This window comes from Mya arenaria, chromosome 6 (genome assembly GCF_026914265.1).
Source record: "Mya arenaria isolate MELC-2E11 chromosome 6, ASM2691426v1".
Taxonomy (NCBI): Eukaryota; Metazoa; Mollusca; class Bivalvia; order Myida; family Myidae; genus Mya; species Mya arenaria.
In genome coordinates, this window is record NC_069127.1 from 47,250,993 (window position 1) to 47,317,822 (window position 66,830).

Sequence of the window (66,830 nt, forward strand, 5' to 3'; positions counted from 1 at the left end):
ATGATCTAGGACTAGGTTCAAGCAACGAGCTGACATAGGTCGCTATGGTCCCCGTGCTCGTTTTAAGGTTTCTGCACCATAACTTGTAATAAGAAGAGGCAAATAGGCATTGGGAGCCTTTTCCATGTCCCTATATTGCATAGCCTGCCTAAAATCCTAGGTAATTGATATGTAATATCACCTAGGACTAGGTCTAAGCAACGAGCTGACATAGGTCGCTATGGTCCCCTTCCTCTTAATTATCTAATGGTTTCTGCAACATACCATGTAATAACATTTAATGAATATGAGGTAAAAATAGGCATTTGGAGTCTTTTCCATGTCACTTTCTGTCACAATCTGCCTTAAATCCTATATAATTCATATGTACTATCACCTGGGAATAGATCTAAGCAACGAACTGGCATAGGTCGGTTTGGTCCCCTTGCTCGTTTTAAGGTTTTTGCACAATAACATGCAATGAATATGAGGAAAATAGGCATTGGGAGCCTTTTCCATGCCCCTATCACTCATAGCCTACCTAATATTCTAGGTAATTCTTATGTTCTATCACCTAGGATTAGGTCTAAGCTACACGCTAACATAGGTCGCTGTGGTCCCCTTGCTCGTTTTAAGGTTTCTGCACCATAACATGTAATGAATATGAGGCAAAAAGGGATTGGGAGCCTTTTCCATGTCCCTATCTCGTATAGCCTGCCTAAAATCCTAGGTAATTCATATGAACTATCACCTAGGACTAGGTCTAAGCCACACGCTGACATAGTTCGCTATTGTCCCCTTGCTCGTTTTAAGGTTAATGCACCATAACATGTAATAATAAGAGGCAAATAGGTATTGGGAGCCTTTTCCATGTCCCTAAATGGCATAGCCTGCCTAAAACCCTAGGTAATTCATATGTACTATCACCTAGGACTAGGTCTAAGCAACGAGCTGACAAAGGTCGCTATGGTGACGTATGGTCCCCTTAATTATTTTAAGGTTTCTGCACCATACCATGTAAAAAAATGTGAGGCAAATTGGCATTGGGAGCATTTTTTATGTCCCTATCTCACATAGCCTGCCTAAAATCCTAAGTAATTCATATGTACTATCATCTAGGACTAGGTTCAAGCAACGAGCTGACATAGGTCGCTATGGTCCCCTTGCTCGTTCTTAGGTTTCTGCACCATAACATTTAATGAATATGAGGTAAAAATAGGCATCTGAAGCCTTTTCCATGTCACTTCCTGTCACAATCTGCCTAAAATCCTAGGTAATTCATATGTACTATCACCTAGGAATGGGTCTAAGCAACGAACTGGCATAGGTCGCTATGGTCCCCTTGCTCGTTTTAAGGTTTCTTCACCATAACATGTAATGAAAATGAGGCAAATAGGCATAAGGGGCCTTTCCCATGTCCCTATATTGCATAGCCTGCCTAAAATCCTAGATAATTCATATGTACTATCACCTTGAAAAAGATCTAAGCAACGAGCTGACATAGGTCGCTTTGGTCCCCTTGCTCGTTTCAAGGTGTTTGCACAATAACATGTAATGAATATGAGGGAAATAGCCATTGGGAGACTTTTCCATGCCCCTATCACTCATAGCCTACCTAAAATCCTAGGTAATTCATATGTACTATCACCTAGGACTAGGTCTAAGATTCACACTGATATAGTGCGCTATGGTCCCCTTGCTTTGTTTGAAGGTTTTTGCACCATAACATGTAATGGATATGAGGAAAATATACATTGGGAGCCTTTTCTAAGTCCCTATCTCGCATAGCCTGCATAAAATCCTAGGTTAGTCATATGTACTTTCACCTAGGACTAGGTCTCTGCTACATGGTGACATAGGTCGCTTTGGTCCCGTTTCTCGTTTTATGGTTTTTGCACCATAACATGTCATTTATAAGAGGCAAATAGGCATTGGGAGCCTTTTTCATGTACGTATCTCGCATAGCCTGCTTAAAATCCTAGGTTATTCATATGTACTATCAACTAGGACTAGGTCTCGGCTACATGGTGACATATGTCGATATGGTCCCCTTGCTTGTTTTAAAGTGTCCGTGCCATAACCAGTTAATGAATATGCGGCAAATAGACATTGGGGGTCTATTGTATGTTCCTCTACCGCAAAGCCTGTCTAAAATCCTAGGTTATTCACAAATACAATTACCTAGGCCTAGTCATCGGCTACACGATGACATAGGTCGTTATGGTCTCCATGCTCATTTTGAGGTTTCCGCACCATAGTTATACCATTTTATGCGATAAATAGTCATTTGGAACCTATGTCATCTCCTTATTCCGCCTATTCAGCCTGAAATCCTAGGAAATTAACATGTTCTATCACCCATGGCCATGTTTTGGCTACACGGTGACATTGATCGCTATGATCCCATCGCTGATTTTAAGGTTTCCCCTGTATATGAGTTACTGACTATGTGGTTAATTGAGTAACACAAAAAATAACACGTATACTTTACTTTTAATTATAAACCAACGTTTCGGCGTGTTTTTTACTGACTATGTGGCAAATAGCCATTATGTGCCTATATTCAAATACGGCATTGCCGGCCTAAAATCCTAGGTTATTCACATGCAACTTTTACCTATGGTTAGGTCTTGCCCCACAGTGTTATAGGTGCATTATCCAGGAATAAGAGACTCTTAATACTACTAGTATACTGATCTGACAATATATGGAGATACGGTGCTAGCACCGCATCACCGCGGTGATATGGTGATACGGTGCTACGGTGCTAACTTCACGCACATGCTATGTTGGCTTCTGTATTGTGGACAATGCATCGCCGAAAGTTGTCTCATGAAGTTGCTTGTACGCACGAGAAGCTTTGATTACGTGGTAATGTCAGGAAAACAAAATAACTCGTTATGGATTAAAACAAACAATGCATTGATTAACAAAATTAAACATTTTACTGCACTAAAAACATTAACTTTAAGATCATGCTTTGAGCCATTTAGAACATATTTTATCATAGCGTGTGTGTGTGTGTGTGTGTGTGTGTGTGTGTGTGTCTGTGTGTGCGCGCGCGCGCGCGCGCGTGTGTGTGTGCGTGTGCGTGTGTGCGTGTATGTGCGTGTTCGTGTGCGTGGGCGTGCGTGCATGTACGAGTGTGTGGGCGTATACGTGCGTTCATGTGGGTGCATTTGTAAGATGAGATAATAGAAACAATTCAATGTGATCATTTACAATCAGTGCAAATGCAAGTATTAAACAAAAATACGATTTACCACAACAAATACTATTGTTTTAATAATCCTTTAAGAATAAATACATATCGAAAACAATGGTTCTTATGAAGAATACCGAGTTTAATTTGAAATAAATGTGAGTCCATAGTAAATCCTTTAGCATTCACCAAAAAAAGAGAATCATTTTTGCGCTTTCTACTATTAAACAAACAGTTACAATATTGTAATCAGTGAATAATATTTTGTATGAGTCAGTTTATTATTTAGTAAGAAGTAAGGGTTTATCAGTCAAAATAATTGTTTGTTATTCATGTGGAATATTGATTTTGAATAAGAGTTTCACTTTAAATTTTTAGTGTGTTTTAAATTAACGCCGATGTATCATTCAATTTTGACCCGTTATATATTGACCACATGACTCATTTTCTTTCTGTTCAAAGAATGACCGATCATTTTTTAACGTCAAGAACTGATCATCCCCACCCTCCCCAAACCGTTGCGTAACAAATGACCCTCGTTGAAAATGTTCAAGAGTTATATTCACTACCAAACTTAGTCAATAAAATGGTTACCCCTATTAGTGGAATTTATTAATTGTATATGTTGTTATACAACGATAACCGATTGACTACATCAAGATTAGATTCAAAACACTGAACTCTATAGTCGCGTATTTGCGTATTTTATAGATCTGTATACTATTACAGTTCTCTCCGATAGTGACATACAGAAGAAAACTTGGGGGGGGGGGGGGCTGCACCCCCTCTACTGCCGGGATCCGTTTGTGCTTATTACAATGCAGATTTCTGTCAATTAGCATTTTTTGGTTTGTTAGTTATATTTCGTGTATGAAATGAGTGTCACACACTGGTTTTACTATGCTATTGCTTAGTTTAGAGCCTCATAACTGCAGATCTTTTCTGAAACTTATGAAAGAAACTGGTAACTAATAAAGTAGTAGAACCGTTTATTGTTGTGTTATTACTGTAGATGTATATATAAAAAACAAAGCACTAATCAGCATAGTCGCAGTTCATAGCATAGTGACTGGAACGATTATTGATGTGTATTAACAAAATATTATAATTCGGCAAATGAGATTGCTTAATAATTAAGAAAGCCTCTCATTAAAATTGTCACCAGATTTAAGTCATTGATTTATAAAGCTGGTTATTTAGCGTCCGTCTTGTGTGGAATTAGTAATGTACAACAACAATAACAAATATCACTAACATAAAACTGATCAGACACTCTAAGATTTCTAATCTTTCCATTTAATAAACAAAAACAATTCGATTTAACGTCATGCTAAACGTTTAAATACACTACGAATTGAAAAAGAGACAGGTATAGGGGTTAGATTATTTGATACTGCACAAAAACGAAGTCGGTGAGGTACCCTTTTCTTGATATCAGGCGATTTGCAATAAAACATTGAATACATGTATTTAAAAAATCAAAAATTAAACGAGCAGTTTTTCAAGAATTAAAGAAAGGCGCGCTTTTTTCATCGAAACACGACGCCGTTTTTCCCGCGAAAAATGACGTTATAGACGAATTTAGAAACAATAACGATAAATAACAATAAGAAAGAAAAATATATGAGCGTGAACGTTTTCACAAGACGCACTTGACGCAAAAATATGACGTCTCAAAATTGACGTCAGTGGCATATTTTGAAGACTCGTGGATTCAAAACTGTTCCGAATATTGAAAATGTAAAAACAGTCCCTAACTGGGCATATGCTCTTCTATTCGTATACCAATTTTCAGACAGAAACTCGAAAAAAAATTCATAGTCGCGTTCCACCTTAAGTTACTACGCTTCACAACGTCAGTAAACAACGTCGCACGCGCGCCTATTTCGCAACGTAATTTAAGATGCAATTTAACTCCGAAATAAGATTTACCACAATTAGTATGTAATTGTTTTATACCAACAACCAGAATTAATGTCGACAACGATTGTTCTTCAATCGTAACAACTCGGCCGTCTCCGGCAAGCTTCGAGATAGACCTCGTAAATAGTAGTAAGGATATACGAAAGTGCGATGCGGCTACCGGCAATTAACACCGTTTTCAATCCGCGTAAAGAAGGCCCATTGTAACAACAAGGAAATGGATTGTGTTAAATTAAATGTGCTTGTTTAAGAGAAAATATTAATTGTAACCTCAAACAGTGTTTGTTTTATGAATACTTAGATGTTTCCTTATACATGAAGCACTCTGTTTCCACTAGAAAAATCATGAGCACACAGAAAATGTACTTGACAGTAATTGAAATGATCATACAGTTCATGGCATGCATTAATCATTACATCGGATTAAATGCACGCATAGACTAAATGTCAGCATTTTCTCAACATCCATACGAATATGAAATGTAAGTTTTAAGTCATACTTTGCTTGTGTTATTTTTCACACCATGCTTTGCCATTCTAACAACATTACTATTCTGAGCTTGGCTCCCAGTCAGCTTTACCAGCTGATAGCCATGCATGCCTTTACTTCAGCATAATTTGGGGTGGGAAGGTGACTATAGCCACCCAGTAAGCTCAATTGGTACCATACAACGGTCATGTGGCTATGCACCAGTCAATTGTAGCCACACCCCACCCCCCGGTCCGGTGAGTAGTGGGGACTTTGACTTTCAGTACAGCCAACCCCGGCTAAAATCCCCGCAATGCGCTGATGACAAAATGGTAAAATCCCTGCAAAATGCCCCCACACCCCAGGGACTCAAGTTAAGGCCCATTCCCCTCTATATTTTAAGCGAAGACAAAACCACCGCATTCACCCAGCACTGCAGGGCCACCTGATAGGTAAAAACACGGCCCATTTCCTCGTTTAACCCCAGTATACCCCAGGACCTGGGATCGGGGGGTGGGGGGTACAATGACTGGTGCACTAAGTTGACAGAACTTGTCTTCAAATAGTATTTGTTCACGGCAGGTCATGCTTCACTTTACCTACTAGGCACTCTTTAAAAGTTTCTTTACACATTCTATTTGTCTTAATCAATAATTGTACGTCTCAATATCTTTGAGTAAATTCTCATTTTTTATTAAAAACAACAACACCAAAACAGTTGCTGATAAGATACTGAATTGATTTTTTTGAACAAATATTTAGCCTTGTTACTAAGCTTTTCAGCAATGTATACCATTAATACTTAATCAATTTCGAATAATAAGCCTTTAGATCACTCTTCACACAATGACTCTTTAATGTCCAACTCCATAAAATGCAAACAAGAATAATTACAATTTTGATCAACATGTTCCTTAATTTTATTTTTAATATAAGTCAAGCAAAAGCAGAGCCATCTGTATGCAATCCAATGTAAAATTAATGAAAATTTAGTTTTTGCTCCCATTTTTACTTTCATTTCTGTGCCCAGCCTTTTTAAGTGCATTGAGTATTTTTGGAGACTTCACAATCTTTCTGGCATTTAATCCCCATATATATATATATATATATATATATATATATATATATATATATATATATATATATATATATATATATATATATATATATATGGCTTTAAGTTGCCATACAAATTTAAGCCTTCATTATAAAAGATACTGTAAGTCTCAGTCTTAACCATAAACACACAATGAGAGGACTAAAGCATTACCATGTGTCAGATGTATAGATCTTTCTATGCATTTTATTTGTCTAAATATATAACCGGTCTCTTTAGCAATAATCTTGTGCCTCTTTGAGTACTTTGCTTGACGGTTTGGTTTTTAATTCATTGTTTTGAATGTTTTGTTTGCACACAACAATGATGATGATGATGACACTATGCTATGCCAAAGCCTCAATACATTTTCTTCAAACAAAAAAAAGACATTCAGAATAACTTTTATTACATCATTTGAGAAAATAAACTCCTACAATCAACAAAATAAACATGCATCTGTAAAATCACAAGTGTTTGTTAAATTCAAATTAATAAAGAAAATAAATATTGGTTGCGGTAAGCAATGCTCATCACTTCTAATAAACATTCTAACAGACTGAAAAACAAATCAACACAATGGAAAAAACTGTTTGCAATTCAGCTTGTATCTTATTTTATGCCTAATCAGATTGCTATGCAAGCTGGAAGCTTACAGAAGTACTCTTAAGTCTGTTGCCAAAGTAGAAACAAATACGGACATCCTTTTCCTGAGGTCATGAGAAAGTATCTTGGAGGGGTTTGAACTCACAACCTTGGATTTGAGGCTTATCCTCTAGACCACTTTCACCTTTTCACATTTTAAAAAACCCAGTTTTCAATATGGCATTTGCAAGGATGTACCCTATTAAAGGCTTTTCTAAAGTCTTAAAAATTTAACTGAACAAAATAGTTTTCCTTTATTTGGTCTGCCAATGCCATCTGTTTCTGTTTTTGTAGTTATCTTCCCTCCTTAATATAGGAAAACCACTTTAAGCGTAGATAAATCCTTTAACATATAACCCTTTTAAAATATGTGTCTGGGTGTATCTAATAATCACGGGCCAACAGGTGACTTTTATTTGCAACTTCACATCAGTATTGAGTCATCAAATATTTGAGATGACAAGATGTTTCACTGAAACCTTTGTTTCCATCTTGCACTCATTTCCCCAAGGTAGGCGTTGCAGTTGTGTTAGATGATTTCCATGCACTGCAGGTCAATCCTCATACAATGGCATTTTTGATTTCATTCGGATTCCAGTGCCTGAAATAGAAAACATAAAATACAACAGAAATAATAGGAATTATATTTTCAGTTCAATTATTTTAAAAGCCTGTACAACAACAGAAAAGTATTCACAAACTATTAAGTGCAACACCAATTTAAAGCTGCATCCTTACAGTTTTACTGTTCTGCCACCTTTTTATTTTGGTCTTTTAACGAGCCAATTGGCGATTATTGTGCAAATGTATGGAAACCAGTGATATTAGACTGCTGACATAATATCTGATCACAGTCTTTAGTAGTCTTTCATATTCAAGATTGAAAATTTGGCCTTCTACTTAGTCATATAAGGTCACACATAATAGAACAGATTTCAATTGTTTGGAAAATAATTTGTTGCTATTGCTTTAAGCCATATATTTGTGTACATTTAATTGTATTACTCCTTTGCTTTCAATTGAGGGCTTTTGAAGAATGACCAAGAAGAACTTTCAATCTGTGAGAGAGCAGCTTTTAGCTCTGGACTACTGGTAAATTTAAGAATATGAAATGAAATTGTTATCATGTTTAAATTCCACTACAATGTTGATATTTTAATAATAATACTATCAATCCTTGTTGATTAATTGTACAAACATGCAGGTATATTTGGGCTTAAACAAATAGGATACTTGATTGGTAAATTATTGTTCCAATTTCGAAAATAGCACAACCATTACCTCATCCGCCTTTTTTCATTAGAACAAGCCAGCAATTCAGAGTCGGCTACACCACTGGTACCATACTGCTCTCTGGAAATGACAATAGGATTAAAATTTAAATGTCTGCATTTCATTGGCACAGTAAAAATGTAAGCATTTTTCAATGTTTCTGCATCACCACCACCGGTGGATATTATCGAATATAACCATGAAGTTGAAACTGGGACCAATAAAAGTAATCTTACTCCCAGCTAGAAAGAAATGTGTGCTGGTTTATGCGTTCAAACTCATTTTGCTAAACCACTTGAATGAAGATCTAATTTATTTAGAGAGCTATATTAGTGAACGGGCATCAATTGTGCCATTGCATTAAGCTGTTCGATACAAACACACACGGACATATAAACCATACATCCTTGGTTAAAAGAATGTTAATTTTAATTTCATAAAAAAATCAAGTTAATGAAATGAATTTCGGTATATCTTAGAATCTTCAAATGGAAGAAGACTTTACCCCACCCACTAAGAATTAATGACATTTCCATTTAGTTTCTCATTAGGGCTCTTTTAAAACCGGTTTTAAAAGTATAAAATAATAACACTTACACACAAATAAGTGGTAAAAACTACGCTCCTCATTCTGGCTTTGGTCTAACATATCTCTTGGTTGTTTGAACATCTTCTTGGTCGGCCATGATGGACTATTTTCTTACGACCCGTATTATATCCGAGGCCCATTCGGAAGTCCTCGGCCATTTTTTTTCAAAAACAACCTCGGAGGTACATCAGTTGAAGTAGTTCGTAAAATTTTGAATTATATCATTAATTAAATGTAGTGTTTTAGAGTTGTATTTATTGATCTAAGTTTAAATTGATTGTCATTGAATTGTTTTATTGCAAACATATTTAAGAATCCCAAGAGTAATGTCACAAAGTGTAACTGCTAAATAAAATTACTACTCGATCTACTTGCAGTGGACTTAAACGTACCACTTTTTGAGTAGGTAAACCGTCAAAATACATCCGAGGTTGTTTTCGATAAAATAGCCGAGGAGCTCCGAATTATCCGAGGCCATATCTTGATACTAGCCGAGGTGTACCGATTGGATGGTCCTTATGAAGGATACGAGATTTAATTGAAAAGAAAGGTGCAGACAACATGGTATTTCTACCTTATGAGACCACAGGAATTTGACTCAGTGTTTGGTCTAAAATGATATATTTAAGTCATTATATGATCAAAACAACAATTTCGGATAAAGAACTGGTCAGTTATACTATCATTAAAGAAAGGACCGGCATTCAAATTCCTGTGTTTGAGACTATAGTAGATCACAGTAAATCTTTTAGTTCTCACGATTCATTTAATTTTTATGCCCCCGAAGATGGGCATATTAAAATCGCACCGTCCGTCCGTCCGTCAGTCTGTCCGTCCGTCCGTCCGTCCGTCCGGCTCTGTAACTTTCCCTTGTATGGACAGATTTTAAAATAACTTGCCACATGTGTTCCACATACCAAGACGACGTGTGGCGTGCAAGACTCGTGTCCCTACCTCAAAGCTCAAGGTCACACTTAGTGTTTATTCACAATGGAGTGCTGCATAATAAGGACATAGAGTATAGGTTGTCGTGTCCGGGCTGTAACTTTCTCTTGTATGGACAGATTTTAAAATAACTTGCCACATGTGTACCACATACCAAGACGACGTGTCGCGTGCAAGACCCGTGTCACTACCTCAAAGGTCAAGGTCACACTTAGTGTTTATTCACAATGGAGTGCTGCATATAAGGACATAGAGTATAGGTTGTCGTGTCCGGGCTGTAACTTTCTCTTGTATGGACAGATTTTAAAATAACTTGCCACATGTGTTGCACATACCAAGACGACGTGTTACCTGCAACACCCGTGTCCCTACCTCAAAGGTCAAGGTCACACATAGTGTTTATTCACAATGGAGTGCTGCATATAAGGACATAGAGTATAGGTTGTCGTGTCCGTGCTGTAACTTTCTCTTGTATGGACAGATTTTAAAATAACTTGCCAAATGTGTTCCACATACCAAGACGACGTGTCGCGTGCAAAACCCGTGTCCCTACCTCAAAGATCAAGGTCACACTTAGTGTTTATTTACAATGGAGTGCTGCATATAAGGACATAGAGTATAGGTTGTCGTGTCCGTGCTGTAACTTTCTCTTGTATGGACAGATTTTAAAATAACTTGCCACATGTGTTCCACATTCCAAGACGACGTGTCGCGTGCAAGACCCGTGTCCTTGCCTCAAAGGTCAAGGTCACACTTAGTGTTTATTCACAATGGAGTGCTGCATATAAGGACATAGAGTATAGGTTGTCGTGTCCGGGCTGTAACTTTCCCTTGTATGGACAGATTTTAAAATAACTTGCCACGTGTGTTCCACATACCAAGACGACGTGTCGCGTGCAAGACCCGTGTCCCTACCTCAAATGTCAAGGTCACACTTAGTGTTTATTCACAATGGAGTGCTACATACAAGGACATAGGGTATAGGTTGTCGTGTCCGGGCTGTAACTTTCCCTTGTATGGACAGATTTTAAAATAACTTGCTACATGTGTTCCACATACGAAGACGACGAGTCGTGTGCAAGACCCATGTCCCTACCTCTAAGGTGAAAGATACACTTAGTGTTTATTCACAAGGGAATTCTGAATATAAGGACATAACAGTGTAGGTTGTCAAGTATGGGTGGTATTTTTTTATGTTCTGAGGCAATTTAAAATAACTTGCCATATGTATTTGACACGTAAAGGCAAGATCAACTTTTCATGTACTGACCTTGTTCGTAGGTCAATGTCACATTCGGGGGCATTCGTCACATACTGTGACAGCTCTTGTTTTTTTTTCGTTTTCAGCTATGAAATACACGGTTACAATCTTGTTATCAGTTATTAATATTCTCCACAAATGAATTGTTTAGTATGGAGTTATAAATGTGTATCACTCAAAATTATGTTTGTTATACACGTGTATCGATTGATTTTGAATAAGAGTGTCACTTTAATACATGCTCTGTTCCAACCAAAGACAAGCACATATACAACTATTAAGTCAAGGGCCAAAAAGTTATTTTGGACGGATACTGTCAATTTATGTCGGCATGCTTACTGCATACATATTTAGCCAGATGTTTCATTGACAAACTATTGACGCAGTGGATATGGGGCAGATAATGCTTGTCAGGATAGTACAAGTTTGAATATAGGTCATTTTTTACCACTGCCAAGGTCACTAGGTTAAATATTAAGACATATTTTGGTGCTAAAGATTCCTATTCCTTTCAGAAGTGTCTATCAACTCTTCAAGAAATTTAGTCAAAATATTTCTCAGCATGATCATTTGGACCAGTGTGAGTATTTCTTTCATTTCTCGGGTCAAAAACTTGGTCCTTTTGTCAAATAAAAAATGCGCGAATACGGGTTATCTCGGGTCAACAACTGGGTCACCAAGTCAAACAAAATTTATTATTTCTTTCATAAATGTAACAGTGTTTGTCAGAATTTTTATCAGCATTTTATTTATTTAGAACCAGTGTGAATTTGGATCATATTGGGTCAGAAAAAAAACATTTGGGTCTGAACAGTGAATTGTTATGGCTCAGCAGCATATACTTTTTCCTGCTGCAAAATCACAATTGTCAAAATGAAGAATCCGGCTTTAATACGGTGTCGGCATTAACCACTTGTTTTACATATTTCCATTTAAGCTTTGAAATAAAAGTTATTATTGTGTCTTGTTAAACAACAGTGCCGGTATTTGGCCGACGTTAACGCCTGTTCCGTTCGAGCTCCGGTTACTTTCGGAAAACTCGAATGTTACGCCGTCAACGATTTCCGTCTTTTCTCCGTCGACACCCTTGTGTGTGGGCTGCCCTCGCAGACACACGACCACCGTAAACACGCGCTTGGGCGGAATGCGTAACGGGCGGGACAAAAATACGTCATACGTATCTCTCATGTTGTTTGTGAATATGGTAGAGTCGTTTTTACGAATTTCTTCACGAGTTATGTCGTCATACACTAATATTTTCAACTTGTAAGTTTCCTTTCCGGAGGCAGCGCCATAGACCTCGATACCGTAAAGAACGATAGGCTGAGAAACGCTAAATGAGATGGAGTCCGGAGGTCCATTTTGCTTCCACTGGCCGTCAACCGCCGCAAATCTGCGGACGCGTGCCATGGCAGGACTGCGTCTGTTATCCAACATAACCGGTTCCGTGTTTTCGGCGAGCGTCCTCGGGAACTGGTTCCTTTCGAGGCGACTAAAACGGCTCGGGAGCTGCTGCTCTTCGCCATGAAAATACTGAAATATCGAGAGCGTCTCATCGTGGGAGAGAAGCTGGCCAAGCGACACCTTCTGGGTAAAATACGTCACAGCCATAGTCGGGAATCGAATCAAGTACAACAGTTTCCCCAAAACTTTCCTTCGAACTTCGTCCGTCGGTTGTTTCTTCTGCCGTCGGCATTCCGCGTTCGCCCAGGTCATGCACGCTTCAAACACCGCTTCCTCCGGCGCACGCAGATCGTCCGCTTTTATTATACGCTCTACGCATTCCGCACAAAGTTCCGAAAACGATGGTTTTCGCAATACGGAGTTTGCGTTTATGTAAATAAATCGTACACACTTCTCATAAAGAGAGTTTTCATTGTAGATGTGTGCCTGCTCCATGATTTTGCAGACGGTCTCGTCATGCATCTCGGCATCGAGGAACTGAAAGCAAAGGCTGGAGAGGCCCTTCAGTTGAAACTTTCTGGCCGCGTATAGCATCGTAGGCGCGTTCTCTGCGTGGATGTCAAATTCGTCCGTGTACATGTATCTGGAAATTTATCAGTCAGTGAGCAATGGTTGTCATAGTGTGTATATTGACTTATTGAGTTAATTGACCTATGACATTCGACACAGCAGGTATGATCAACTCACATTTTTGTTTATAATAACAGTCTTTAGAACAATGCCACAACTCGATGTTGTAAATTTTGGTGCCGGCTTTGCTACCACTCCAATCGCTGAAGTAAACATATGAGGAATACAGATGCATAGTTACTTTCCTGTTTCACAAGAAAATTTACTTACTGCAAAACATCCCTAAAAGCGTCAGCTTTCATATCCGGCACGTCAATCCGGACATCCGGGTTAAGCATGTGTTTGGCAAGGGAGCGGAATAAAACCGGGCTCCTAGAAATAAGCACGTATTTGTGCACGCGAATCTCTTCTTTATCTTCGCCCACGAGAAATGTGGCATCTGTGCACACCTGAAATGCAACAATGTTTATACAGATGACCGTTCTCCGGGAAACAAACATGTATTTCTGTTCGTTAATATCTTCATTAGCCATTTAGGGGAGTAGCGTGAGCGGAAAACCATTTAGTACAGGACCGGAGATGGAGGCCGTGTTCCCTCTTCCACCATTTTAACAGTTTTTGACAATAAACACTCTTTGTGTTTCCGGTGAATTTTAGGACCGAATCCAAAGAAATAAAATGTATAAAGTCACTGTTCATGGCATGGCAATTGTCACGGCAAAAGCATAGATCAAATTTGGGCGAAAAAAATAGCATCAATCACGGTACTTGTGTATTTTGTCTAAAATTTAAGAGCATGCTTTTATAAGGTTTCATTAGTCCACAGTCTGACCATACACGATGTTCTTGCCTGGTAAGATTCTTTGAAAATATCTTTAGCTTTTCTGTTATATCAACAAGTTATAAAACAGCATGGAACACAGTGACAACAGTAATCTAAGCAAAAACATTTTATTTTTTTTGGCGAGAGATATACATGTGTGTTCACTTTTAAAAATAGCTACAATGCTTTAAAAAATTGTTCACCAATTATTATTCCTGTGTGATAACCAGTACTTCTCATCGACGAAGCTCCGAGCGTTGATTAAACCCGTTAACCTTAGAAAAAAATGTCTAGCCAGTGTCGGAGCACTCCTGTCCTAAGGCGCGGCATTCCATATTTGTCCCGTGTTGAGGCATACCACCATGTCCCGTGTCGGGGCATTCCACCTGTCCCGTGTCGGCGCATTCCACCCTGTCCCGTGTCGGGACATTCCACCCTGCCCCGTGTCGGCGCATTCCACCCTTCCCCGTGTCGGGACATTCCACTCTGTCCCGTGTCGGCGCATTCCACCCTGTCCCATGTCGGGACATTCCACCCTGCCCCGTGTCGGCGCATTCCACCCTGCCCCGTGTCGGGACATTCCACTCTGTCCCGTGTCGGCGCATTCCACCCTGTCCCGTGTCGGGACATTCCACCCTGCCCCGTGTCGGCCCCTTCCACCCTATCCTGTGAAGGGACATTCTACACTGTCCTGTGTCGCGGCATTCCATCCTGGTCCGTGTCGGGGCATTCCACCCTGTCCCGTGTCGGCGCATTCCACCCTGTCCTGTGTCGGGGCATTCCACCCTGTCCCGTGTCGGCGCATTCCATCATGTCATGTGTCGGGCATTCCACGCTGTCCCGTGTCGAGGAATTCCACCCTGTCCGGTGTCGACGCATTCCACCCGGTCCTGTGTCGGGCATTCCACGCTGTGCCGTGTCGAGGAATTCCACCCTGTCCCGTGTCGGCGCATTCCACTCTGTCCTGTGTCGGCGCATTCCACCCTGTCCTGCGTCGGGGCATTCCACGCTGTCCTTTGTCGGAGAATTCCACCCTGTCCTGTGTCGGCGCATTCCATATCTGTTCCGTGTCGCGGCATTCAATAGCTGTCCCGTGTCGGGGCATTCCACTCTGCCCCATTCCACCCTGTCTTGTGTCGGGGCATTCCACCCTGCCCTGTGTCGGCGCATTCCACCCTGTCCTGTGTCGGGGCAATCCACTCCTGTCCCGAGTCGCGGAATTCCTCTCCTGTCTCGTGTCGAGGCATTTCACCCCTGTCATATGTCGAAACAATCAACTTCTGTCATGTGGCGCGGGAATTCCATTCCTGTCCCGTATCGAGGCGTATTGTTTCTTTCCCGTGTCGCGGCATTCCATTAGACACCAATTTCGAGGCAATCTACTCATGCCCTGTTGCGCGGCATTCCTTTCCTGTCCTGTGTCATGGCATTCCTCTCCTGTCCCGTGTCGAGGCATTCCACTCCTGTCCTGTAGCGCGGCATTCTATTCCTGTTCCGTGTCGCGCCATTCCATTATAGTCCAGTGTCGTGGCATTCCAATCATGCCCTGTGGTGCAGCATTCCACTCCTGTCCCGTGTCGGGGCATACAACTCTCGTCATGTGGCGCGGCATTCTTCCTCTGCCCCGTGTAGAGGCATTCCACTTTTGTCCTGTGATGCGACATTCCACTCAAGTCGAGATATACCATTCCTGTCCTGTGGCGCGGCATTCCATTTCTGTCCCGTTTCGGGGCAATCCACTCGTGTCGATGTATTCCATTCCTGTCCTGTGGCGCGGTATGCCATTCCTGTCTCGTGTCGAGAAAATCGTCTGGTGTCGAGGTATTCAATTCCTGTCCTAGGGCACGGTATTCCATTCCTGTCCCGTGTTGATTCACTCCTGCACTGTGGCGCGACATTAATTACAGTCTAGTGTCGAGGCATTCAACTCCTGTCAGGTTTCGCGGAATTCCACTCCTGTCCTGTGGTGGGACATTCCAATCCCGCCCTGCGGTGGGATATTCAACTCCTGTCCTGTGTCGGGGCATTTCACTCATGTCCTTTGGCGGAACATTCCACTTCAGTCCAGTGGTGGGATATTCCACTCTTGCCTTGTGGTGGGACATTCCACTCCTGTCCTGTAGCGGGGTATTCCACTTCAGTCCAATGGTTGAATATTCCACTCCTGTCCTGTAGTGGTACATTCAACTCCTGCCCTTTAGAGGGCCATTCCATTCCTGTCCTGTGGCGTGGCATTTTACTCCTGTTCTGTGGCGGCGCATTCCACTTCAGTCCTGTGGTGGGATATTCCACTCCGTTCTGTTGTGGGACATTCCACCCCTGTCATGTCGCGGGGCATTCCACTTCAGTCCTGTGATGGGGCTTTCCACTCCTGTCTTGTAGCGGGGCATTCCACTACTGTCCTGTGGCGGGGCATTCCACTTTAGTCCTATGGTGGATAATTCCACACCTGTCCTCTGGTGGGACATTCCGCTCCTGTCCTGTGACGGGGCATTCCACTTCAGTCCTGTGGTGGGGCATTCCACCCCTATCCTGTGGAGGGGCATTTCACTCCTGTCCCATGGCGGGGCATTCCACTCCTGCCCCTTGTCAGGGCATTTCACTGCTGTCCTCTTTCGCGGCATTCTACTTCTTTTCACTGGCGGGGTATTCCACTGCAGTATTTTTTGCGGCACATTCCTGTCCTGGCCTGTGTCGTCGCATTGAACACCTACCTATTCTTGCGGGTCATTCCACTCCTGTCATGTGGCGGGGCATTCCACTCCTATTCTGTTGCGGGGCATTCAACTTCAGTCCTGTTTCGGGGGCATTCCACTCTTGTCCTGAGGTGGGACATTCCACTCCTGTCCTGTGGCGGGGCATTTCATTCCTGTCCCATGGCGGGGCATTCCACTCATGTAATGGATTCGACGCATTCCACTCCTGTCCTGTGGCGGGGCATTCCACTTCAGTCTTGTGGCGGGACATACCACTCCTGTCATGTGTCGTCGCATTTAACACCTATCCCTTTGCGGTTCATTCTACTCATGCCCTGTTTGGGCATTCTACTCCTGTCCTGTTTCGGAAGTGTTCGAGGGTCAAGGATTGGTCATGTTGTTGTTTGTACATGTTCACGTAACTTGTACTTGTGAATGTAGTCTTTGTACATGTTCACGTAACTTGTACTTGTGAATGTAGTCTTTGTATATGTTCACGTAACTTGTACTTGTGATTGTAGTTATTTGTACATGTTCACGTAACTTGTACTTGTGAATGTAGTTATTTGTATATGTTCACGTAACTTGTACTTGTGAATGTAGTCTTTGTATATGTTCACGTAACTTGTACTTGTGATTGTAGTTATTTGTACATGTTCACGTAACTTGTACTTGTGAATGTAGTTATTTGTATATGTTCACGTAACTTGTACTTGTGAATGTAGTTGTTTGTACATGTTCACGTAACTTGTACTTGTGAATGTAGTCTTTGTACATGTTCACGTAACTTGTACTTGTGAATGTAGTCTTTGTATATGTTCACGTAACTTGTACTTGTGATTGTAGTTATTTGTATATGTTCACGTAACTTGTACTTGTGAATGTAGTCTTTGTATATGTTCACGTAACTTGTACTTGTGAATGTAGTCTTTGTATAAGTTCACGTAACTTGTACTTGTGAATGTAGTCTTTGTATATGTTCACGTAACTTGTACTTGTGAATGTAGTCTTTGTATATGTTCACGTAACTTGTACTTGTGAATGTAGTCTTTGTATATGTTCACGTAACTTGTACTTGTGATTGTAGTTATTTGTACATGTTCACGTAACTTGTACTTGTGAATGTAGTCTTTGTACATGTTCACGTAACTTGTACTTGTGATTGTAGTTATTTGTATATGTTCACGTAACTTGTACTTGTGAATGTAGTCTTTGTACATGTTCACGTAACTTGTACTTGTGAATGTAGTCTTTGTACATGTTCACGTAACTTGTACTTGTAAATGTAGTCTTTGTATATGTTCACATAACTTGTACTTGTGAATGTAGTCTTCGTATATGTTCACGTAACTTGTACTTGTGATTGTAGTTATTTGTATATGTTCACGTAACTTGCACTTGTGAATGTAGTCTTTGTATATGTTCACGTAACTTGTACTTGTGAATGTAGTCTTTGTATATGTTCACGTAACTTGTACTTGTGAATGTAGTCTTTGTATATGTTCACGTAACTTGTACTTGTGAATGTAGTCTTTGTACATGTTCACGTAACTTGTACTTGTGAATGTAGTCTTTGTACATGTTCACGTAACTTGTACTTGTGATTGTAGTTATTTGTATATGTTCACGTAACTTGTACTTGTGAATGTAGTCTTTGTACATGTTCACGTAACTTGTACTTGTGAATGTAGTCTTTGTATATGTTCACGTAACTTGTACTTGTGAATGTAGTCTTTGTATATGTTCACGTAACTTGTACTTGTGAATGTAGTCTTTGTACATGTTCACGTAACTTGTACTTGTGAATGTAGTCTTTGTACATGTTCACGTAACTTGTACTTGTGAATGTAGTCTTCGTATATGTTCACGTAACTTGTACTTGTGATTGTAGTCGTTGTATATGTTCACGTAACTTGTACTTGTGATTGTAGTCTTTGTATATGTTCACGTAACTTGTACTTGTGATTGTAGTCTTTGTATATGTTCACGTAACTTGTACTTGTGAATGTAGTCTTTGTACATGTTCACGTAACTTGTACTTGTGAATGTAGTCTTTGTATATGTTCACGTAACTTGTACTTGTGAATGTAGTCTTTGTATATGTTCACGTAACTTGCACTTGTGAATGTAGTCTTTGTATATGGTCACGTAACTTGTACTTGTGAATGTAGTCTTTGTATATGTTCACGTAACTTGCACTTGTGAATGTAGTCTTTGTATATGTTCACGTAACTTGTACTTGTGAATGTAGTCTTTGTATATGTTCACGTAACTTGTACTTGTGAATGTAGTCTTTGTATATGTTCACGTAACTTGTACTTGTGAATGTAGTCTTTGTATATGTTCACGTAACTTGTACTTGTGAATGTAGTCTTTGTATATGTTCACGTAACTTGTACTTGTAAATGTAGCCTTTGTACATGTTCACATAACTTGTACTTGTGAATGTAGTCTTTGTATATGTTCACGTAACTTGCACTTGTGAATGTAGTCTTTCTATATGTTCACGTAACTTGTACTTGTGATTGTAGTTGTTTGTATATGTTCACGTAACTTGTACTTGTGATTGTAGTCTTTGTATATGTTCACGTAACTTGTACTTGTGAATGTAGTCTTTGTATATGTTCACGTAACTTGTACTTGTGAATGTAGTCTTTGTATATGTTCACGTAACTTGTACTTGTGAATGTAGTCTTTGTATATGTTCACGTAACTTGTACTTGTAAATGTAGCCTTTGTATATGTTCACGTAACTTGTACTTGTGAATGTAGTCTTTGTATATGTTCACGTAACTTGCACTTGTGATTGTAGTCTTTGTATATGTTCACGTAACTTGTACTTGTGAATGTAGTCTTTGTAGATGTGCACATAACTTGCACTTGTGAATGTAGTCTTTGTACATGTTCACGTAACTTGTACTTGTGATTGTAGTTGTTTGTATATGTTCACGTAACTTGTACTTGTGAATGTAGTCTTTGTATATGTTCACGTAACTTGTACTTGTGAATGTAGTCTTTGTATATGTTCACGTAACTTGTACTTGTGATTGTAGTTGTTTGTATATGTTCACGTAACTTGTACTTGTGAATGTAGTCTTTGTACAAGTTCACGTAACTTGTACTTGTGAATGTAGTCTTTGTATATGTTCACGTAACTTGTACTTGTAAATGTAGCCTTTGTACATGTTCACATAACTTGTACTTGTGAATGTAGTTATTTGTATATGTTCACGTAACTTGTACTTGTGAATGTAGTCTTTGTATATGTTCACGTAACTTGTACTTGTGAATGTAGTTATTTGTATCTGTTCACGTAACTTGTACTTGTAAATGTAGCCTTTGTACATGTTCACATAACTTGTACTTGTGAATGTAGTCTTTGTATATGTTCACGTAACTTGCACTTGTGAATGTAGTCTTTCTATATGTTCACGTAACTTGTACTTGTGAATGTAGTCTTTGTATAAGTTCACGTAACTTGTACTTGTGAATGTAGTCTTTGTATATGTTCACGTAACTTGCACTTGTGAATGTAGTCTTTGTATATGTTCACGTAACTTGTACTTGTGAATGTAGTCTTTGTATAAGTTCACGTAACTTGTACTTGTGAATGTAGCCTTTGTATATGTTCACGTAACTTGTACTTGTGAATGTAGTCTTTGTATATGTTCACGTAACTTGTACTTGTGAATGTAGTCTTTGTATATGTTCACGTAACTTGTACTTGTGAATGTAGTCTTTTTACATGTTCACGTAACTTGTACTTGTGATTGTAGTTATTTGTATAATTATGTTCACGTAACTTGCACTTGTGAATGTAGTCTTTGTATATGTTCACGTAACTTGTACTTGTGAATGTAGTCTTTGTATAAGTTCACGTAACTTGTACTTGTGAATGTAGTCTTTGTATAAGTTCACGTAACTTGTACTTGTGAATGTAGCCTTTGTACATGTTCACGTAACTTGTACTTGTGAATGTAGTCTTTGTATATGTTCACGCAACTTGTACTTGTGAATGTAGTCTTTGTACATGTTCACGTAACTTGTACTTGTGAATGTAGTCTTTGTAGATGTTCACGTAACTTGTACTTGTGAATGTAGTCTTTGCATATGCTCACGTAACTTGTACTTGTGAATGTAGTCTTTGTATATGTTCACGTAACTTGTACTTGTGAATGTAGTCTTTGTATATGTTCACGTAACTTGTACTTGTGAATGTAGTCTTTGTATATGTTCACGTAACTTGTACTTGTGAATGTAGTCTTTGTATATGTTCACGTAACTTGTACTTGTGAATGTAGTCTTTGTACATGTTCACGTAACTTGTACTTGTGAATGTAGTGTTTGTAGATGTTCACGTAACTTGTACATGTGAATGTAGTCTTTGCATATGCTCACGAAACTTGTACTTGTGAATGTAGTCTTTGTATATGTTCACGTAACTTGTACTTGTAAATGTAGTCTTTGTATAAGTTCACGTAACTTGTACTTGTGAATGTAGTCTTTGTATATGTTCACGTAACTTGTACTTGTGAATGTAGCCTTTGTATATGTTCACGTAACTTGTACTTGTGAATGTAGTTATTTGTATATGTTCACGTATCTTGTACTTGTGAATGTAGCCTTTGTATATGTTCACGTAACTTGTACTTGTGAATGTAGTTATTTGTATATGTTCACGTAACTTGTACTTGTAAATGTAGTCTTTGTATAAGTTCACGTAACTTGTACTTGTGAATGTAGCCTTTGTATATGTTCACGTAACTTGTACTTGTGAATGTAGTCTTTGTATATGTTCACGTAACTTGTACTTGTGAATGTAGTCTCTGTATATGTTCACGTAACTTGCACTTGTGATTGTAGTCTTTGTATATGTTCACGTAACTTGTACTTGTAAATGTAGTCTTTGTATAAGTTCACGTAACTTGTACTTGTGAATGTAGTCTTTGTATATGTTCACGTAACTTGTACTTGTGAATGTAGCCTTTGTATATGTTCACGTAACTTGTACTTGTGAATGTAGTCTTTGTATATGTTCACGTAACTTGTACTTGTGAATGTAGTCTTTGTAGATGTGCACATAACTTGCACTTGTGAATGTAGTCTTTGTACATGTTCACGTAACTTGCACTTGTGAATGTAGTCTTTGTATATGTTCACGTAACTTGCACTTGTGAATGTAGTCTTTGTAGATGTGCACATAACTTGCACTTTTGTGAATGTAGTCTTTGTACATGTTCACGTATCTTGTACTTGTGAATGTAGCCTTTGTATATGTTCACGTAACTTGTACTTGTGAATGTAGTTATTTGTATATGTTCACGTAACTTGTACTTGTAAATGTAGTCTTTGTATAAGTTCACGTAACTTGTACTTGTGAATGTAGCCTTTGTATATGTTCACGTAACTTGTACTTGTGAATGTAGCCTTTGTATATGTTCACGTAACTTGTACTTGTGAATGTAGTCTTTGTATATGTTCACGTAACTTGTACTTGTGAATGTAGCCTTTGTATATGTTCACGTAACTTGTACTTGTGAATGTAGTCTTTGTATATGTTCACGTAACTTGTACTTGTGAATGTAGTCTTTGTAGATGTGCACATAACTTGCACTTGTGAATGTAGTCTTTGTACATGTTCACGTAACTTGTACTTGTGATTGTAGTTGTTTGTATAATTATGTTCACGTAACTTGTACTTGTGAATGTAGTCTTTGTAGATGTTCACGTAACTTGTACTTGTGAATGTAGTCTTTGCATATGTTCACGTAACTTGTACTTGTGAATGTAGTCTTTGTATATGTTCACGTAACTTGTACTTGTAAATGTAGTCTTTGTATATGTTCACGTAACTTGCACTTGTGATTGTAGTCTTTGTAGATGTTCACGTAACTTGTACTTGTGAATGTAGTCTTTGCATATGTTCACGTAACTTGTACTTGTGAATGTAGTCTTTGTATATGTTCACGTAACTTGCACTTGTGATTGTAGTCTTTGTACATGTTCACGTAACTTGTACTTGTGATTGTAGTTATTTGTATAATTATGTTCACGTAACTTGTACTTGTGAATGTAGTCTTTGTACATGTTCACGTAACTTGTACTTGTGAATGTAGTCTTTGTATATGTTCACGTAACTTGTACTTGTAAATGTAGTCTTTGTATATGTTCACGTAACTTGCACTTGTGAATGTAGTCTTTGTACATGTTCACGTAACTTGTACTTGTGATTGTAGTTATTTGTATAATTATGTTCACGTAACTTGTACTTGTGAATGTAGTCTTTGTACATGTTCACGTAACTTGTACTTGTGAATGTAGCCTTTGTATATGTTCACGTAACTTGTACTTGTGAATGTAGTCTTTGTACATGTTCACGTAACTTGTACTTGTGAATGTAGTCTTTGTATATGTTCACGTAACTTGTACTTGTGATTGTAGTCTTTGTATATGTTCACGTAACTTGTACTTGTGATTGTAGTCTTTGCATATGTTCACGTAACTTGTACTTGTGAATGTAGTCTTTGTATAAGTTCACGTAACTTGTACTTGTGATTGTAGTCTTTGTATAAGTTCACGTAACTTGTACTTGTGAATGTAGTCTTTGTATATGTTCGCGTAACTTGTACTTGTGATTGTAGTTGTTTGTATAATTATGTTCACGTAACTTGTACTTGTGAATGTAGTCTTTGTATATGTTCACGTAACTTGTACTTGTGATTGTAGTTGTTTGTATAATTATGTTCACGTAACTTGTACTTGTGAATGTAGTCTTTGTATATTTTCACATAACTTGTACTTGTGAATGTAGTCTTTGTACATGTTCACGTAACTTGTACTTGTGAATGTAGTCTTTGTACATGTTCACGTAACTTGTACTTGTGATTGTAGTTATTTGTATAATTATGTTCACGTAACTTGTACTTGTGAATGTAGTCTTTGTACATGTTCACGTAACTTGTACTTGTGAATGTAGCCTTTGTATATGTTCACGTAACTTGTACTTGTGAATGTAGTCTTTGTACATGTTCACGTAACTTGTACTTGTGAATGTAGTCTTTGTATATGTTCACGTAACTTGTACTTGTGATTGTAGTCTTTGTATATGTTCACGTAACTTGTACTTGTGATTGTAGTCTTTGCATATGTTCACGTAACTTGTACTTGTGAATGTAGTCTTTGTATAAGTTCACGTAACTTGTACTTGTGAATGTAGTCTTTGTATAAGTTCACGTAACTTGTTCTTGTGAATGTAGTCTTTGTATATGTTCACGTAACTTGTACTTGTGAATGTAGTCTTTGTATATGTTCACGTAACTTGTACTTGTGAATGTAGTCTTTGTAGATGTGCACATAACTTGCACTTGTGAATGTAGTCTTTGTATATGTTCACGTAACTTGTACTTGTGAATGTAGTCTTTGTATATGTTCACGTAACTTGTACTTGTGATTGTAGTCTTTGTATATGTTCACGTAACTTGTACTTGTGATTGTAGTTGTTTGTATATGTTCACGTAACTTGTACTTGTGAATGTAGTCTTTGTACATGTTCACGTAACTTGTACTTGTGATTGTAGTTGTTTGTATAATTATGTTCACGTAACTTGTACTTGTGAATGTAGTCTTTGTATATGTTCACGTAACTTGTACTTGTGCAATGTAGTCTTTGTATATGTTCACGTAACTTGTACTTGTGCAATGTAGTCTTTGTATATGTTCACGTAACTTGTACTTGTGAATGAAGTCTTTGTATATGTTCACATAACTTGCACTTGTGAATGTAGTCTTTGTATATGTTCGCGTAACTTGTACTTGTGATTGTAGTTGTTTGTATAATTATGTTCACGTAACTTGTACTTGTGAATGTAGTCTTTGTATATGTTCACGTAACTTGTACTTGTGATTGTAGTCTTTGTATATGTTCACGTAACTTGTACTTGTGATTGTAGTCTTTGTATATGTTCACGTAACTTGTACTTGTGATTGTAGTCTTTGTATATGTTCACGTAACTTGTACTTGTGAATGTAGTCTTTGTATATGTTCACGTAACTTGTACTTGTGATTGTAGTTGTTTGTATATGTTCACGTAACTTGTACTTGTGAATGTAGTCTTTGTATATGTTCACGTAACTTGTACTTGTGATTGTAGTTGTTTGTATATGTTCACGTAACTTGTACTTGTGAATGTAGTCTTTGTATATGTTCACGTAACTTGTACTTGTGAATGTAGTCTTTGTATATGTTCACGTAACTTGTACTTGTGAATGTAGTCTTTGTATATGTTCACGTAACTTGTACTTGTGATTGTAGTTGTTTGTATAATTATGTTCACGTAACTTGTACTTGTGAATGTAGTCTTTGTATATTTTCACATAACTTGTACTTGTGATTGTAGTCTTTGTACATGTTCACGTAACTTGTACTTGTGAATGTAGTCTTTGTATATGTTCACGTAACTTGTACTTGTGATTGTAGTCTTTGTACATGTTCACGTAACTTGTACTTGTGAATGTAGTCTTTGTATATGTTCACGTAACTTGTACTTGTGAATGTAGTTATTTGTATAAGTTCACGTAACTTGTACTTGTGAATGTAGTCTTTGTATATGTTCACGTAACTTGTACTTGTGAATGTAGTCTTTTTATATGTTCACGTAACTTGTACTTGTGAATGTAGTCTTTGTATATGCTCACGTAACTTGTACTTGTGAATGTAGTCTTTGTATATGTTCACGTAACTTGTACTTGTGAATGTAGTCTTTGTATATGCTCACGTAACTTGTACTTGTGAATGTAGTCTTTTTATATGTTCACGTAACTTGTACTTGTGAATGTAGCCTTTGTATATGTTCACGTAACTTGTACTTGTGAATGTAGTCTTTGTATATGCTCACGTAACTTGTACTTGTGAATGTAGTCTTTGTATATGTTCACATAACTTGTACTTGTGAATGTAGTCTTCGTATATGTTCACGTAACTTGTACTTGTGATTGTAGTCTTCGTATATGTTCACGTAACTTGTACTTGTGAATGTAGTCTTTGTATATGTTCACGTAACTTGTACTTGTGAATGTAGTCTTTGTAGATGTTCACGTAACTTGTACTTGTGCAATGTAGTCTTTGTATATGTTCACGTAACTTGTACTTGTGCAATGTAGTCTTTGTATATGTTCACGTAACTTGTACTTGTGAATGTAGTCTTTGTAGATGTGCACATAACTTGTACTTGTGAATGTAGTCTTTGTATATGTTCACGTAACTTGTACTTGTGAATGTAGTCTTTGTAGATGTTCACGTAACTTGTACTTGTGCAATGTAGTCTTTGTAGATGTTCACGTAACTTGTACTTGTGCAATGTAGTCTTTGTATATGTTCACGTAACTTGTACTTGTGATTGTAGTCTTTGTATATGTTCACGTAACTTGTACTTGTGAATGTAGTCTTTGTAGATGTGCACATAACTTGTACTTGTGAATGTAGTCTTTGTATATGTTCACGTAACTTGTACTTGTGAATGTAGTCTTTGTATATGTTCACGTTACTTGTACTTGTGAATGTAGTCTTTGTAGATGTGCACGTAACTTGTACTTGTGAATGTAGTCTTTGTAGATGTGCACATAACTTGTACTTGTGAATGTAGTCTTTGTATATGTTCACGTAACTTGTAGTTTAGCATGTAGTTGTTTGTGTATGGGCACATTCTTCGGAAATTTGCATGTAGTTGTTTGTGTATGGGCACATTCTTCGGAAATCTGCATGTAGTTGTTTGTGTATGGGCACATTCTTCGGAAATTTGCATGTAGTTGTTTGTGTATGAGCACATTTCTCGGAAATTTGCATGTAGTTGTTTGTGTATGGGCACATTCTTCGGAAATTTGCATGTAGTTGTTTGTGTATGGGCACATTCTTCGGAAATTTGCATGTAGTTGTTTGTGTATGGGCACATTCTTCGGAAATCTGCATGTAGTTGTTTGTGTATGAGCACATTTCTCGGAAATCTGCATGCAGTTGTTTGTTTCGGAGCATATTCCTCGTAGTTTAGTATGTAGTTGTTTGTGTATGAGCATATTCCTCGTAGTTTAGCATGTAGTTGTTTGTGTATGAGCATATTCCTCGTAGTTTAGCATGTAGTTGTTTGTGTATGAGCACATTCATCGGAAATTTGCATGTAGTTGTTAGTGTTTGAGTACATTTCTCGTAAGTTTGCATGTAGTTGTTTGTGTATGAGCATATTACTCGTAATTGTGCATGAAGTTGTTTGTGTATGAGCATATTCCTTGGAAGCTAGCATTTATATGTTTGCTTATAAACACGAACCTCGTACTTGAGCATGTAGTTGTTTCTAAATGTATAAAACATAACTTGTACGTTTGTATGTACTTCTTATGAGCATGTACCTCGAACGTAAGTATGTTGCTGTTTGTCTTTGTCTGAACGCACTTACCTCGTATTTGAGCATGTAGTTGTTTGCCTCGGGCACATTTTTGTCCGACTGCCAAGAATCCTGCAAAAAGACAACCATATTAGTTTATCATTAGTACTTAACAGTTATGATTGTGAACATAACGTTGTTCTAGTTGTATTGATAATATTGATGATGACGGTGATAATGATAATGATGACGCTGACACTGCTACAGTTGTTAGATACTTTCACTGTCCAGCGAGTCTTTTTTTAAGCTGGACAAAGTCCATTATATATATTATGAATATTATTCCATAATAGTATAGTTCAATATTGGTGGTCCGGCTGGTGCAGTGGTTATCGCAGTCGCTTCTCATCAAGTCGTCCCAACGGGTTGGCTTCTCGGATTGGGCGTTATGTAAGTATCATAAACATAGAGCCCGTCTAAAATCGCAGTCCAGTGGCCTATAACATGACCTAGAGCAAACTACACTGTGATTCAGGTGGCAGTGGTCCCCTTTCTTTTTTTTAATGTATCACCGGTATAAACTTTTAAAATTTTGATGGAAAATACCTACGGTATTAGCCCATAAGTATCAAAACCATACAGCCTACCTAAAACCGAAGTCTAGTGACCTATGCTACACTGTGGTATATGTGGCAGTGGTCCCCTTACTCATGTTTAATGCATTACCGCTTCAAATCTGTATATAGAACGGGGCTGATATTCACTTAATTCAACCAAAATCCCACAGACTGCCCACAATCGCAGACAAATAAACTAAACTACGATGTGGTATAGGTGACAGTGGTCCCACTTTCCTTTTTAAGGTATTACCGCCAAACATGGTTGAAATAATGTAAGAACGGCCCTTGTATCCACTTAAATGAACCAATTTCCAACAGACTACCTAAAATCGCAGACCAGTGACCTTTGCCATTACCTAGGGCAAGGCCTAGGCTACACTGTGGTATTAGTGGCCGTGGTTCATTTTCGCATTTCAGGGTTTTTTCTCCATACCAAGAATTCAAGTGGTACAAACGTCCTCAAAGTAGCAGACTTTATATCCGCAATTCACCTAACCTTGCATAAACCCCAGGGCATTCGTATGAAACTGTGATATGAATGTTATTAATATATAAGAGTATACATTTTTAACATTGAAACACTTTTAAACACGCTTTGGTAAATTTCCGGTGATTCAGTGCTGCACAACATTCAGAAATTGTTAATATTCATTTATGTTCTATTGTTTCCGGAGTAATGGACAACCTGGTTTCACTATGTATGGAAATAATAACAACACTTGTTTGAATTGAAATAAGGGCATTTATTCTAGAATGCCGGAAGTTTAAAGTTATTTTTCCATATCTGGACAGCTAAAAAACCGCCATAATGTAAGAACAAATATAAAATATAAAAACAAAAGGAATAAGAAAAGAAAAATAAAATAAATGTAAAAGTGAGGTGAGCCAATAATGTCTTACGTTGTAGGGTAGGAGGAGAGGAGGAGGTGGTTTTCCAAAAATTTTTAGCGTGGTTCTGCTTTGAATCTGAACGAAGAGTGATGGAATAGGAGTGCCTTGATTGGCTGATATTAGACACGTGGTTTAAAGTTTCGGTCACATGATTTAAGACGATAAGACAATTGGCTCTGACGTCATTGGTCTAAATATACATCTTATTAATATCAAACAAAGACATAAATACTTTTATATGTTTATAAAATTCATTTATGTTCTATTGTTTCCGGAGTAATGGACAACCTGGTTTCACTATGTATGGAAATAATAACAACACTTGTTTGAATTGAAATAAGGGCATTTATTCTAGAATGCCGGAAGTTTAAAGTTATTTTTCCATATCTGGACAGCTAAAAAACCGCCACAAGGAACGACCGCATATACATCTTATTAATATCAAACAAAGACATAAATACTTTTATATGTTTATAAAATTCATTTATCAGTTAGTATATGCAAGAGTTCAATTTTTGCGAACTACGGAAAATAGAGCCTGCGGTTGATGTAGCACGCTCTATTTACTGTACATTTTCAAAACTCGACTCTTATTATTTGTTACATTTGTCAGATTTTATCAACGTAAAATTAATGAACAGACAATTTGAAAACTACTCGATTGTCATTGACCCTCTCTAAATACAAACACCAAGTTTAATTTTGCTACCTTTTACTACTGACTGAAATAATTATACTCATTTTTTTATGCATTCGTCGAGCCGATCTACGTAAACATGATGAACAGCAAAAATGAAAAATCCTCGATTTTCATTGGCCCTCACCTCACAAAAATGAGATCAGAAAATATTAATGAATCACTAAGTTGAATTAAAAAAAATAATATATTACCAAAACTTTACAACTTATAATACTGATTGTCCATTGTTTAAAATTTCAATAGATACGTTTGTCAATAAGTTTGTCAGTACGTGGATTCATAAAAAATGTTTAAAAATCAATCATTTACGAGGTAGTATAATTGTTAGTGACTGCCAATATAATGCAAGTTAAACTATTGATAGTGTACACAAACCGTTTTCCTGTCCATCCTTTTCAAGAATCACAAACTTGCACTACTAAGCATTGCTCAATCTCTCCTAAATCAAATACCTTTCCTATCCAGGTTGAAAAGCAAACACGGATCGATACTTATTAATAATGAATCCGTTACCAAAACAGTGAGCACATTGTCATATCAGACCACTAAACAATCACTATGATTCAGATTCATATCACGGAGAGATACATGTATTAGAACCAAGGTGTATGGGGCATTACATTTACCCAGCAATCTGGTGATTCCACAGATCAGAACATTCCGAGTTTATCACTTTTATGAATGAGGTGGTTTGCATTTATCGAAATATATCGTTTAATGATGGTTAAACTCATTTATGAATCAATGGGATTTTCTTTCAAATCATATAACATATTGATCGACATCTAAAGTATTTGCATATCAATCAAATAATTTCAATAAAAGACTACAGCAAGCGTTGTTGAATTTTACAATAACTCGCTATTAAACAAGAGTGACAAGTTTCAATTAATTATTTATATGATCATGCCAATTGATGATTAAAGGAATCGGCCTTCACACCAAAGTGTTGTCTTGGCTGTGCTGTGCACAATGTGCTATAAACTCTTCAATGTTTTGGTATAACTCTTTTCAATGTTTTGGTATAACTATTACTTAGAAATGTATTACTATATAAGTATAGGGATTTAGGATACATTTCCTGCATTGTTGTACGATAGATAAGTCAAAACCCACGTTTGTTTTCATTTTATTAGCTTGACTATTCGAAGAATAAGGGGGGGGGCTATACTACTCGCCCCAGCGTCGGCGTCGGTGTCGGCGTCCGGTTAAAGTTTTAGGGCAAGTTGGAATTTTCACTTATAGGTCCAATACCCTTCATTCATTTTGCTTAATACTTCACACAGTTGTTCAGAGCCATCACATAATGAGGTTAGATAACTCCATATTATCCTTTATACAAATTGTTGCCCCTGATCGACTTTGGTACTTAGGTTAAAGTTTTAGGGCAGGTTGGGATATTTATAAATAACTTCTATACCCTTCATTCAATTGACTTAACACGTCATACAGTTGTCCAGGAACACCACACAATGAGGTTACATAACTCCATATTATCCGTAATGCAAGTTATGGCCCCTGATTGCTTTGGAACTTAGGTTAAAGTTTAAGAACAGGCTGAAGTTGTAGGGCAAGTTTGGATGTTAATAAAAAAACACTTCTATACCCTTCATTCAATTGACTAAATACTTCGCGCAATTAATGACGACCATCTTACAATAAAATTACATAATTCCATTTAAAACCTACATACAAATTATGGCCATTGATTGACTTTTTTCTTTAAATTTCTTTCGACAGGCACATTTTTACAAAGGAAAAACGAGTTTTTAGAATGACTAGTGTCATCGTTTGGGCGGACATCGTCTAAGTCACCTTATGTATCGAATAATTTTAGCTAGGTTTGACACAAATTCACCAAACTTGGTATATAGGAATAGTTTATGGAGACCTTTCATGGAATTGCGTTTGAGGCCCCTAGGAACAAGGTCAAGGTCAAAGTTACTATTAGAAAAATGGTTGGTATTGAATAACTTAAGTAAGTCGACATATTGCGAACAAGCTTTTCATGAGATTGTGTTTTGGGTCCATGAGAGTTATGGTCAGATTTTTATTTTTTATTGCTTTTGACAGGCACATACATCATTATTGTATTCACTTCTTAGTCAAAGCGGCATAGTCGAGCGCGGTGTCTTACGTCAGCTTTTGTTATTTTACTAGTTCCCGAGTTGTTTTTTCATAATTAAATGTAAGACTGAATAGTGCACAAATATCATTGGATTTATTGAATCAAGCAGTGTTATCGACTATATCAACTAATGTACGTACGAATTATAAAATAGGTCAAGTCTAATGGGAGAGTACCATGGGGTTATGAAACACCAGAAATCCGTGCTATTTTGCGTGTAAATTGGCCAATAGACTAAATAATATTCAGTAATTAGACCACGCTCACACTAATCCAACCAATCGGAATTCGCTATTTCATTGCTCCATTTATCATATACACGCTGTACCGTCAGAAGAATATATACAACTCCTAAAACACGATTTTCTCGAGGCAAAATGGATCACATTTGATGAACAGCATGGAACTGTATTCATAGGCCAAGAAAATTAATCTGTAATTTATCTGGCACCTTTTTTAAATCGTCTTTCATGGTTTAATAATAATCATTGAATATACTTTGATGGTTGTAGTTATCTGGTTCGTCTCAATGAAACCTTAATACTGTCAACAGCGGGTATATAAGATAAAGAACAATGAAAAACGATCCAGCGCCAGTTACAAATTGATTAAATTGATGGTGGTCAATTCCGACTAAAAGTGTAATATGAATAATCACACAAGTATAGTTATCTAAACCCTTACTCAAAACTATTATTTAAGAGTAAGGAATGCACCTATAGAAGGTTTACCCCACCAGGTAGGGGTCGGGGCATGGTGTGTTTGGCTGGAACTCATAGGATATTTAGACAACCTGATGATTGCGTAAAAACGTCTAAGCATACTGAAGGTCCAAGGATGGCGTTCTCAACCTCGACCGTGGTGTATCTTCCGATGTATAAATATCAAGTCAACTTTATCACCAAAACAGCCCCTCCCCCTGCACCAACCACTGTACCATATTTACGAAAAACAATCTTGTGCTTGATGCTGTTCTCATTTTAGATTTTTTTTACTTATCTCTATTAGCAGACAGTAGCGTTGGTAACAGTAATTCAATGGCAATAAATATACATCAAACAACAGTTAATAATACTGAAAAAATCATTACATCTTTTCCCACAAGTTACAAATCAAACTTAAAGATTCAATTCAGTTTTTCGACCATCCGTTTCAAAACCATTCCGTCCATGGACTCGTAACGGAATTCCGATATGGCAATTCCAGTTATGGCAAATAGGTTTAACTCCTTGCCTTGCAATGTGTACGGTTAACATTTATTATCTAACCATAGAAAATTCGTGACTGGGCCAAACCAGAATACGCATTGTCCAGGGTGAGGAATCACGTGACTTCAACAATGAGTAAAATTATCATTTTAGCACATGTATGAGTTTTTAAATATTACTAATTACTAAGAAATGTATACAAAACAAAGACTCACGGCGCACACAGCGTTGCATCGTTCTACAAAATCTCGTCGAATCGAAATTTTGGCCAAATATTCCATCGTTAATATACAAGCAAATCCAAACTAGTTCACACTTGTTGAAGCAGAATATAGCATAGTCTTTTGTAGACTAAGAAATATTTTCCTATATTTTCTCTAAAAAATGTTATTTAGAAATTACTGTCACTTTCTGGCTTGTTTACATCGGTTTTGAACCGTGGTGACACATGTGAGAACCCTGTTGAAGTCACGTGATTCCTCACCCTGTTGCCTGCGGTATATAATGTTAAATGGTATTTGTATTTTATAGTCTTTAGATTGAAGAACAAGAACCAAATCTCCTTGCTTTAGTACATGTGGTCTCAGTCGGATAGACACTTCGTGGACGTATCTATGACAAATATACCCTCGGTACGCTCGGGTATATATGCCATAGATAAGTCCACTCGTTGTCTATCCTATACATGTATTTAGAGTTCTCTAACTTACAGTTGGACAACGTGCACGTGCAGTAGTAAACCAAGTAGGCGTTGCAGGGGACACGACCATATAGGTCACCACTAGGTTCTAAGCAATCGCAAAGTTGGTCCTAAAATCGCAAGAAAACCCTGTTTTTCGATTGGGTCTGGTTCTCACTAGAGTGAAGATGGTGGAGTACGACAAAGAAGTGTGGTAGGGGGCAAGCCCACAACATATTGGTCACCACTCTGGGAAGACTCGTTAATGCGTTCAAAGCACTCGCAAAGTTGGTCCCAAAACGCTACAAGTCATCATTTATGTCCAACCCACCCGTCAATTATTTTGGGTCATTTATTTGTAAAATCTGTTACCATGCATTTCATACACACAACAGATTTTTGGCATTCTTGGGAAAATTTGCGGGTGCAAAGGAGTAAGCGTATGTGTGCGTGGTCGCTACAACGCCTTCTACGTGGTACTCCGCCTACATCATTGTAGTGAGATCCAGGCTCAGCCTGAAAGGGGGGGGGGGGTTGTAGTGAGCTTTGGTAAACATTGCGAGTGCTTTGAACGAGTTGGCGAATTTTCGCGGCGTTGTGACCTATCTAATGGTAGGTGGGCGTCTCTCCTTTAATGGCTACGAAATAATACTTCGCCTACTTCACTATAGTGATTACCTCCAGAAAACGGGTTTTGTGGCGATTTGGGGCCAACTTTGCGAGTTTTTTTCAATGAGTTATTAAAACGAGTTTTTCCACAGTGAGGACCGCGTACTTCATTCAAGTGAATACCAGTTTCAGTCGAAACACGAGTTTTGTCGCGGTTTGGGGTCAATTTTGAGGCAATCTCATTAAAATCATATCGTGACGTTCATTTCATTTCATTACGTTATGTTTGTCACAAGTTTAATTTGTCACACTGTTTGTTTTCATTTATAAAAATGTCTTTCAGTGCAGATGCCAAAAGGTGGTTGAACTATTTTCAGCACACATTTAGGTGGTTAAACCAAAATAAAATTACCATGAAGGCTCTTGTACAGCAAAGGAATTGTCAGTAAATTAAAATACCACATTTAAATAATGTTAAAGCAGAAACCATTGCAAAAATATGTTTTTGAAACTTAAACGTCCTAAAAAGTTTCAAATTCTCGCTTCCCACATTTGTAAACAACAGACTGGCCGAAGTTTTCATTCAATAACTTTTTTATTCCGTAGCCTAGACGCATGAAATAAAAAGCCGAGTGAGGCATGGTAATTGTAGAGCCGAATGCCCGTCATGATATTTTTGAAATATATACTTTATACCACTTACCAGGCGAAAACAGGTTCCAAAAATCCTATTTCGTCATGGTTTCGCCGCCATCTTCCATATCAAGCTCCAAAACCTCACTTAAACCCTTGCAGATTCGGAATACGTGTATCCCCCTGCTTAATACATACTCTTGAAAGAACTAGCCATTTTACAGTTGTGTATGTCAACTAGAAAACAGCCGGGAAAACTAGTTATCACTGTATACAGTGCTCTTATAGATCTTACTTTTTGTAATTTTATGCATTAATATAATAAGAAACATCTGCTGTCAATACTTGTTCCAATATTGTACCTATCTAAAACTACAGGCTTTTATTTTCAGGTAAGCAGCGCTCTGTTATGTTTTAATGTTATGTTTGTCTGCTATTTATGTCGGAAAATAGCAATTAGCTAATGTTTCTCGACTTTAAATAAAGAGTCTTGTATCTTGTATGAACATTACTATTTCAAAAGTGTTGGTTATTTAAAAGCTGTTAGTGATCCCAAAGTGAGCGAAAAATATTTTTCCTAAAAATCAATATTAAGGAGGAAGATGCTTTTACAACTTATCTACCTGAATCACTTTAAAATCATTTGAAGCTGTAAATATAAATTTATTGTAATTGATTTTGGATATTTAAAAAATGACCGGTTAGCATGTTTGACACTGGCAGCCTCAAACAATTCAGGACTTCATATACATTTTAATTTCTTTATCTAATTTTGTTATAAATATCACAGTAAATGCAATATCATGTGCTTACCGAAATGAACAGTTTAAGTATTTGTTCAGAATACTATTACGGTCAAGGAGTTGTTTTATGCATTCCTTTTTATGCTTTAAAGAAAAAAAGAAGTCAAGGTTAGTAGAAGTAGTAGGTTTATTCGGTAAAAAGACATGAACATTACACTGCACGTACATTTTCACTTATTTCCATTGTGGTCCTTTAACATTATTACTCTGCATTCATAGCCTATTACACTGCATTCATGGCCTATGTATTGCAACAGAAGACTTGAGATCATAATGTATGGAATAAAAAAAATGCCATTCAAAATGGCAATACTGTAAAGCAATATTAATATCACAATGAGATCTGATAAGATATAAGGAAATACGTGTGAATAAGAACCCTACATGCTAATAAAAATGAAATTATTATGATAGCTAAAAATAAAAATTTATTCTATTAATATCACAATGAGATATGATAAGATATAAAGAAATACCTATGAATAAGAACCCTACATGCTAATAAAAATGAAATTATTATGATAGCTAAATATAAAAATTTAAACTGATCTTTAAGACTGTAATAGGTACTGTTCGATGGCAGACTTGAAATGGTTAGGTTTTGAAATATTCCTTATATTTTGAGGAAGACTATTCCACAAATTTATGCCATTATTTGTGAATGTCTTTGCCCCAAAACTGCCAGCCTTAGGCTTGGAGAAACGACCAGTGTTAACAAAGGTAAAACTATCCGCAAAATGATCAGACACTGGCTGAGCTACCTTATTAGACCTTGTACAGCAACCGTGCACATCACTTAGCGGTTTAAAATGTTCACCAAGATACTCAGGGACAAGGCCATTCTTTATCTTATGGACATGACAAAGCATAATTTGCTCTATCCTTTTTGACATGGGTAGCCAACTAAACTTAGAAATTGCTCTTGACCAATATGAGACATGTTATCCATCTTTAAAACAAACCTGATCATCTTATTTTGGGTAGTCTGGAGTTTATTTTTAAGTGACTGAGTAAGACCTGGATACCAAAAGGAACAAGCATAGTCATAGTGGCACTGTATAAGGGACATAACCAAGAGTTTTCTAGTGTGCATATTTAAGAATTTACTTTTTCTGTATAAGAACTTCAACCTGGAGTTTGCCTTACTAATATCTGACTTGGCTATGGACACACCAGCCAGACTCTGATCTATTTTAGCACCTAGGTACTTGACAAAACTTGATGGAGTAATTGGCACCCTATTACAAGACACATTAAGCTTGGGATTAGACTTAAGTTTGGGTTTTGAACCAAACAATACTGATTCTGTCTTGCCAAGGTATAGGGACAGTTTGTTGTCCACTAGCCACTCACTAATGAGATCCAGGTCGCTTGAAAGAATGGATTGAATTTCTGATATGCTTTTACCAGCTACTAAGATGCCCGTATCATCAGCATAGAGTAATATTTTATTGTTAACCACAGCGGCCATATCATTAACATAATTAGAAATAGAAGAGGGCCAAGGATGGAACCCTGAGGGACACCACATGTGACAGTGGCCTCGGAGGACAATGTGCCAGATACGTCGACAATCTGATGGCGATCTGAGAGATAGGATTGAAACCATCTAACAGCGTCAGCATGGAGACCTATAGCCTCAAGTTTCATCAGTAAAATACCATGATTGACCGTATCGAAGGCCTTCTGAAGGTCAAGTAGAACCATTCCAACCATTTTACCTTCATCCATCTTAAAACGAATGTAATCAGATAAATGGGTAAGACATGTGTCTGTGGAGAAGCCACGCCTAAAACCGGATTGGTAGCTGTAGAGAAGTTGTTTATCATTTAAATAACCTTCTACCTGATCATATATGACCCTTTCAAATATCTTGGAAACAATACTTAAAACTGAAACAGGCCTGTAGTTCCCAACCTCAGTCTTGTCACTTTTCTTATAAAGGGGAATAACCCTGGCAGACTTGAGGTCATCAGGTACAGACCCCTGGATAATGGACAAGTTCACAACATGAGTGAGGGGACAAGATATGATAGAAGCACTATCCCTAACAAACCTAGCAGGAATGCCATCTAAACCTGAAGCCTTATTTGCACTCAGTTTATTTAAATGTTTTAAAACTTTATTTTCAGACACAATAGCAAATGAGAAGCTATGATTAACACCTTTATCAATATAATATTTGCTAACAAAACTTTTACCATACTTATTCAAGCTTATTGGAAGTTTTTCAACAAGTTTGGAAGCAACTGTAGCATAAAATAAGTTAAACTTTTCAGCAACTGTAAGCTTATTAAAAGTAATCTGTCCATCAATTTTAAGACCTATGCTACTTGATGAAGAGTTACATTTCTTAGAAAGAAGACCTAATTGTTTAAGTGTGCTCCAGAGAGATTTAGACTGTTTTTTGTACTGTTCAAGTTTTTCTGAAAAATAGCATTTCTTGGCCTTATGAATGAGAAACTGAGTTTTATTACGCAATTCCTTAAAAACATTAAGATTATTTTCAGTTCTATTTTTCTTAAAAACATAAAAAACTTTGTCTCTAGCATCAATACTATGTAAAATGTCAGGGGTTATCCAAGGCTGTGTACGTTGCTTAAATCTAACTTCCTTAACAGGTGCAATACCATCAAGAACATATACAAAAATAGATTTAAAATTTGTCCAGGCTTCTGACACATTGTCACTGAGTAGAACACTACTCCAGTCTGTAGATAAAAGACATTGTTCAAAATTTTCCTTACTGTAGTTTTTTAAGGATCTGATGTGAACATTGTTATGTTTACCAATAGACATAGTAGTTTTCTTTGAAGAATTAAACTCTCCTTTAACGGCAGAAGAAGTGAGATCGGCAGTTAAGGGGCTTAAGCGGAATAAATCGGCATGCCCTATCGACAATCTATTAAACGAGTTTTTTTATTGAAACTATAGATATATTGGTTGGTCATTTAACCGATTTGTTTAATGTCGTACTAGATAGTGGTCACTTTCCGTTGTCCTGGTCATATGGCTATATTGTCCCAATATATAAGAAAGGGGATATGAATGACACCAATAATTACAGGGGCATAACTCTTGTCAGTAACCTGGGCAAAATATTTACTAGTATTTTAACCAAACGAGCTGAAACTTGGTTCGAAGACAATAATCTTTATCAGACGCACAATTTGGGTTTAGAAAAGGGTCCAGCACAGAAGATGCAATATTTGTCCTTCATAATCTTATTGAAGACACACTTTGTTCGAAGATGAGGTTACCTTGTGCGTTTATTAACCTTAAAAAGGCATTCGATCCTGTTTATAGGAATGCTCTTTGGTATAAGCTTTTTAATAAGGGACTTGACGGGAAAATACTTCGGATATTCAGAGCAATGTACTCTGTGGTCAAATCATGTGCAAAACATTGCAATTCCTTCTCTGACTTTTTCGACATTTCAATCGGCCTAAAACAGGGCCTAAATAATTCACCGATATTATTTGCGTTGTTCTTAGACGACCTGGAAATATATTTACAATCCGATATTGGGAGTGGATTGTCACTGTATGATTTATGAATTATGATATTGTTATTAGCTGATGATATGGTCATATTTGGTAACTCTCCAGAGGACCTACAAACTAGTTTAAACAAATTATATGAATACTGTCACACTTGGGGTTTACAAGTTAATACTGTCAAAACTAAAGTGGTAGTATTTCGAAAGAGAGGCCCAACAAGACCCAACGAAACTTGGTACTATAATAATGAACCCCTGGAGATAGTCGACGATTTTAATTATTTGGGTGTTGTTTTTAACTATACGGGATCATTTGTTTTAAACAACCAGTATGTAGTGGGTAAAGCACTAAAGGCGATGAACGTATTAACCAGAAATATAAGTAAATACGATGTCCCACCTAAAATAGCGTTACAACTATTTGATTCCTTTGTCGGGTCTATTCTTAATTATGCATGTCCGATATGGGGGTTTACGAAGTCCAAGGACCTGGAAAGAATACACCTTAAATATTGTAAATTTCTACTTGGTGTCAAGCAAACAACGTGCACAGCAGCAGTCTATGGCGAATTAGGACGCTATCCATTACATATTACCCGATATTTAAAAATAATTAAGTACTGGTTCAAGGCACAAGATTCCAATAATATATTGCTTACATCCCTTTATCGTAAATCCCTTCAGTCGTGTGAACTTGGACGCAAAAACTGGGCATATAATGTTAAAACATTACTAGAGGGATATGGATTTTATGATGTCTGGTGCAACCCATGGAATTATAATGTTAAAACATTTGTTCCGCTATTTAAACAGCGCCTTACTGATACATTTTTACAGAAGTGACGTGCGGATATTACTAACAGTACAAAACTTAATACTGTATTTTTACACCTCCATGATAAGTTTGAAATCGCCAGTTATTTAAATTTGCTATATAATAAGACATATAGAAAATATCTTACCAAATTACGTGTGTCAGCCCATTGTTTACGTATTGAAACCGGAAGATATGGGGCAAATAGACTTCAAAGAAACGAGAGAATATGTTTATTGTGTGATGCACAGGACATTGAAGACGAATTTCATTTTGTTTTAAGTTGTAGTCGTTATAACGATCTAAGGATACAGTACATTAAACGATATTTTAGAATTAGACCAAATATGTATAAGTTTATTGAATTACTCAACTGTTCTTGTAAAACAACTATTGTTAATCTTTGTAAATACTTATTATTTGCTAACGATAGACGTAATACAATCATTAATGATATAAATGAGTAACCACCTTTATCACCATTTACATTTCCACTATTTAGCTATTATTTTGTGGAATCAATTACTTTATATTACTATAATTTAGCTTATTGATACATTGTTAACATTCTCCATATAACAATATGATATCTACAGTTTATTGTTTACTCTATTATCTAAAAGTACCATCTTATACACGTTGATCACATATTATGACATTTGTCTTTTCTTTGTACGAATACTGTAACGAGATGCTTGATGCATAAGTTGAAATAAAATCTGTTCTGTTCTGTTCTTTCTTGCGTGTGCAATAAACAACAGAATGGTCACTAATAGATGAGTCAATGACACCACTATGTGTAATTCTATCAACATCTGATACCAAGACTAAGTCTATGCATGTAGCGGAAGTTTTACAGATTCTTGTAGGATCTTGTATAAGCTGTTTTAAATGAAACATATTTGTGAATGATGATAATTGATCAACAGGATTACATCTATTAAGTATATTAACATTAAAGTCTCCCAGGATAACAGATTCAGTTCCAACACACTAATTCCAGCACTGTGAAAAAGTTATGTTGAGTTGGTGGACGATAGATGGTACCACAAATAATTGGTTTACTTTTTGGCAAGAGAATATCGATCCAAGTGGCCTCTAGTTCGGAGTGAGTCATATCATCTCGTGGATTGAAGGCGAGATCCTGTCTTACGTAGATACACACCCCGCCGCCTTGACGATTTCTGTCCTTTCTCCGGATGACATATTTAGGAATATGTACCTCAGTGTCTTCCACCGAATCATCTAGCCATGTTTCAGAGAGGCATACACAAGCTGCACGTGTACGGTTGGGAAGGAGTCTCACCTCATCTAACTTTGGGATCAGGCTGCGGACGTTAAGGTGAATGAAATGTAAGCCACGGTTCTTAAAAACCTGGTACTGACTATTCACCGATGACTGGTCAGTCAACAAGGAAGGCTGACCGCCCTGAACAGTAGGCCCTGGAGAAGGATGGAAATCTCCACAAAGTAATAAAAATATAGAAGCTGAATTCTTTGTGTAACAACATCTAAATAAGCTGTCCTTTCTTCTTGTTGGACTAGTGTATGAAGATACAAAGTTCTCATAAAATATCAACTGTCCCTGAGAAACATTTATAGTTGACCCTTGATGAAGCAAGTGGGTGGGGAATATGTCATTGTGTAAATAATGATCACCGATCCGAGTACAGATGATAAGGTTATCAGCTTGAGTTAGGCTTACCTATGTTTTGGTCTGTCTAAACCAATTTTTTTTCTATTTTGATCGTTATATGTGACCAGATATTTGTTCGCATTTGATGTTTTTTGGTCAGTTTTAGGTAAAAAAAGAATTTGAAACATCATTTTGGCCCAGACATATTTCTGTTGAGTTAAGCTGTCTTCGACAGCTTCACAGTCAAATGATGATTTTTTTTAAAAAAAAATCAAAGTTAAGTTTTTATTCCAGCGAGAAAACAACATTTCACCTCGTCGGTTAGAAAATTACAAAACATGTTTTCCAACAGTGGCTCTTCCTCTAGGAAATCAAAAGTTATTATTGACAACTGGGAGTAGGATTAGTCTCAGTGTGAAGCCATTGCTTTTCATTCCAATGTCCACCCACAAAGTAATATATTATTACGCAATATTATAGCTACAAGTATCAGGTACACATATTATATTGCATAATTAATGAGCAAGTTGTTGATGGAATGATGAACATTGACTTTGACACATTGGTTGTCAACAGTTTCGAGTTAGAACTGCCCGTGTAACTGCCCAGAACCGTGCAGAGAAAATGACACCCCGAAATTGATTACTTCAAACACTCTCTTCCAAGATATTGTCAAATTTCGTCATTATTCATGTATGAAAGGAATACCATGCTGCTTCACAGCTCTGTTCCTTTACTCCCAAAGTATAAGAATATTAATATTGATGAAGAGTTAAAAATGTAAAATTGTTGATAATTATGACAATTTATGTGTCCAAAATACTGTTTCAAATGTTTGTAATGATGATGAAGACTTGCATATAAGTGATTATGGTTCTTTCATTTTCAAAGAAGTAACATTTTAAAATATAATGGAGTTCATTGCCACTTTCGTTTTTGTTACTTACATTGCAAGTTCATTCATTTCTTTCAATATCATGCCATCGGCCCTTTACAGCCGGTAAATGGTTATTTCATAATCTGAAGTTTATTTGAGGCTGGATTAACATGTCTGGAATTGAAATCAATGATTCTTCGACTTTATGATCATTTTTGTAAATCCAATAATTGTTACTTTCTTCAAACCTTCTTTCATGTCCACTCTATATCTACACCGCCGACAAGCAGATATTGATTCACATCTGATTATCGTATTCGCCACCAATAACGCTTCAATAATGCTGCTTCATTCGATACCCGTTTTATTTTCATTTCTATAATTGTACCGTACGTGCCCTCGTCTTATACCGACCTATAGCATAGACTGCAACAAACTTTGTCCACTTAACGGTGGAACATCAGCTGTTTAGCATACAATGGGCATTTCATTATATCTTAAAATAGTCTCATGCCAATCATCCTCTCAATGCAACATCGCGGAGAACAGTATTCCCTTGCCAACCGTCACCTGCAGTACTTTGATTTAAAACAGAGACTATCAATTACATGTTAAGAATGACACCCTTATAGACTCATTAATGCTACTATGTACACTCACCCCTCGGATGTCATTCGGCGGTGTCGGCAAACGGACAACAGTTCTTCTGCTCTCAGTGCCCGACTGGCTTGAGTCCCTTCTCGTACTTTCGCCGTCCTGCCATGTTTGGTTAGGGCTACCGGTCTCGGAACACGTGGGTGTGATAAACGACTGACGCATCTGTGACGCCTGCGATCCGTGAGACACCGGTGTTCCCTGAGTGGCGTCTGTTTCCGGTCCAGACCTCCGACTGTGAGATTTTTTTAATGCTGAGTTAACGGTCACATCCGGATCTGGTGTCGGAGTCGCCTCCGCGTTTCCCTGATTCGGTGAGACGGTGAGAGTCCGAAGCAGCTCCCGATCCGCACTTGGAGTCCGCAGACTTTGCGCGCGACTTCTGTTGGACATACTGCTGTTTGGGACTAACGGTCCTGTCGGAGCTGGTGATACGAATTTAGTGACGGTTTGATTGGAAGAATGGCGGCTTGTGTTCTCTTTGGCGCCACCTTCGATCTGTGAGGCTCGACTTTGGCTGATCCGCTCAGCTAAACTCTGGCGGCCCTGCGACATGGGTTGTGGCACTGAAATTACGGCCATATTCTTTCATAAAAACTTTAACAATCTGTTATAACCATTATTGTTCATGATCCTTGTAACATTGCAATGTATAATGTTAAATTAAGAACAAGAATATCATTATACGTATACTTTTTAGGTAAACGGAAAATTCTAAAAATGGATATTTACCTCAAACTTAATGAAATACTCTCTTAGTACCGTTTTAAGTCACTTTGTTAACCACACTGAAGTCAATTACGCAGTCTAAGTTTCTCAATTTTAAGCTACTTTTCCAATATTTAATATTTGCACTGCGAGGAAATCGATCCATTTGTAAGGTGAGTTCGATTAATTCGGAGAAGGTTTATGTTTCAAATAGTTAAGCACTAACAATTTGTTGTTTACACTTTAATTGAGCATTAGTTTGATATCTCATCTGAGTATCATGCAGATACTAAAACAGACCCGACAAAGACACGTGCCGTTCGTGTCATACATTTGAAAGAGTGCCTCCTTCACCCTAAACTCTAAACACAATATTTATATGTGACAAAGATTCACACCATTTCTGGAAAACACAAGGCATTATAGTTTTTATTCGAAGAATATAATTAAGAATTATATTAATAATTTGACATAAGTTTATGTTATATTAAAGTTTGCTTGTATGTGCTATCATTAATTTAAAGTTGCACACTCACAGATATACCATTTACAACTTTTTATTGTTGGTCTTGGAAAGAGCAAAATTTGTGTAAATATCTGTAAACCAATGATATAAGGTTGCAGACAAAAAAATTCATATCTCCGTTCGAAAATTAATGTTTTATGGTTTAAGCCGTAACTAACAGTTTAAAAAAATGCATAAAACATAATTTTTTAACTTTCCATGATTTTTCGCAAATCGTTTCAAGACAACATATAACTGAAAAAGTCGTCAAAACGTCCAATTTGTGAGAGTGCAGCTCTCAGCGCCGGAAACACTGGAGTATTTACTGCGTTTAAACACAAGAGAGCTTGTATTGAATGTAAGGGCGATATTTCATGCACACGCTATCCGTTTCCGTGTTCTGCATAGGTGTTTTAAGGAATGAATTGCGGGGTTGATGTCAATATCGGGGTATGAACACAATTGGGCTGGTCAAAGTGTGTGGAGTCCGAAGGACTCCACGCGTACTTTGACCAGCCCAATATCGTTCATATCCCCGATAATGACATCAACCCCGCAATTCATTACTTATATTTACACCAATTGTTCCTTATTTCATTCAAGAATTGTTAAAAAAATACATCATTTCATTTAAGAAAACCATTCATTAATCCTTTCTTACCCATTCTGTAAATAAAACGACCCGACTGTAACCGGAAATATTTTTAAATGACGTCACAATAACGCGGGAAATGATCAACCACTTGAAACTACTTTTAAACGTAAAATTTAAACACTTATGATTACAAAACATTTAAAATATAATAAATTAACTCTTTCTAAAATGTTGACTTATAGTTTACGGGACCAGCTGACACAATACAAACAATAACAAGATCAATAGTTTTCATGTATATTGTTATGCGATGAATTGCGATCCGAACATATCCGAAGATGTTGCGTTCATCGATTGATGAACGCAATTGCCGAAAGGCAGTTCATTTAAGGAATGGAAGTTGAGGTGTAAATATAACATGTTAATTACAAAACGGAAACTGTATTCCATGTGTTCGCAAATAAAATCTGGTTTATTGTTATTATTCTAAGCCCATCCGTTTTGTCGTAAGCATTTTGGAATCATTTCTTCGGGCTTTCTCCCACCGCACACCCAGAGTTCCCTTTAGCGATGCGTTTCTTTCTGTCGAGACAGTCGCATATTTCTTCCGACCAGGTAACCTTTTCCGTCCTGATGAATCAAATGCATGGTCCCTGTAAAAAGCAAAAATATGTGTTTAGTTATGAGTTTATATAAATGATAACAACCAAATAGTAGGAAATTGAAATGGTTATCATAACTATGGGCAGAGAATCGGTTTATACAATTTTTAAATAACCTTTACTTCGATACAAAATAACGAATGCCCAGACTGTTCAATAGAATTCTTATTTATACTAAAACAATATAAGATTTTATATTACAATAGATACACAACCTGTATAGTACTATGCTGCAGAAGTAGTATGCATTTTCAGCTGTTCAACGACTAGTTTATCAGCCTGAAAAACAAATTCAAAACACGTTTAAGATTACGTAGTCCTTGGTTCTAATAGTATTTTGTAAGTGCTTGGTTCTAAAAATGATTGTAACATTATTTCGGAAATATACGTACGTTTCTGTGGAAAGAAAACTTAGGGCATACCGATAGGTGTTCATGCAATGTTTTTAAATAGCTATGTAAACGAAATTGCGTATATTAAGGACAACATTTAAAAATAAATGACAGTTCATGCTTGGTTCTAAGATTTCCGAAGCACATTTCGCCTCGATTGAAAATTTGTGACACGCATTCCAAAAAAACTACAGAACTGTCTAACAAAATAAAGGTACCAAATAACGGGGAAAATTGGGCGCTGGAACATGGTCGATGTTACGTAATTTAATTGTTTAATTATTGAGTGAAACTAAACCAAAATACATACCGTCTCACTGGGCGCTGCCATTTTTAATGCTTGGTATCAAAACAATATACCACGTGATTACCGTCTCTGTATAAAGCAATTTCATTCTCCACATGTTTTTCTCTACGACCATGTTTTTTTGCGTTTCATTTTATTATTTGTTCGTAAAAAGGAGGCCGAAGTTAAATATTCTTATTTTAGCTATCTTTTTACTTCAGCTAGCTTTATAGCTTACTTTCTATCTAATTTTCTACCCTTGCTTTGTTTTCCAATGTATATATACACAAAATGGATGGCGAATGTCAGCAAGCATCAGGACGAATACTGCATAGCCGCATATAGCAAGCATGATACAATCAGTCATAATACAATATGAGTGTTTCACATTATTAAACCAGGTGGCTCTGCGGTAATAATGTCGCTTATATCCGTAAGTTTCTAAAAACAGATTTTATATACAGGACGGCGACCGGCTGCTTCATACAAATTTCAAGTTACGTCCGAGAGTTTCCGTGCGGTTCCGTATGACTTTCCAAACTTGCGCCCTCTGGTGTCGAAAGACATGGCTGTTTTACGTTCTGCTTTGTGGCATGTTTCAAAGTGCTTGCTTATACGTGCTCTTCAGTCATTATGAGCAAGTGAAGTTTCTTAGTGATTTGTATATTCCTAAAAAAGCACCATGCAACTTATGTTAAGAAAAATCGGTATTATCTGAACAGAATATGGCATCAATTAAAATGAACAATATATTCATTAATCCTAAAGATGCTCAGATGACGAATTGGGGATGCAATAAGGCAAGATGTACAAGTCAGAAAGGAAGATGTAAATGTCTGAAAACAAAATGTACAAATCAGAACGCAAGATGCATTTTTTTTGCTTCAAAATCCTTCCATGAAATCAGTCGACCGTAAATTATTGCGTGCAATATTTTCTTTTAAGTTAAATCGACGTTACTTTCCTATGGTTCGTAATAGAAAGCTAAAGCGGCGGTAAAACAAAATAAAACATATTCGAAATTGATAAATTGATCGTATTTTGCCATTTTCACTACAATGCATGAAGCAAAATTGTTGGCGATGAAGAGTGGGAAAGTGTTCGACTGTCGAAATACTGTTTATTTTGTGTTCTGCTGCTAATAAGCATATACAAAATTATAACTATACACGATATAATATTATTTTAAGAAAAATAAAAGCTTAAGAAGAGCACTTGTATATCCTCACTGACAGGCGATATATACACTGTATGGGAACGGACACCGGATATAGCTCAAAAAGTGATAAGTAAACAGACAAATATGCAGTTGTTTTTCTTTACCAGAGGTAAGATCTTGCTGCTTTTCTACCGTATCCACAAATCAAACAGGTGTTTGAACTAATAGCTGAATGCTAAATTTTGCCTATGGTATACTCTTAAGTGCTTACGATTTAGCAGACCTCGAAAAATGTTTCTTCAAATCTGAGATGATCACCTCAAAACTTACAGAATTTCGACAAGTATTGTTATTTTTAGGAAATATATCGAATAAATAAAAAATATGAATCGAAAGATTTTACAAGCATAAACTGAACTATTTTTTGTAAGAACTGGCAATGTTACTTTTAAACTGTTAAAGATATGCCCTTAGAAATGTTCAAAATACTGTAGTGGGGATAGCCGTATTATGTACTGAGGATAGTTTCAAAGATAAGAAATGTGTCCTGGTGACAACATATAAAATGGGACAAAAATTGATAGTAACACTGTTAATATACAAAACACATGTATGTCTATTTCGAACTTTCAAATAATCTGCAAAAAGTGAAAGTACACTTTAATAAGAAATTATTGAGTAAACTTTAGTTAACAATGAGTTTGATCCATGCTCTCCTAAATTATCGTATATATACAAGCTGCTTAAATATCCAGGTTGGTCACAATACATACTTTCTCACTGACATCGAGCAGAGACCATCATTCTGTTCTAGGTAATATCATCATCGACCCAAGCTTAGAAAAAAGCTTCACGTGTTCCAAATTTAATCAATTTAATCACAATATCTCATTCCCTACTTGATTTACAAAGCAATACTATATATATATATATATATATATATATATATATATATATATATATATATATATATATATATATATATATATATATATATATAGAGAGAGAGAGAGAGAGAGAGAGAGAGAGAGAGATAGCTTTTAAGTGGACTGAGGATAGTAACAATGCATTTAGAATAACGAGACTGGAAACCACATAAATTCTCCGGCCATATGTTTTGTGTTCCTCAATTAATCTTAATTACCGGCGTATTTCAAATATTTAAATATTTATGACTCGAACGTTGATGCTTTTGAAAAACACATCATGGTTAACTAATCTATATAAATGAAACAGTTTTAAGTACATACAGAAACAAAAAAGCAACTTTTTTGCTCTCATCCCTCGATATGGACAACTTCAATTTCCAGTCTCATATTCTAAATGCATTGTTACTATCCTCAGTCCACTTAAAAGCTATCCCCTGTGCAATTATTTATTTGCTTCATCTATCCCCAGTGCCAGGGCATCAAAAAGTATGAATATCTCCGTAACAACAAAACATATCGTATTGATATCTTACACAATACTAGATAATGTAGTAGCAATTAAATCGCTCGATTCAGTTTTTATTCTTATTTTCAATTTGTTGATTTGTGTTTGAAATCGTACCACATTACTGAACATTTGTAAGCGATCATGCAACTTTCGACGAGAATTGGGCTATAATACAAAAGAGGAGACACATTTCCATCATAGTCGTATATTGCACAGGATCAAGTTATTCGAAACTCTTCGATTTTGATAAATATAACCATAAAATAAAAAATAAAAAAAAAATAAAAAATGATAAAAAAAACTTTCCATGCGTCAAAATCAAACGCTTATCGATTTATCACTTTTTGAGCTATGTCCGGTGTCCGTTCACCCACAATGATATACCGATCATTCATAGTTGTGCGTTATCACGGTTTAACCAACCAAAGCGAAATTAATACATCAAGTGATAATAAACTTAATTTTAACTAATTGGTGGAAATTCAAATCGTCAAATATTAAATAGGAGGGAATTATCATATAAATCACGACTTACATATTTAGTATGGCGGGATCTCTTTGGTAACTGTAATCCAATTTCACCCTTATGCAATAGTGGGGATACGTGTGTATCAATTGCTGTTTTCTATCAAAAAGGTAATACTATTGCAAATATAGTAATAAACTTTTAATTGAATATGATTGAACATGGATATAAATCAATACAATTGTTCATCGAGTCAAGACTTGGCGGGGCGATATTGGATGCGGTATTAGTATTTCCTTTAATAGAAAGCCTGCAATCAATAAGCGTCTGCCTTCTGAATGGATATTTTCGATTTTTGCATATTTCTGAATCAATAAGACTTAATGGCTTAAGGTATCATCACAAAACATTATAAATGTACCACTTAACATAATAAATTTTGCCAAAAATGTGTTAGGGCATGGGTTTTATAGGCAAACAGTAGGTATACCTTACATGCAGACTTGTTTTGATATTGCTGCGGGAGTGAAACTATGCACAGCATCACAGCTTCTGAGATATTGCGCCTGTCTAGAAAATGTAACTTTTAAATACACGATGACATTTTAGATATGCATATTCCCTCATTTACTGAAATTATCAAATGAATACCCTTCAAAATTATGACATGCAGATGATATTTTAACTTAAAAGTTGATTAGTTTCCTCCTTTGGGCGGCAATGGTTAAATGTCCTCTAGTCACACGTTGTATTCATTTCCCACTTGGGTAGATTCGCTAGACAATGTTCGGACGTGGATGTTTTTTTTCCAAAAGTAAATTAATTGATGATTGCTTAACAGATTAAGCATATTTAGATATCATAAATTGAGACAACGTTCTCAAAATGTCTTATTAAGCATTGTGACATTCTCCCTGAATACATTTACAGTCTTAAATCTCTGATCGTTAATGATCTATGGAATTGATCAATGATATTATCAAAAAGTTACGTAAACTTATATTGCTTTCTCCAAATACATTTACTGATCGGCCCCTTGATCTTCTAAATACGTATTTGAAAAGGGGTTATTAACGGTAGTATTATATGTGATATATTATCTGATACTATTTGAAAAATCTAGTGTGAGATTATGTGCATATAAGCTAGTGTAACCACCCAATGAAATCGTGTTTCATTGCCAGTTCCAAAGCGCTATAATCCCATCATTTGTTGATACGTGTTTGGTCTGTGTGTCTGTGTGGTCTGTGTGTGTCTGTGTGGTCTGTGTGTCTGTGTATTGTGTGTGTCTCTGTGGTCTGTGTGTCTGTGTGGTCTGTGTGTCTGTGTGGTCTGTGTGTCTGTGTGGTCTGTGTGGTCTGTGTGTCTGTGTGGTCTGTGTTTGGTCTGTGTGTCTGTGTGTGGTCTGTGTGTGGTCTGTGTGTCTTTGTGGTCTGTGTGTCTGTGTGGTCTGTGTGGTCTGAGTGTCTGTGTGGTCTGTGTGTATGTGTGGTCTGTGTGTGGTCTGTGTGTGGTCTGTGTGGTCTGTGTGTCTGTGTGGTCTGTGTGTGGTCTGTGTGTGGTCTGTGTGGTCTGTGTGTCTGTGTGGTCTGTGTGGTCTGTGTGTGGTCTGTGTGTGGTCTGTGTGGTCTGTGTGTCTGTGTGGTCTGTGTGTCTGTGTGGTCTGTGTGATCTGTGTGGTCTGTGTGTCTGTGTGGTCTGTGTGTCTTTGTGGTCTGTGTGTCTGTGTGATCTGTGTGTCTGTGTGTCTGTGTGGTCTGTGTGTCTGTGTGGTCTGTGTGTCTGTGTGGTCTGTGTGTCTGTGTGGTCTTTGTGTCGAACAGTGTCTTTTGGGTCTTTACCTTTTTCCTCCAAACACTGTTTATGTTTAAATCATAGAGTTTGGAAACAATGAGCCTAAACATTAAACACCTTCATATATTTTTACCATTTTAACTTTCAGCTTATTGACAATATCAGCAAATATGTGCCTTTGCCCAAAAATCATTTTGCTAGACCACTAGCATGATTTAATTTATTTTGAGAGCTATATTAGTGAACAGGCATCCAATTGTGCCATTATATTGAGCTCTGGGTTATCAACACACTGTACAACTTTGATGAATAAATGTATTTAACTATGTCACTAACAGTCAAAGATTATATTTCAGTTATAAAAATAACACTTACACACAAATAAGTGGTAATAGTTCTCCCCTCATCCGGTCTTTGGTCTAACATATCGCTTGGTTGTTTGAACATCTCCTTGGTCGGCCATTATGGACTATTTTCTAATAACCCGTATTATTTCCGAGTCCAATTCATGTTTTATACTGGCCGAGGTATTTTAGGAACACAATGAGCCAGATGCCTGTGATTTCCACCATAGGACAAATGGCAATTTTAAAGTCAGTGGAAGTAACTTTTCGGTGATTAGTTGGAGCTAGTGTAACGTTTCTTCCCTAGCTAGCTCGGACACGCTACCTTAAATTAAACTATAAACCTATTCTCGGACTGCATTGTCCCAAAAATTAAGTATGAAATTAATAATATATACAAGTGATTAACAATGATTGCTTACAAAACCAATGATTGGAGAAATAATTATAATGGTTCAAAAATCAATGTTTAATTATGCCAAAACCAAAAACGCACAAACAGAAACACTACAACACCTATGCTATAACTTCAAACAGGACCAGCATACAAAACGCTTATAAACCAATCACAATATATCAGTGAAACCCACAGTCCTAAATGTATAGCTTTTACGGGGAATCAAACCATTGACCCTGTTCCGTCTGTATCGCAATGATCCAGGCTTACTAAGAGGCCAAAAAGAAACCCCACGGATGTCCGAACCTGGAAACTAGAAGCTGTAGCGCAATGCTTCACTTTAATTCTCCTAGCCTCCAATAGTTCAGAACCCGCCCTAAACAGTACAAAAAGATACTTCAAAGCTTCCCTATATATTATTTACTTGATGTTTTCACATCGGCGTCGAGACACGAACTAACTAATTCTATGCATTTCGCTTCTTATATACCCTCACATCACGTGACCAGAATGGAATGGTCCATTCTTAACAAGCTCTAAGGGTGAAACCATTATATATAACTAGCGTTACAGAGTAGGGGTGTCAAGTTTATCAAACATACGAAAACGTAGAAAACTATTAAGAATACAACTTATTCGTATTAATGAATCATTTACTAGCTAAATTTAGACATTTAATACTAAAACCATAACATAAGTATAAAATACACGAAATCATCATAAAGAACTCATAGCGATAAAGCGAAAATCAAATACTCTATAAAATTCACTAAAACAGAAATGATTATTTTCCGGGCTCCGGACTACATGATTCCATGAACATTACATTACCCACGCCTCCGGGTACATGCGTCCGCGCATGAAAAAGTATGTCAAACGAAAAATAAAATAAAAATATTATGAAAAAAATATGTTCAGTTGCTTTGGTTTCTCTAGTTTGGTATTTGCCTCTGCATATTCCGAACCAATGTCTCAAGCCTTGAGACAGACTTTGTCAGATTCTCAATAGCCATAGCCAGTGAATCAGTCTCAGTGGATGCAAACCTCATTTGTTCCTGCTGTCTTTTCTCAGCCCGATAAAAAGCTTCCAACTCCACTGCATGCCTCACAGCATCATTCAGGTTGGTTGGTCTTGACTGCTTGATTTTAAATCTCATGTCTGAATTAACCAACGCATCCATAAACTGCCCTTTTGCTAAGGTTTCTCTTACATCTATAGGTGCACTAGGGTACGCAAGGTTCGTAAGGCGTCTAATATCCTGACCTAGCTCTCCTATGGACTCCATGGCCTTCTGTCGCCTATCCCGAAGTTGAATCCTATATAGTTCAGTCTGGTTGGCAGGCGAAAACCGGTCTTCTAATGCTCTGACTAAGTCCTTGTAGTCAGTTGTGTTTGAGCTCAGGTTACCAAAGACACCTTGGGCATGGCCTCTCAATGATACCGAAAGGTACAGACCTTTTTGTTTTTCGGACCATCCGTTAAACTGAGCGCGTGCCTCAAAATGTGCCTTGTAGTCCGTCCATACTCCAGTGCCATCATATGTAGCCGGCTTCACATGGCACTTATTCTGGCCTGTACTACTAACAGGTTTAGTAACCGGCCGTTTATACGCTGGGTAACATGTCTGTCCATGCTCCTGTCCAGGGTCTCATCCGCTATTGGAGACGAAAAATTGCTATAGCCAGTTTGAGCATCATCCGATCGTCCACTCTTTATATCAAACCTTATGCGTGGTTTAAGCTGAGGTTTGGGCGTAGACGTCATGCTCGGTGCTGCAGTTTTATCGAGCTCCTTTTGCAACGACGAAATTTCCTGCTCCAACTTAAGCCTTGTAATTTCTTGTTTCAAGACAGCATTTTCGTCGATCAGCCTCGAAACCTCGTTCTGGTTTGGGCTGTCCATGCTTCTTTAGTATTCAGGGTAAGCTAGATTGCTATGAATCTATATTGTCCCTTGTTAGGCGCCAAATTTTGTAACGTTTCTTCCCTAGCTAGCTCGGACACGCTACCTTAAATTAAACTATAAACCTATTCTCGGACTGCATTGTCCCAAAAATTAAGTATGAAATTAATAATATATACAAGTGATTAACAATGATTGCTTACAAAACCAATGATTGGAGAAATAATTATAATGGTTCAAAAATCAATGTTTAATTATGCCAAAACCAAAAACGCACAAACAGAAACACTACAACACCTATGCTATAACTTCAAACAGGACCAGCATACAAAACGCTTATAAACCAATCACAATATATTAGTGAAACCCATAGTCCTAAATGTATAGCTTTTACGGGGAATCAAACCATTGACCCTGTTCCGTCTGTATCGCAATGATCCAGGCTTACTAAGAGGCCAAAAAGAAACCCCACGGATGTCCGAACCTGGAAACTAGAAGCTGTAGCGCAATGCTTCACTTTAATTCTCCTAGCCTCCAATAGTTCAGAACCCGCCCTAAACAGTACAAAAAGATACTTCAAAGCTTCCCTATATATTATTTACTTGATGTTTTCACATCGGCGTCGAGACACGAACTAACTAATTCTATGCATTTCGCTTCTTATATACCCTCACATCACGTGACCAGAATGGAATGGTCCATTCTTAACAAGCTCTAAGGGTGAAACCATTATATATAACTAGCGTTACAGAGTAGGGGTGTCAAGTTTATCAAACATACGAAAACGTAGAAAACTATTAAGAATACAACTTATTCGTATTAATGAATCATTTACTAGCTAAATTTAGACATTTAATACTAAAACCATAACATAAGTATAAAATACACGAAATCATCATAAAGAACTCATAGCGATAAAGCGAAAATCAAATACTCTATAAAATTCACTAAAACAGAAATGATTATTTTCCGGGCTCCGGACTACATGATTCCATGAACATTACACTAGCATTGACAAGCTCATCTTCAGTTTCGTAATCAAATTTTAGTTATATCGAATCACGGTTTGAACTTAAGCAATAGACACATTCCGATTTGCAATATATGAAGACAATTTCAAATCAAACGAAGTAACATTTCCGTGATAAGTTGACATTTACATGTTTAGTTTCGTAATCGAAATCGAGTTAAAGCGTATTGCATTCGGAGCTCCTCGGCCATTTTTTTTCAAAAACAACCTCGGTTGTTTTCGATAAAAATGGCCGAGGGGTTCCGAATGAGCGTATTGCGGTTTGGCGTTTGGCGTTAGACACATATATATAGCAGTTTGTAACATCATGAAATTTACTAGCCAGATACAGACAATGCCTATTCAAGAAACATGGGAAACGAAATGTAAATTACGATTTAACACTTTATTACAACGAATTAAACAATACATGAATGTAATGTATTGTAACAGATTGATTATTAATAAAACATATAAATGTAAACAACTTGCCAATTTAATTTTTGAACCATTTGAGGCACTTTGTTCGTTATTTCAGTCAGGATATCCTACCAGAGTAAGGCGGTGAGGAATCTGGGGTTTCCACACTGTCTGACTTTAGAACACAAGTAAGGTACAGCTCGGTTTACCTAGAACTCTGCTAATCTGCTCAACACATCAGACATAAATGAAATGTCTGGCAGAATGCTTTCAACATGTGTGTCTTTACTTAAAAAAAGTGTACACAGTGAACTCGCAGAAATGGCATCAAGTTATCATCAGTTGACCTTGAATCTGGGCATTTCTTTTAAACTTGAGAATGAAATTGTTAAGTAGAAATCTTCAATTTCATTACATAACTCATCTATGTTCATATTTCTTTAACTATTTGCCATGGGTTTTTTTACATAATCTAAAGATTTTGCATAAAGTTTATGTTTAGGAATTTTTCAGATGATGCTGCTCTTCGGTAAGTACTTATCTATAATTGTAAGCTGGCAAACGATTTTCACTTTATCGATGTCATATATATCATTTGACGCTTGGGTGCAGGTTTGTAGTTCAAGATCGATATGATCTTTGCATTGCATGTCATCATTGATATGTTTGATCTACAATAAATACCCGGAACTATGTATTCATGTAATTATTGATTTGCACAGAAAAGGCAATCGAAGTACATGGCAGTATTACAGAATAATAGTTTTATTTCCTATTAACTAAATGAATAGTACAATCATTACCGCATTTAATTCCCTTTATTCAGTAGTTAGTCAGTGGTTTACAGATAAAATAATTCCATGCGGAATTCCGGGCGGTTTGACAAACTCGTACTATTGAAAGGATGCAGAGGATTGTATACAGTTTCACCAAAATGTAGGTTATGTGCTTTTAATAAACCAAAATCAGGTAAACACTAAGACACACAAAATCGGCTAGAAAACGTGAGTAACAACCATTAAGTTTTGAAATACTTTTTGAATACTTCACATATTTCATGGCTTTCATCATTCAAACTAACATTTCGCTTGTTATTTCAATATTCAATGATTTTGTAAACATTCATAAATGATGGTTAAAATTAGCATTCATTCTAATCATGCCTACCAAAAGCACCTGACTGACCAATCAGTATCCAATTTTGGCAGGGCTTATTGGTGGTTCATTGAAATCAATCATGACCTCCCACAATCTGCACTGATCAACAGTAGTTAATGAGTTGTTTCAATTGTTCTTATTTTCATAAACTTAGAAAACAACTGCAGTGAATAAAATTTATTCCTCATCACTGAGAGAAAAATGAACGAAGCCGAGTTACATCTAGTAGGATATCAAATCCTACAAATGTATTCATCATTTTATATAACCGTAGTATAGTTAATTTTTTGAAAGTCTAAAAAGTTTCATTTTTTTGTATATCAAAGAACATTTGTGTGTATAATTTTGATGATATTTTGTGATTCATTTAATTTCATTCTTGTTTCATTTAGTGTTCAATCCCAAGCTTTCTTGTTCATATTTAATTGCAAGAAAAGTCACTTAATAATGATCTGAATAAATTCATTGTAGTGTAAGGTCACATAAAGGATATATTGTGCGTTTTAAAAATAACATTTTTTCATCTGTTTAAAATTATGTCAAATGTAGTGCATTGAAATTTTATTATAAGTTTAAAGCTGCACTCTCATTTTGACATTTTTTATTTTTTGTCTTGGAACGAGCCAATTTTTGCGAAAATCCATGAAAACCAGTTATATAAGACTGCTGACCAAAATTTAGATGGCAGATTTTTATATTAAAGTTTTGTTTTTATGTTTTAAGCATTATTCTTAAACTGTTAGTAACGGTTTAAGCCATAAAACATTAATTTTCGAACGGAAATATGACAAACTACGAGCTGATTGTTTGTCAGCAATCTGATATCATTGGTTTGAAGATGTTTACGCAAAAATTTGCTCTTTCCAAGACAAAAAAAGTTGTAAAATCGGTAAATCTGTGAGAGTGCATCTTTAAACTATGACAGGAATAATTCAAGGGAATGATTTTTTGTGAATTCTAGCATTAATATTGTATGAAAATTTATAAACTATGTAAGGTATTCTCAAATTTGTAACACTTTTTGAACTTTGTGCTGTCTTCTTTTTGTTTGTCTCAAATTAATACAGCATTGGCTTCACTTGTTGTTTATGAAAGGGACTGTACACCAGATTGGCACCAAAAAAGTTGTTTTTTTTCCTGTAACGAATCAAAGGACACCTTTTAAATAAAATATTTTACTCTTTGATATCGTTATTGTAAATAAAATACAAAAAATGCAGTGAAGTGTCGTATCCACTATGCTATGAAGACTTACTTTTACTGGGTGAAATTTGCCAGATGTATACCTAACTCGCTAATATCATTTATTAACATCAACGGCAGATCACGCATAAGGAATGAATTCTACTCGGTAGACATACCTAGTAATCTTTTTTTTAATGAAAAAAAAAACACACACGAAATAACTGCTATTAATAAATCATTTGTAAACTATGGAGGTTATCAGTTAGTAAGTTTCAATGCATTAATTGTACACATAGATACCAAGTTTATGTCAATTTTCTACAATTTTCTTTAAATTTTTGCTTTTTCATCATTATCTGAGTACAGCCCCTTAAACTGTACCTTATAATGTATGTGACTTATCAAATATTTAATAGTAATGGTCTACAACCAAGATTTGTTTTAATTATCCAGTTTTTAAACTGCATTGTGTATGCGATTGGAAAGGTAATCTTGAAAGCTCACTTAGTATAATTTTTACAAATAACATTCACCCTGCAAAGTACTCATAATTGGAAAATACATAAAGATTTGCACAGTCATTTATGTATACTTGCATTTATTGATAAAGGATACCTTTTTTAAATCTTTGATTTAGATTGCAAAGTATAACTTATATAAATAAATATATATTCTTAACTTTAACTGAATACACAAGCTAATGCATCAGTCAATTGTAGCCATGCCCCCCCCCCCCCCCCCCGTCCCGGAATAGCGGGGACTTTTACTTTCGGTCTAGCCAACCCCAGCTAAAATCCCCGCCCTGCAGGGGTAATCTGATGGTAAAGTCCCCACCAAATGCCCCGCACCCAAGGGACATTATGTTAAGCCCCATCCATACTGCAGACAATGCACTGCGGGGCCACCAGAAAGGTAAAAACATGGCCCATTTCGCCGGCTATCCCCGGTATACCCCGGATGTGGGAGCCGTGGTTACAATTGACTGGTGCATAATGATCCATAGTGATCCAATCTCATGCCAAGATGATTTCTGGTCTGATATCGCGAGGTTAGTTATTCTTAAGCATAAAAAAGCCTGGACAGCATTTGAGAAAGACTGTTGTGAGGTTAAATATTCATTACTTCACTATTCCACAACATTGGGTGATAAGGGAACTTTATTGAATATTTTGATTTTAATTTTCTTCCCTAAACGCAACAAGTCAACTGATTAATTAATACAAATTCAATTCTATCTCCACAATATTCGGCACTGCATTGTTAAATAAAACTCAAATGTTACACTTGTAAATTATTTAACCAAGTACCTTTCCCTCAAATATTTCACAAATATATATTGATCTTTCAACAACAATACATCACCATACTGTATCTTTGACTAATTTTTGATATTCATTCTTGGCTAGAAAACAAAAAGTGAGCACAATGCGTCTTCAGAAAAAGAACTTGTAAAGTATGCACCAGTCAATTGTAACCACGAACCACGCCCCCCCCCCCCAGGGAATAGCAGACACTTTGACTTTCGGTCCAGCCAATCCCCGGTAAAATCCCTGCCCTGCGAAAACGAACTAATGGTAAAATCCCGTGAATACCCCACCCCCCGCACCCAAGGCATCTAAGGTAAGAGCAATTCCCCGATATATTTCGAGGGAAGACAAAACCACCGCAATCACCCGGCATTGCGAGGACACTAGTTCTGGCTTCCATAACTTTAATGTTGATATTTATTTTTGGTGCATTTCACAGGGACAGGTTGTGTTGTTTTGACACACCTCGCCCCTGTCTGTTTTGTTGTTTTTTACCCTGAATTTCCATATATTTGCTGACATGACCTTGTTTAAGAAGCCATAACTTTATCAAAACTTTTATGTCAAAACAACGCAACCTGCCCCTGGGGTAAGAGAGGAAATCAAAATTGAGCATGCAAAATTGTTTTATCAATGGCGATGGTTTATCACAATGTCATGTACTTACACTGAGAGTGGCCCCAAGACATTCTATGCACATAGGTAAACAATCATCTTATTCACAGATGCTGTGCACATATTCATAATTTGGCTTCATTTAGAATGAAACTTCATAAATAAGTATGCGCATATTTGATATTTTTTATCTCCATTTTGCAAAATTGAAATCACATGATTTCAAACGAACTTGTATTGCTTGAAAATTTACGTGCCAAATTAAAAATGCTACCCACGGTAAGATGAAAATAAATCCGTTTGATGGTGGTAATCATTCAATGGTGGCTTTATTGATAAATTTCCTCAATAAAACACTATGAAAATCACATCATCAGCATCCGAAAGTAGCATAACATACATGTATGTCTGAATCATTCGGCCGCTCTGATCAGAGTAATTTTTGAGGTCAATAAGTAGACTGGTACCCTGATTTACTTTTCCTAAAAAAATATAAAGTTATACAGGTACGGGGCATATGGTTTTTAGTAAACATTAATAGTATTTGAACAATAAATACCAAATATCGTGTTGTATTTAAAAATGTGCTAAGTGCCATGCGATGATTAGTTAAAAAACTTTGTATCGAAAAGAAAATATCACGGAAACATGCAAATTATGTCGAAAAAAACAAAAACAGGGACCGACTTCGGAATACCAACATTGTATGCAAAAGATAACAATACTTTTACCAAATTTCCTGGTTGTTTTCTTCTTAGACCTCACGCTTTATTCGCTTTACTTATCAATTCACAAGACATTTCAAATACGCGACGGGCACCGCGGTTAGCTGATACTGGTTTATTTTCGGATAAAAGAGAAAGAGGGTACCAGTCTATCAATACAAAGCATTGAACGGAAAAATTTCGCTGCGTACTTTTCCAATATGTTCATATTCTTATTGCATATAATCTGACCGTATGCAAGAATATTCATGTAGTTTAACCCGATTAACTCACTCGCTACGTATGAATTTCTTGTGCTTCATTAAAAGAACATACAGTTAGCTTGAATTGTTAGGAGAACTACATTTTATTGGATGTTTTCATTGTAATCAGTTCCGGTACTACTTTGATTATTCAAATTCGCTAACGGCAATCCAATCAAAATACAGCGTATGAATACATTACGTCAGTGAACCCACAGATGCGGCTTGGAAATGCAGATATCGCGGTTATGGCTATGAACTAGGCCACAAGTGCCCTAGTCCAAAAACTGTGATATAAAGTATCACAGCGAGCCCACAAACAGATCTACCATGTAAATATTTTGAGGTTGGTGATGGCTGATGTCGAGTCAAGGCTATGAAGGAATTCAAAGAGACCTATTTTGGATAAACATTAGTCTATACACAACTACAGTTTATATTAAACACTTATTCCAGGTTTCAGTACAACTATAAGTGTTACAGGGGACAAGGTTTTGTGACAGACAGACAGCACTAAATCAATATGTCTTTTGCTTACTCGGGAAAAGACATAAATAAGGCAAACCAAAGTTACAGTTCTTGCACAAGCACAGCTGCCAATGGGTTTTAAGTATAATTCCTTTCCATATATACATGAACTAGTTAATTTGTATAAACCATTGAAAACAAAAGAACAACAACTCAGATATTGATGTCACTGATACACTGATACAACAGATTAAAGAGAAATCATTTCTTATTTAAAATGATCAATAATGGATTGGCAAACAACATTCTTTTGATCGTTCTTTGAATGTAGTGCAGATAGATTTCCACAAGTTGTGAGGCTAACATTTAAAGCTACATTTACAATTAAAATAATTGGTTCAAACAATTGTAAATGAAACACCTAAGAAAGTAATTAAATTTGTGATATCTTCTCATCTTTTCACCAAACCAGAAAAAATATATACTTAATTCATTTCAATGAACTGCCATTTTCAATAAAAATACACAAACATCCGTCTTTACCTACACTTTAAGGAGTATATAAAATAAATTAAACAAAATAAGTCTTAAAAAATCTTTAATTTCAAAACTTATTTTTTCCTTCTTTGTCTAAATGGTCAGCAATTGGTCAGCAACTCTACTCTATTTCTATATCGTCAGCTAACTCGTCAGCACTTTTGTACGTGCCCAGAAACGAGAAACGTTGCGAAAATAAACTTACGAAAGACAACTCTGTAAAAAATAGACTGTTTCTACACTATTATGTCAGAAGTAACACCGTTTATTTAATGACGAGCCTATCGTTATGGTAAGAACGACAACTCATGTATTCAAGAGAAAAAATGACTGTGTCTACATTTTCAGCTCAAAAGTACTTGATTTTTTTCGGAAAAAGAGACGCATATTTTCAACCAAGTTCTAAGTCTCCATAAACCTTTTAGTGGCCAATCAGAGCCCAGTATTGATAAACCCGCCTCTGTGTATGATAAGCACGCCTCTGGCTAACAGTTGCATGTGTGTTGATAGATCGTGTGCGTATGAATGTAATAAAGCTATATAAACCATCCCGTTTTGGGTCTGTTATATACATTACACTGACAACATTACAACCACGTATTAAATATAGCACATATATTGCGATGCTTGGTATACATACTTCGCAAACTTGTTTCGTGTAGATGACCATTGTAATACAGAATATGTAAACGATGAGCGGAATATATATGTGATAATGATTCGCCAGTTGACGAGCAGTTCAGCTCTGTCATTACGGAAGACGAAGTGCTGTTCGCGATAAATAAGTTAAAATCAGGCAAAGCTCCTGAACCAGATATTATCCTTATAGAATTCATAACTTCAACAAAACATGTTACAGTGCCATTTCTTACGCGAATGTTTAATCATATATTTAATACATGTCAGTTTCCGAAAGAGTGGCCCGAAAGCGAAATATGTCCATTACACTAAACTGGTTCTAAGGAGGACCCTGGTAATTATTAAGGGATTTCTTTGATTTATATTTTATGTAAAGTATATTTTATTCAGTTCTAAATCATCGTTTATATAATTGGGCTGAAATGTACAGCAAAATAGACGAAGCACAAACTGGCTTCCGGGTTGGGTACTCGACAATCGATAACGATTTTACCTGAAGCGCTTTAACACAGAAGTATTTAACAAAAAAAGCCGTGGAAGACTGTATGTTTTATATGTTGGTAAAGCATTTGATAATCTTATACACCATAAACTGTTTGCAAGCATGTCGAATAATGTCGTTTAAAGATGTATCTATAGAAACAATGATAAATTATAAAACAAAAACAAAACAAAACCTGAACGAATTGATGCAAAAAATGTCAACATTCTCTGTCAAAATCAAGGATGAAGCGCATTAGTTGTTATTATAATGTTATCAAATATCAAGTATATCTAAAATCAATTATTTTATTTTAATCTAATAAGTAAAGTTCAGTTTCCTTTATTTTACTCATTCAAATAATTCAATGGATAAATGAGGTAACATCAAATGGCAAATACCACATAGAGGCGAACGAGTGAAATGCATAGTTATAGATTTGATTTCTTTAATACATTACATTTTTCATAATATACTTTATAAATAACAAATTGTAGTAGGGAAATAAATTTCGTTTATTTCTTGTCACAGAAATATAAATACAAATGTAAATAAATGGAGAGTCAATAAAATATCATTAAAGTAAGAAACAAAAATGGCCCCTGTTCTGCATATGTCAACAGGCATGTCATATATCTTTATTGTGTTTGAATAATTGTTTTAACAAGCAAGATAAGGTCAAACATCGGACCATTATTCTGGGTTTTCATTAATATCTCTAGTTTAAATACATTACAGAATCTGCATAATTATGGTTTCAAATATTACTTCCCTTCTTCGTAAAATGTATTTCAGTCGATAAGATTATGGAATTCATCGCCTAATTTTTAACTACAAAAGTTGTCGTATGTTGATTTATGATATATGTCACAGCAGTGCCGAATTTTGTTTTAAATAATCTTTAAAATGTTGCATTATTAGAAGTTTTCAGTTAGACTAGACCTTTAAAAAAAGAAAGAAAAAAGATCGTTCAACTTGTGCTTAGCTGTTGCCTTCTTTTGCTTTAAAAATGGTGTTGACTTCCCAATATATTCTTTTACCCACATTTACTTAGAATACATTAACCTTGCTCTTTAACGTGCCACAGTGTATCACACTGACACACAGCACCCGCATTTAACGTCCTTCCGGGAAGATTATTTTACTGGTGCAGCGGGGAATCGAACGTGCGACCGCTGGATTGACAGCCAAGTTTGTTACCACGGATCAACACATTACTGGGCCTTTAAAGTAACTCGTTCAGTCATGATTCGTAAAAGCAAAAAGAAATGACGATTTTTAACGATTGACATTATCACGTGATCAATGTATTGTAAAAAGGTCAAAATATAGTTTTTCTTATTTTCCTTGTGGTTTATTGGTTAATGCGTCGACTTTCTATTTGTCCTTAGCTACACTCATGATACTGGCGTGGGTTCACATTGTAATTAAACGAATATTTTTTTATATATACTAAAATGTGTTTATTGTTTTTTTTTCAGCAATTACGATACCATAGAACGATATCAACAATTTCTAATACAGTCAGACTTTTCCAGTAATCTAAACTTCTTTTTTAATATAGTCGCAAGCGCCACAATGCTGGCTCCTGTATCATGGGCATTTAATATATTGCTAAAAGATGTTTAAAAACTGCTGGGATGCACAACAGGGATCAGAAAAAACAACAGCATAAAACAATGCAAGCGTACAGCAAACAATGCGTTGATTAACAAAATCAAACAGCATTTAACTGCAGTCATTACATAGTCTATATACTATATACTATATTTCATTGAATCCTATTTTATTGTAATTAAAATGTGTATGTTGAATTATAATATACACTACTCAAACGCTTCAATAGACAATGAGTTTAATTGCATGTCTCTAATCATAAACTCTATTGCATGTATTGTTTATTATATACTAATGTCAAACACTTTAATAACACTTATTAATCGGTCTTCATTCAGTAAACATGTAACCAAAACTATGTACATCTCACACCCATTCCAAGGAATACAACATGGTGTCAGAAGCAGTTGAAATCTAGAAGTTACACATGGATATTATAAGTATTAGTATTCAATAGTGACAATTAATTATATTTAGTACCGGATTTATTTGACATGAAAATATGCAAATCCAAGGACCACACCCGCGCATGAACTTGGATGATAGAGATCTAGTACTTGATTTCAAAACCTTCAAGGCACACTGTGACTTTATGTTCAAAGAACCACTCCATGATCTGGAGGAGCAGATGAAGTGTAACTATCTAATGCTTTGGACTGGGGACAAAGGTCGTCAAATATACTCAACTTGTACATTAACAGACGATGAGCGAAAGCTAATCTAGACATACTACCAAAACTTTGAAGCATTTTGCAAACCAATGACAAACACAACATACAACCGATTCCTGTTCAATTCACACATTCAAAGCCCAGATGAGAGTTTTGAACACTTTGTTACTGATCTCAAACTTTTGATCAAGGATTGTGCATACAGTGAAGCAGTCGTCGACGAAATGGTGCTAGACCATATTGTTTTCGGAGTTAAGTCATCAAAGATCCGAGAAAAACTTATTAATGAAAGTACAGGATGTAGTGGTTTCTGACATGCAGGATCTGATAAGCTCCGCCTTCCAACTAGTAGTCAGCGAATAATATTCACTGTATTATATTCATGTATTTCAAGAATCATAGTTAGTTGTTCTTAAACTCTTATACAGAATAAACCTATTATAGAAATCCCGTTTCGGGTCTGACCCCTTTATACACACATGGATATGTTCTTTTATGTTCTTATAATACATAACACAGAACATAACACAGGACTAACCATACTGAAGGCAATATTACCAGATCTTTCAGGAGCGACAGTATTCTCAAAACAAAAACTGGATTATACTTTCTCGCCCAACATAAAAGGTGTTTAAACATAGAAAAATCGGCCGTTTAGTGCCCATGTAAGTGCACTTACCGTCGAAAATAAAAAAAATGCAAATATTCAGCGAAAAATAGCTAAAATAGGTATAAAAAAGTTGCACTTTGAATGAAAAACAAAGTTTCAAGTCATGCATTTTTCTGTTTTCACTTTGTAAGCAACTAATCGCTCAGCTTGTACATTCAATAACTTTTGTAATGCCTCTTAAAAGAAAGATAGGTTTAAAAACTGAGAGAAGCTTACAAGTGTGGCCTCCGGTTAGGCGTATTTATATTGCGAGAAAAGTGATAACACTTACTTACTGGTGAAAATATTCTCTCTAAACACCAAAATATCTTCGAACACCGCCATTTTATTCCGCTTCACACAATTCTCTCACTTAAAATTCGGCAAACACAAAACACGTTGGGCCCCCCTGTTCTTGTGACCTAACATTATAAGAAATTATATCATTTATCTAAATATCAAACATTTGTGATTCAATTAAATGTTAACTGATTTTTCTTTCCCCTTAAAGTATGTGAACAAGTATATGTGCTTGGGAGTTAACACTTTACGCATAAAAGGGATACAAATCGAAATATAAGTGAATCTCAAAATGTCATCAAAGTTATACACTCAATTGTTCTTTGATGTACAAATAATGATTTATCCTAATTTATGTCTATTAAACATTATTCTTATACTATAGACGGTTATATACAATGATGTTTACGGTTAAGACAGTCTACTAAAGGTAACTTTTGTATAAAAATATACTAAAAATGCATAAACAAAGCAACATTAAGGGAAAATGTCACTCACTCTGTATTTCGGCTTTTCTTATTTGTCTAAACTTTCTCACATGAGGAATATATTTTATTTTTATGCCATTGCCTTTCTAAGGTTAAGAAGATAAGTTCATAGAAAACAAGGTATTGCACTGCAGTTGATAAATGTAGATTAGGCCGATAATGGTTTATTGCAACGGACACCTGATAAGCCACGCCGAATTTGGTCAATGATTGGTTAGCCGGTAATGGATCCGCTGGCTTGACTGGCAGGGAAGGCTTGTCATGTCAATAAACACTCTAGTTATGCTTATGGTAGGCATGATGAACATTTTTATTTCTACATTTCAACTATCATTTTGTGAATGTTCACGGCATTATTGTATAATGAAATAAAACAACGCGAGAAATGTAAGTTTGAACATGAAAGCTACCTTTACATGAAATACATACAGTGTTACCACTAAAGACCACTTTCCAGTTTGTGGAACAATCAATACATTAGAAATTTGATTAAATTGCTCGTTTAAATAATATAATTTGTTATTGTACGTCAGGAAAATGTTATAATAGTAGTATAAAAATTGGAGTTTCGCGGCCATTTTGTTTGGTGGTTTTGTCGGTGGTTTCATTGTTT

At 36.4% G+C, this 66,830-nt stretch overlaps 1 protein-coding gene across 1 annotated transcript; it reads right to left on the reverse strand.

Annotated features, from left to right (window-relative positions):
- Positions 1–12,067: 12,067 nt before the first annotated feature.
- On the reverse strand, positions 12,068–49,423 carry LOC128239095 (BTB/POZ domain-containing protein 6-B-like). Its single transcript, XM_052955558.1, has 5 exons — positions 49,338–49,423; positions 43,065–43,624; positions 27,380–27,439; positions 13,686–13,864; positions 12,068–13,428 (listed from the first exon to the last, which is right to left on the reverse strand). Exons 2-5 carry the CDS (start codon positions 43,611–43,613, stop codon positions 12,336–12,338), a joined length of 1,881 nt encoding a protein of 626 aa, XP_052811518.1. The 5' UTR covers positions 43,614–43,624; positions 49,338–49,423; the 3' UTR covers positions 12,068–12,335.
- Positions 49,424–66,830: the final 17,407 nt, after the last annotated feature.

Coding starts and splice junctions, on each gene's coding strand:
- LOC128239095 (XM_052955558.1), bottom strand. CDS start 43,613: ATGTCGCAGGGCCGCCAGAGTTTAGCTGAGCGGATCAGCCAAAGTCGA. Junction 13,865..27,379: donor ACTACATGCTCAAATACGAG/GTAAGTGCGTTC, acceptor GTTGCATTTCAG/GTGTGCACAGATGCCACATT. Junction 13,429..13,685: donor GCTTTTAGGGATGTTTTGCA/GTAAGTAAATTT, acceptor ATAAATTTCCAG/ATACATGTACACGGACGAAT.